Source organism: Solenopsis invicta, chromosome 14 (genome assembly GCF_016802725.1).
Source record: "Solenopsis invicta isolate M01_SB chromosome 14, UNIL_Sinv_3.0, whole genome shotgun sequence".
Classification (NCBI taxonomy): domain Eukaryota; kingdom Metazoa; phylum Arthropoda; class Insecta; order Hymenoptera; family Formicidae; genus Solenopsis; species Solenopsis invicta.
In genome coordinates, this window is record NC_052677.1 from 5,285,417 (window position 1) to 5,357,505 (window position 72,089).

The following is a 72,089-nucleotide window of genomic DNA, read 5'->3' on the forward strand; positions in this document are numbered from 1 at the left end:
ATATTAACTAAATCTTTTTTCCTTCAACAAAACATTGATTAAAATAACTAAAATAGTTTTCTTTTGATAATGAAATTTATGCTTGCACAAAACAACTACGTGTTTTAAGGCGACTAAATATTTTGTTGAATTGTGACAAAAAATGATCATTGTTAGTGTTCTGTCCTGCATATTTTTTATTTAATGAAACGTTGAAGGTATTTTGCCACGAGATATGATTTGATTCTTACTGTAGACTAAATTGTTACAGTAATATAGAGAGGTTTTATACCGATTGACAATTTTAGTATGATTATTTATACTATAAGAAGATAGATAAAAAAAGATTTAATCCTTTTATGATATGAGAGTTGATTTATTCGTGATTTTAATGGAGTTCCCTCAAAACCTTTTCTGATATTGAGAGTTTAAGAGAAAGAGAAAGAAAAAAAGAATTGAAAGACCTTTACTATTAATTAGAGCTGTTGTGGAATATGGAAGGGGAGTCATGTAGGATGACTGTGAAGGCTCAGAGAGTTTTCGCTAACCTGGGTTTCCAAACTGCGCTTCTTTTCTGAGTGGTATAGAAGAGAATTATTTTTAAGGAAATATATATTCAGGAAGATGGCTCGTAGATTTTAATAATTTAAATTTAAAAATAAATTTTTGAATTGTGATTTTAAATTTTGTAATGTACCGATTTTCTTTCGCGCGGATTAGCTCGTCGGAGCGGTGCGAGAGAAACGGCTCGAACGGGAGGAGAGGAAAGAGTCGTGTTTATAAATGACGAGTCGGCGGTGTGTGCGATATAATCTACGTGTATTTATTAACTAAACTTTTACGGAACCGAAAGAATATAGTGGTTCGGTGCGCGCGGACGGACAAGGTACATGAATTTAGAACGGCGCGGGGACGGACGGATCTTTTGAAAACGCGGCTATTTACATGTTTATATATACATACGGTTCGCGAGGTGTTGCCAGGTGACGGAACGCGAGTGACGACTAAATGCGGGCGCGGCTTTCCCGGGTATATCGATACGTAATGGCCGGAGCTCCGCGTCGCGATGTGGCGATGCGCGAATTGGCAGGGCGATCGCGGCCGCGTGCATGCCGATGACGATGGCGGCTGGGATTCCACGAAACGCGCCGAGTACCTTGGCCGAAACCCCGTAACGGCGATTCCGTTTGCTTGCGTTCCGTGGAGGAGCGGAGATAACCGCGACTCGAGAGCTGGTCGGGGGTCCTCCCCTCGCCAAGGACCTTGACGAGAGTTGGACGCGCGGGCTCGCGAAAATGCGGAGGAGGAAGGAGCGGTGCGAGAATTGCGGAGTACCTCCGCCGTAGCCAAGCAAACTTCGATCACTTTTATTCTCTGAGGTGTCAGGCGCAGCGGATCAGCGGGTGATGCTGGCTGACGGAGAACAGGTGCCTCTATCGGAGCACGCGGCCCTATATACAGGGTGTCCCAGACCAATGTATAAAGATTACTACGATGAGGTAGAAGGGATCGAGATAAATCAAAAAGTCTAATAACAGTTTGCGATATTTGCAATAATTTTTGTGTAATAAAATATTAAAGTCAGCCGAATAAGAGCGCGCGGAGAGGCAAACGGTTGGTGGCCTGAACCGTCTCGACGCGGTACGGTGCCAAGCTATCCTTTCCCTTGCCGCGCGCCACTTACCGTCGCCTACAATCGGGCCGTAGTGGGCGGTCCTACGGCTCAGACGAGCGACCGCTTGTCTCTCCGCACGCTCTTATTCGGCTGAACTTAATATTTTATTACTCAAAAATTATTGCAAATATCGCAAAATGGTATTAGACTTTTTCATTTATCTCAATCCCTTCTACCTCATCATGATAATCTTTATACATTGGTCTGGGACACCCTGTATACCCGGCGACTCCGTTTGTCTCCGTCATTTTCGGCGCTTGACGGCGGGGTCGCCGGAGTGGGACGAACGCGCGCTCCTTCGTGTGCGCGTGCGCGCCGACTTGGTGCGCGCGATGGCTTGATACGGTTTTTATCGCGCGCAGCTTATGTTATCTTTTATAATTGGGTGCCCGAGGGCCCCGAGGCACCCCCGGTTATAGCCCGGCGCGGCTCTTTCTCCGGCTGTCGGCGGCCGAGAACGATGCATATCATTTTTTGGGGGTGTGCATCGTTACAATTAAAAAAAAATAAATTACAAGAGATCATTTTTAGAGAAATAAGTTTGAAGGAATTAAATTACGAGAAAAATAATTTTTAGATAAATATAATTTAGAGAGAATACTTCTGAGAGGAATGAATTTCGGCAACAGCTATGTATATTCTAAAAATTAACTTTCAAGAAAATAAATTTCTATTTTAGGTAGGTTTCGGTGAAACCCCATGATTTTAACTAATTGTAAGATTTAGCCCGATTATCTCACTAATCTACAAGTTGATGAGTCGCCTATGGTAGGCATCTTAGCGATTATTAGATAAGGTAAAAATTATATTACATTCTTTTAGATGTAAATATAACGTATTGTTTGCTTATAATTCATAATAAATATTATATTGTTGTGTTTTTACAAAATATAACTCTTACACTGACAAAAGAGTAGTTGGCTGTATTTGTAACTACAGCTATATAATTGAATGTTAAAGTAAATATGGTTAGAAGTTCCATTTTTATATTATTGCTATTACTTAGGTAGTAACAATAAAACACAATGTGTTGAATTACCAAAAAAATTGTGGAACACATTGTATGCTATTTGTAGAATATTTGCACATTTGAAATCTAGATTGAAAGTAGTTATTAGTATAGATTGCATGTGAAGTAGGAAGAATTACTAAGAACGTAGAGTAATTAAAAGATGTAAGCTTAATGTATTTGGTTGCTAAGAGATTTAATTGCTAAGTAACAAATTCTTTCTTTTGCATGCGTATTTCTGTTGTTAAACTTTTATAATCCTTCACTACGTAATTGACTCTTGTTGTGTTAACACGCTTTATAAAACGCTGTCAAAATTGTTCCAATAAATTTGTTGGATTGAGTACAAATCTACTAATTTTTAATTGAAAAAGCTAACATTGGTTATGGGCTCAGTAAGTGCCAGAAAATAAATTAGTGGATAACAGCGTGAAAAATAAGAAGTTTGTGTCAGTGCCAATCTGGATATTGGATATTTGTAAGAAGAGATTGAAAGAGATTAAGAGATCGAGATGGCAGAATCACACGGTCATGTTTCCATCATTAAGCTAAAGGGAAGAGAAAACTATTCGACGTGGAAGATAGCAATAGAGAATTTACTTCAGTTAGATGGACTGTGGAAAGCGGTTCTTAGAACGGAGACCAATGAAGATAAGATTATAAAAGCGAAAGCAAAGATAATTCTCAGTGTGGAATAGTCAATTTATATTTCGAAAGCAAATACTGCGCAAGAAGGAAAAATCTCCAAACAGCATTCGAGGATACTGGATTGACGAGAAAGGTTCTCTCTTAAAGAAAATAATTACAACAAAATTAGAGACTTCTGGTTCAATGGACAAATATGTGTCGGAAATTACGTCAACGGCTCAACAACTAACATCAATCGGATTTCAAATTAATGAAGAAGGGCTTGGGACTATCTTATTGGCCGGATTACCAGAAAGATATCAGTCTATGATAATGGCATTGGAGAGCTCCGGTATTTAAATAAGTGGAGATTCAATAAAGACCAAACTTCTACAAAAAACAATTTGTCAGAAGTCAATAAATACAGACGGAGAATTGGCGTATTACACAAAACGTCATTTTCATGGAGCTAAACAGCAATTTAAACCGAAGAAATTTACATGTTAGTCCTGTGGTAAAACCGGACATGCAGCTAATAACTGTATGGAGAAGAAGAAGGAAGAAAAGAATGAAAAGAAGCTAAATGTTCTAGAGAAGAAGAAGGGAGAGATGAACTCCAAGGTGGCGTTCCTGGCAACACTGGCAACAGTGACAGCTTTTCTTTCCGACCGAGGATCAATAAGAAGAGGATCGTGGATCGTAGATTCAGCAGCATCAGTTCACATGTCGCCCACGGAGGAGCTGTTCGAGTCAATGACACCTTTAACCAATGCCGAGGTAGTAGTAGCAGATGACATGCGTTTGAGCGTCAAGGGAAAAGGTACGATAAATATAGCGCTAGATGTAAATGGGCGAACCAGCATTATATCGATAAGTGACATCCTTTTTGTACCAGATTTAAAAGTAAATCTACTATCTGTTAGAAAAATCACAGAAAAGAATTTTATTGTAAAATTTAATAAAGATATGTGCGAAATAATAGATAAACATAATAATGTAGTTGCGATTGCGAAAGCTAAAAATAATATTTATGAACTAGTACAACCGAAAGAATTAATAGAATTAAAAGAATTTGCATATAAAAGTAGATTAGTTAATTTGATTAAGTGGCATAAAAGATTAGGACACTTAAATAGATTTAGTATAAAAATATTAAGAGATAAACATGCGCGCGGACTAGAATTTGAAGAACCGAGCGAACAAGCGTGCGAAGTTTGTGTTAGAGGAAAGCAAACTCGACAATCTTTCGCGACTAATAAGCCAAGAGAATTTAAAGCGTCGAAATTGTTGCAAATTGTACACACAGATATTTGTGGTCCAATGGAGACTAATTCAATAGGTGGGGCTAAATATTTCATCATTTTTATAGATGATTATTCAAGATAATTGAGTATTTATTTCTTAAATAATAAATCTGAAGCGTTAGATGCTTTTAAAATATATAAGAAATATGTAGAAAAGAAGACAAGCGAACAAATATTAGTGCTTAGGTCAGATAACGGACGGGAGTTCATAAATCAAGATTTCGTGTCTTTTGTACAAAAAGAAGGAATACAACATCAATTAACAATACCTTATACTCCACAACAGAACGGTTTAGCGGAAAGGAGTAATAGGTCTGTTGTTGAAAAAGGACGTTGTATGCTGATAGACGCGAATCTTCCAAAGGAATTTTGGGCCGAAGCATCTTCAACGGCAATCTATTTATTAAATGGATCACCATCAAGAATTTTAAATAATCGGATCCCTTATGAATTATGGACGGGACAAAAACCAAATTTAGCACATCTGAGGACTTTTGGATGCAAGGCATTGGCGCACATACCGAAAGAAATGCGACGAAAATGGGACGAGAAATCTAAACCTTGTTTATTTTTAGGATACCTACAGCATACGAAAGGTTATCGTTTATGGGATGAAAAGAAAAGAAGAGTATTCAAAAGTAGAGATGTTATCTTTTATGAAGAAGACGATACAAATACAAACAAAAAGGCAGAAGAAAAAGGAACAAAGAAGAAAACAGAGATTTCTGAAAATGAAGTAATTGAAGAAAGAGAGAAAATACAAGAAGAAAAAGAAAAAGAAAAGCTTATGCTACCAGTATGTAATAACTTCGAGTTAGATGAAGATATAATTTTAGTGGGGGTACAGTCAATAGAAAATGTAGAAGAACAAAACAATAATATAGATAACATTGATAATGTTGATAATAATTCAGAAAATAATGATGAAACTGATGAAGTAAGTGACAATGAAGTTTCAACTTTAAATAATAATCAAATACTTAATGATACCATAGAAGAGAATTTAGAAAATGAAGAGTCTGTACAAATTCGGCGAAGTGGACGAATAAGAAAACCAAAAGGATTATATCACTTTCAATGTGACAATGGAAGAGTCAGCACAATCAGTGAATGTACAAGAAGCTCTGGAGGACAAAAATTGGAATAATGCAATGAAAGAAGAATATGGTGCCTTATTGAAAAATGAAACTTGGATATTATGTACTCCGCTGAAAGATAAGAAAATTCTCAAAACAAAATGGGTTTTCAAAATAAAACAAGACTCTGAAGGTAAGGTGGAAAGATATAGAGCAAGATTTGTTGTTAAAGGCTATGAACAAGAAGCAGGTATTGACTATAATAATGTATTTTGTCCGGTTGTCAGATTTACTACATTAAGATGTTTATTTACAGTGGCAGTAAAATATGGCTATAATATAGAACATTTGGACGTGATAACAGCCTTCTTAAATGGAGAATTAGAAGAAGAGATATACATGCAACAACCAGAAGGTTTTATTCAAAGAGGAGAAGAAGAGAAAGTTTATAAGATAAAGAAGGCATTATATGGTTTGAAGCAAGGAGCAAATGCATGGAATAAAAAATTAGACAAGGAACAAAAAGAATTAAAGTTTGAATGTTCAGATGTAGATCAAAACCTCTATATAAGAAAAGATAACAATAATTTAACATATTTAGCTGTCTATGTTGATGACTTATTATTGTTTACTAATGATAATAAACTTAAAAAGTAAATCATTGAAAAATTAGAAGAAAAGTTCAAGATGAAAAACTTGGGAGCAATCTCAAGAGTACTAGGAATTAATGTTCGTCATGATAAAGAAAAAGGAAGAATTTATTTAGATCAAAAAGATTACATAGAAAAGATATTGCGACGCTTCAATATGGAAGATTGTAACACAGCGAGGACACCTCTTGATATCAATCAAGAACTCACAAAAGAAATGTCACCCAAAAATTCTTCTGAGAAGAAGGATATGAAAAATATTCCATATAGAGAAGCAATAGGAAGCTTAATTTACCTTTATCAAGCTACACGTTCAGATTTAGGGAGCACGATAACAACCTTAGGATCTTTTGTTGAAAATCCTAGTAAAGCACATTGGTCAGCAATAAAACGAGTTTTAAGATACTTAAAGGGTACATTTAATTTACAATTACAGTTTGACGGTTTAAGTTCAATGACATTACATGGTTTTTGTGATGCGAATTGGGCAGGAGACAAAGAAACAAGGCGTTCGACAAGTGGTTATGTTTTTCTTTTTGGAAATAATACTATTTTATGGTGTTCAAAGAGGCAACAGTCGGTTTCTTTGTCTACTACCGAATCATAGTATATGGCAATCACTTTAGCTACTCAAAAGTTAATTTGGTTAAAAATGTTAATAAAAGAAATTAATTTTGAGAGCGTTAACAAACCAATTAAGCTTTATTCAGACAATCAAAGCGCAATAAAACTGCTACATTCAGACAATTTTCATGCTAGAACAAAGCATATAGACACAAAATATAAATTTGTTAAAGAAATTATTAAAAGTAAAATAATAGATTTGAAATATGTACCTTCTGAATCTCGTATATTAGCAGATGCACTTACGAAGGCTGTAACGCGTAATAAAATTAATTTCTGTAATGAAGGCATGGGATTGTATAGTTAATTAAAAATAAAAAGTAATCCTTGCAATCTTGATTTCAAAGTGAGGGAATGTAGAATATTTGCACATTTGAAATCTAGATTGAAAGTAGTTATTAGTGTAGATTGCATGTGAAGTAGGAAGAATTACTAAGAACGTAGAGTAATTAAAAGATGTAAGCTTAATGTATTTGGTTGCTAAGAGATTTAATTGCTAAGTAACGAATTCTTTCTTTTGCATGCGTATTTCTGTTGTTAAACTTTTATAACCCTTCACTACGTAATTGACTCTTGTTGTGTTAACACGCTTTATAAAACGCTGTCAAAATTGTTCCAATAAATTTGGTGAATTGAGTACAAGTCTACTAATTTTTAATTGAAAAAGCTAACACTATTATTACTTACAGTAATAACAGTGATGTAAAAACAAGATTTTTAATCATAATTATTTTAACATTTAATTAATTAAATAGTGAACATGTCAAATATACTATTTTCATTGTAACAGTACGAAGCCAACATAAAAATATATTAGCCCTAGGGCACTTGCCACCAGTGATATATACTCACAAAGTGATTTAGACGACCTCAAAGAATATAATGCTTCACTGTATACACTAAGATATAAAGTGTAACTGACTAGTGACTTTGGCATGGGAGGTGCTTCTTATATACCCATATAACTGGTGGCCGCGGGTGGATGCGTTTACAAATACCACAAGGTAAGCAACATTCAACGTGACCTTTCAAATGTTGATGCTTGAAAAAGATGAACAAATTTGTCAAGTATGACAGAATTTTATTCATTCGAGTAAGGAGCGTATAATTCTCGAATAAAACTTCACAAACAAGTAAAAAATAGTTTGTTACTTCGCTAAAACTTTGCTTCCAAGAAATAAAATTCTTGCCAAACATCAATAATCTCTTTTTGCGAGACATCAAAAGCAATGCATTTCTGGCATTGAAGAGAAATATTTACATCTACAAATTTTTCTTTGATTGGATCACGTTGCTATAATGAAATGCTAATCTTTTCGTATAGGAAATGCTAATTTCTTCGTACAGAAAATGCTAATCTCTTCGTACAGGACAACGAAGGGGTAACCACTTCATGTAATCATGGGAAAATGTCCCCGAAATCATTATGAAATCTTTACGAAATTCTTATGTAATCATTTTGCAATCAGATGTAATCAGAAATCACAATGAAATCATATGTAATCAGCAGAAATCATTTTGGATTTTTGTGTAATCAATGGAAATCATGTGTAAACGGGGCCAAAATGGTCTATATGAATCGTTTCAAATGGCATATTTCCTTTCGGAATGCCATGAATAAACCCCTCTACTTTATCCGACGTTTTTGAAAACAATGCGTTAAATACAATTCTGAATGTGCGCTCGAATCTTTGCTTATATCTCGAGAAACTAGTAATTTTCTTCAAGTATTGTGTACGTCTTATCTACGATGAAAAATGTCTCGTTATGATACTTTTGCAATAATTTCTGCTCCATCGAGCGAGGCACGTAAAACAAAAGCTTGTCATTTCTTTTTCAATAGACGATTTTGTTTCACATTTCAAATCAGAAACTCATAACTGTGATAACGCGCCTCAACTTTGGTCGTTTTTTAGAAAAATAAAAGATTGGATGAAAACGATCGTTCGCCTTTTGTTGTAAAAACACAACGCCGAATCCTTGTGCCAAAAAAATTGAGTTAATTTTTAACTTCAGTTATATTTAAAACACGTAAACTTTAATTTATTAATAAATTAAAGTGTATGTCCTTTTTTTTGTTTAAAAAGTTTAATTATATTAAAAAAAACTTATATTTACTTAAGTAAAAAGCATGCATTTTTTAACAAAAAACAATATTCTTTTATTATTTCTTATAAACTTGAAAAAATATTTATAAATAAAACATAACATTAAATTTATTTGATAATCTGTATTGTAATTGTTTTGTTATTTGTATTCATCGAATTATAAAAAATTATGATATTTTAATTTAATGTAAAATTTATAATTATTGCAAATAAGTAAACAAATGTAAGATAATTTATAAATCGAGTTAACATTTATTGTTGTTATGCGAGAAAAAACTCAGTTTCAGAAGACTTTTTCAATGATGACTTCAATGATTTAATTAGAGTTACGCTTGGCAAAATATGCATGTATTTCGTATGAAATATATATCGTATATGATGGATGTGCTATCGTATAGAATCATATATGATTCTTATACGATAAATCCGCATGTTAAACACGTTCTATATAATTTCTGCCCGTGATATGTAATTCGTATGTGATCGCATAACGATCGTATGTCTAATCATGCGATTAGCATGTGATCGCATACGATTCGTATAAGATTCGCATATAATTCTTATACGATCAGATATGATTCATATATCATATATCGTATACTATTGATATATTATTTACATACCAAATTTATGGTAGGGAGAAAGGATCCCGCCCGGTTCTTATGGAAAATGGGGTCCCGGTCAAATTGGCCCAACTTTTGATATGATGTAGATTTTGACTCACTGATTAAAAGTCTCAATGGTCATCAGGCCAAATAATGAATAGTTTTGGAGTTACAGCGGCTTTAATATCCAAAATTGACGCCGGACGACATCCGTCGTCCGGCGGTATAACGCGATGGTAGGCACTTGATATTTCGTGTGTTTCATCCTTCTCAGAGTCTTCATTCATACTTTTATATACACGAATATACATACACGCGCGCACACACACACACACACACGCACGCACGCACGCGCGCGCGCGCGCGCACACACACACACACACACACACACACACACACACACTACCGATAAAAATGGTATGATTTTAGCACAGACATAAACCATTTTTATCGGCAGTGTCGCAAAATGGATGTAATTTAGTTCACAATTCGGCCTAAATGGATGTGCGTCGTTAGTGCGCCGAGAATTTTAGCGTTAGCGAAAAAAGGCCGGCATGGCCGCTCTCAGGTTCCTCTCTGCCCCCGTCCATGTTCTCAAGGGGAAGCTTCGCGCATCGTTTAGAATATGGAAGGAGGTTACCGCTCAGCGACGTAACGTAGCGACCGACACAAAGCGGACGCAATACGTATCTTTTGGGCATAACGCGCACTCGCTGGAGGCGCACTATTGCGCGATTCCATTGTATATACGTACATTTGAATAATAATCTATCTCTATCAATATTGCAACTATCATTATATTCAAGTATCACTCCCGTGCGACGGTAATATATGTCTACACGCTTCTGTACGAAATAAAAGACGCACATTCTCTTCAAATCATTCCTAGGCGCTTATAGGACTATCCTTGATTTTAATACAATATTACAATAGATAAACACCTATATCGCATCTCTCAAAAATCTCAACATGGTAGGACGAAACATACATTGTTATGTATGTAACATTAAGTTGCCATCACGAGCAATGACAAATATTTTTGGAGAGCAACACGAGCAAAAGCGTCAAATCGCAATTCATCGTCGTAGCGACCTTAACCATCCTCCTCAAGGAATCCAAATTAATACTCGTATATGTCTTAATTGCAATCAAAGTATTAATGCGGAGATAAATGAATTAGCACATGATCCTGAATGTTTACGTCTAAATGTTGTAAAGCAAAAAAGAAATAGTTCTTGTTTATTTTGCAATCAATTGCAAGATCTCAGAAAGTTGTCTATCGAGTGTAGGATTAAAGCTTTTATAATAAAAAATATATACATACCCGAATCAACTCGCTGCTGCTTCCAACATTTAGATGTAAATGGCTGTATACCACAGATCCTATTGGAGGATTTAGAATTCATTGACAGGCCTTATCGCTTATCTGGTATACAGTTGCATCATTTTCTGCAAGGTTTACGTCAATTGGCAAGAGTTGATGAGCCTGACTTCAATAATGAACAAAGCTTTTCAGAAGATGAGTTTAAAGTGTTAAGTCCAATAATACGCGAGCAATTTCAAGATTTATATACCTATTGCGATCCTGTACTTGAACCTGGTGACAACTATTATCGTCATGTTAGCAAAAAACATCTACTAATATTTTTATGTAAAATTCGTCAAGGATTATCTGATGATTTTCTCAGAGTCATGTTTAAATTCAATAGTAGGCAAGCTGTAAACCACGCTATTACTACAGTCAGAAGATCATTAATGTCACGCTTTGTACCTTATAATATTGGAGTAAATGCAATTACAAGAGAACAATATATTGAAAGACACGTGACGGATTTTGCAAATGAACTTTACAATCCGAATCCTAATGTTCGTGCTGCAATTGCATACGTAGATGGAACCTATGTGTATATCAATAAATGTAACAATTTTAGAGCATTAAGACAATCATTTTCAAAGCATAAAGGTCGTCACTTGATAAAGCCAGCTCTTGTTGTAGCTCCGGATGGATATATATTAGATATTCATGGGCCTTATTTTTCCGATTTGCGTAATAATGATGCCTCAATGATCGAAAACGAAATGGATGCTGGACTTCAAGAATGGTTTAATAATGGTGTTATATTAATTGTAGATCGTGGTTATTCAGATGCTTTGCCATTTCTCGAAAATCTAGGCATTAATTGTAAAATGCCTACACTTCTACAACGAGGTCAGCGTCAACTAAATACCGACAAAGCAAATGATTCTAGATTAATCACCAAAATAAGATGGATAGTAGAGGCACGTAATGGTCACATAAAATCTGTTTTCAAGTTTTTTGAAAGAACAGTTCATATGAACCATGCCATTAACATCGGAGACTTCTATCGAATTGCTGGTGCAATTCTTAATAAATATCGAAAACCCATAATTATGGAGGGAGCAAATGCAGAGCTAGCTCAAATGATATTACAAAAATCTCGTGTACCTAATGTTGTTCAAACCAGAATTGAAATAGATAATCTTCACATCAGAAATGCAAGATGGATTCATTTGAATGCAAATCACGTACCTTATTTTCCCAGACTTAATTTGAATTATTTAAAGGAATTGACAGTAGGAATATATCAAATACATCTGGCATCCGCTTACATCCAAGACAAGCTGCAAAGAGAGCAAACAGAAGTATTTGAATTAGATGAACTTACAGATGAACGAGGTCTGATTAGAGTGCGGATATATTCTCGTTTCAGAAATGCAACAAAATACCAACTCTGGATAGCATATATTGCAGACGACTTAAATCAACAAACTAGTGAAGAAGTTTCACGTGAAGCAGAATACGATGAACCGATTTTAGTATTATTGTACTTGCAAAACTGGAGCCAGAACACTCGGTTCATGTGCACACATAGCAAGTATAATATGGTTCTTGGGATACGCCCGACACCAGCCACGAGTTAAATATCGTAGCACTGCAATGCTGGAAACAATTATTGATGCAGGTCACAGACCGTTATGAGAAATTGATCAGCAAACAGAAGTTCTACAGTCTGAATTGGCCGGGTCGTCCTCCGATCTCGCCTTCATTGGTCGGGTCGTCCTCCGATCTCGCCTTCATTGGTCGGGTCGTCCTCCGATCTCGCCTTCATTGGTCGGGTCGTTCTCCGATCTCGCCTTCATTGGTCGGGTCGTCCTCCGATCTCGCCTTTATTGGTCGGGTCGTCTTCCGATCTCGCCTTCATTGGTCGGGTCGTCCTCCGATCTCGCCTTCATTGGTCGGGTCGTCCTCCGATCTCGCCTTCATTGGTCGGGTCGTCTTCCGATCTCGCCTTCATTGGTCGGGTCGTCCTCCGATCTCGCCTTCATTGGTCGGGTCGTCCTCCGATCTCGCCTTCATTGATCGGGTCGTCTTCCGATCTCGCCTTCATTGGTCGGGTCGTCCTCCGATCTCGCCTTCATTGACCGGGTCGTCCTCTAATCTTGTCTCTATTATGAAAATACCCAAACAGTGCGCGCGCGCGCGCGCGTGTGTGTATGCGCGTGTATGTATATTCGTGTATATTGGTGTGTAAGTGTGCAACATATAAAAGTATGAATGAAGACTCTGAGAAGGATGAAACACACGAAATATCAAGTGCCTACCATCGCGTTATACCGCCGGACGACGGATGTCGTCCGGCGTCAATTTTGGATATTAAAGCCGCTGTAACTCCAAAACTATTCATTATTTGACCTGATGACCATTGAGACTTTTAATCAGTGAGTCAAAATCTACATCATATCAAAAGTTGGGCCAATTTGACCGGGACCCCATTTTCCATAAGAACCGGGCGGGGTCCTTTGCAAATTTACAAGTTCTGGATAATTAACGGTAGTGCAATTATTATAAATATTCATTTCAACCATGTATAGTTTATATCAACATCGGAAGAAGTATTTCGTTAAAATTTAAAATAGTCGCAACAGTAAAAAATTGATTGTACGAAATGATAAGTTACAAATTTCATATCACAAACTTTATTACTATTAATAATGGACCTGTCAATAACTGATAAAATTTTAAAAAATTAGCCGATTAAATTTATGAATTGCAAACTAAAATACTTAAAACTAATTATGGTATTTTGTTGAAAAGTTTTTTTTACGAAGATATGGTTTTTTGAAGGAAAAATGGATTTCTGACCAATTTCTCATTTTTGCTTAATGGTTTTGCTTTATAACTTCACAGATTATTTTTCGGCAATGCCGATTGTGCAGTCATATTTTTGAGATTTGAAACTTTTATAAAAAAAAAATTATTGAAAAATATTGATTGCAATCAAAGTTATAGCTTCTTAAAGATGAAAAAATCTCTCACATCCGAAAATGTGTTTCCGTATTTTCCAGGATCGGTGTGTTTAAGGGTTAAGTAATACTTATTTTGTTAATAATTGATTTAAAAAATTATCAATAATTTAATATTTAATAATAAATACTAATTATAAAAAAGTAATAAAATTACTTACTGAAAAATGCGTGAAGAATCAATGACGATTGGATAATGTCTCTCGCCAATTCGATGGTGTTTTATATTGAAAGCGATTCGTTGAAAAGTGAGAAGCACCATAAAAACATGCTCTTCAAAGTAATGCTTCATTAAAATTGAGATAATGAGATGACAAATATGTATTATATAGCGCATTAATCAATCTACATCTGATGGTAATAAAAAAAAATAAGATTTAATTGTTACATACTAAGATTTCTTTTTGAAATTGCAACAGACTTGTTTTTTTCGAACCTGCATTTCTGTAATAAATTCATTTATTTCCTCTATTATATCATTTTATTTGTCTAAATTTATTGTATAAGCGTGCGTTCCCATTATGGCGACCATATTGCGACAAGTTGTCGAAAACATCTAACCAGTCATTAAACGATTTTAAAACATCTGCGTTTTGTTTCCAGACAGCGAAGTGTAAATATCATTACTTCCACACCATCGAAGTTAATACATTTCACTTAGAGAATATTTGAACTGCCAGTTTTACTTTTTGTTTTTGTGTTTGTCTCGTTTCGAGATACATTTTATTTTTATAGGCAATTAGTTAGGTGTTAGTAGGTGTTTGTTTGCCTGGGCGGACTGTTGCGTCGTACTGTACCTAACCCTGCCGAAAATGTGCAATTAAAAACAATTAAAAAAAAAGTAATCCGAATCAATCGGGTTTTCTGCACCGATATTAAATCGATAATAAAATATTAACCGATAATAAAGTATTAAAACCGAGTGAAAATAAGATCGGAATTAGTACAATTTGGACGGATTAACATTGGGCTAAATCCATTTTAATCCAAAATTAAGGAATTTCATAAATTATTATTAAATCGAATTTTAATGCGATGTGACACGCTAAGACGCTGACAATTCTTGTGTGCCATTTTTGAATAAAGAGATATTTTGATGACAACACTATAAATTACATTAACAAATTTGTAAAATTGTCCAAAAGCTATGCTTTTTTGGCAGTAAATAAACAACCGTCAAGAAAAAAATGATTTTTGAACAATTTTAAAAATTTATTAAAATAATTTACAATATTATTTTATCAAAATAGCTTTTTATTTAAAATAGCACGCAAGAATTCTCAGCGTTACAGCGTATCATTTCTCGCTAATATCAGGATTCCTAAACGTGGTTGCTGAGAATTTAGGAGACTTAATGCAACTAAATTAAAATTTTAAAAAATTTTTATATTAATTATGCATTACACTTAAAGAATTTATAAAATTAGAAAATATAATCTATCGAATTTTCTTGAATGTTTGGAAATTTTTAACAGCATAGAGGTACATTAAATTTAAAAAAAAGAGATACACACATATACACACACACACACACACACGCGCGCGCGCGCGCGCGCGCGCGCGTGTGTGTGTGTGTGTGTTGTATAATAATATTTTAATATTACCTTTTCACATTCCTAGCAATCCGAACTAATCAATTTTACTCTGTCAGCTTTGTGTCGTATATTGATATGCTCTGTCTCCTTGTTGGGACATATAAACTGAGATTGTTGCAACCAGTTTCTAATTCAAATTATATAAAATATTTACACAGTTGAAATATTGACAGCTAAATATTAAACATTTTTAATACTCAATTTTGTATGATTTTAATATAAAAGTTATCATAAATCTTTAAAAAATTAAACAAAGGTCAAATTAAGGTCAATACATTAATTAGAATTGAAAACAAAGTAATAAAAAAAACAAGAGGAAAAATACATGAAATTAAAACAAGACAATAATTTTATATTATGATTTTAATTATAGTTTTAATTGTTTTAAATTTCCAAAGTGACTTTTAAGTTAAATTTTAATTTTAATTAAAATTCATTATTTGTTATGATATAATATAACAAATAATTAATAATAGTAACAAAGGCGGCGAATACGAGTCAAGCGCGGTAGACGGTGCGCAAAAATAAATAATCTGTAAAGATTTCAGATGTACATAATTTATTATTAAACGTTTCGGCTCATTCTTCGAGCCATCTTCAGTAACAATTCGAAGGCGCAGCTGAGGTTGAGGTGAAGGGCTTCCTCATCCGGAAGATGTAACGCTTATACGAGTTGTTAGGCTCGAAAATCGGAACATGATTCGGACTATGGCAGGAAAGTTATAATGAGTACTAGTTTAAATTAATTGTAAAATAAAAACTCACCTCAACGTCAGTAGTTGTCCATGTACAAAAGAATTTTGTCAGCGCAAATAACCACATGTCAAAAGGCGTAAATAAATAAGTAATTGAAATTGAGACAAATCGAGAACGTCTTGTCTGTACAACGGTCAAACTTGAAATGAGAAGGGAACTGGTGCTGCCGGTACGAACAGATATCCGGAGAGATAAACAAACATACAGATGAGGATAAATAGATAGCAAAACAAGCTATAAACTGTCGACAATAGATAAATATGCGTGGTGTAAGAAATCCGTGTCAGATTGTAAATTGAGCCCGTTACAGTGTTGTTTAATGTATAAAATTTCAGAAATCAGTCGCTTATGATAAAATTAGAATTTCTTTCTAATAACCCCGATTTAATTCTTACTAGAGCAGATAAGGGCAACACTACTGTCGCCATGAATCGTCTTGACTATAAAAATAAAATGACTGCATTACTGTCAGACGAAGATACATACAAAAAAATTGCCAAAGATCCTATCCGACAAATAACAAGCAAGTCGAGGTTGCTTCTTGCGAGATGGAGAGATTCTGATTATATATCCAATGTAAAATACAGAACACTTTATTGTAGTGATGGGACACTCCCGAGAGCCTATGGGTTGCCAAAGCTGCATAAAGTCGGTTACCCTCTACGAATTATTATATCCTCCATTGACAGTCCACTGTATGATCTTGCGAGTTATTTGCACACGACAATATCCAAGAGCGTACCGGAGGCAAACAGCCACGTTAGTGACAGTTTTCAATTGGTGAATAAGCTTTCCGGTGCACAGCTTGATGATAACTTTATTCTTATTTCTCTCGATGTGGTATCCCTTTTTACTAATATACCAATCGAGTTAGCCATTAACAGTATCTCTAATAGATGGGAATATATCTCAAAAAATTGCAAGATTCCTAAAGCCGAATTTCTGAATGCCGTACGCTTCGTCTTAAAATCAACGTATTTTAAATTTGACGATATTACATACAAACAAAACTTTGGCACGCCCATGGGCTCTCCTTTGTCTCCTATCATCGCGGACCTGGTGCTGCAGGATCTTGAGACGGAGGTGCTAAGTGCATTGGATTTCCAAGTACCCTTCTTTCTTCGATATGTTGATGATATCGCCACGGCGGTTCCTCGAGACATGGTGAATTTTACATTAGATAAATTTAACTCATTCCACCCGAGATTACAATTCACCATTGAAATTGGAAACGAAAGGTTGAATTTTTTGGACACCACTATCATCCTGAACGAAAAAACTGTTGAGTTTGATTGGTATCACAAGCCAACTTTTTCGGGGCGATACCTTAATTTCCACTCTTGGCACCCTGTCTCACAGAAACGCGGCGTTGTCATATGTCTTGTCGACCGAGTTTTTCTTTTGTCCCACCCAAAATATCACAGGAAGAACTTGGAATTCACCGTCAGCATCCTTTTAGAAAATGACTATCCTCTTGACTTTATTTTTAAAATCATTCGAGAACGACTCAGATGCCTTTTCGTGGGGAGATCAAAAAAACAGTTACTTGACAATACATCTGAAGAATTTAAAAAAATCTCTTGGTTCACCGTTCCGTATGTTCCCTCAATTTCAGAAAGATTCATAAATATTTTTAGAAATTCCAATTCAAAAACCGCTTTTTATAGTTTAAATAAATTGAGTAGATTCATTAAGGTTCAAAAAGATACTCTTCCAATCTCTTCCTGTAAGGACGTTGTTTACAAGATCTCATGTCGTGATTGCGATGCGTCTTATGTCGGACAAACTGGCAGACAAGTTAAAACCCGCATTTCAGAACACCGTAACCATATTCGCAGAAACGTCTCTTCTCAGTCCGTTATCACTGACCACAGGATTGAGTGCGGTCATGATTTCGACTGGGATGGCGTTAAGGTTCTCGATCATGAGAAATTTTATCATAAGCGACTGATTTCTGAAATTTTATACATTAAACAACAATGTAACGGGCTCAATTTACAATCTGACACGGATTTCTTACACCACGCATATTTATCTATTGTCGACAGTTTATAGCTTGTTTTGCTATCTATTTATCCTCATCTGTATGTTTGTTTATCTCTCCGGATATCTGTTCGTACCGGCAGCACCAGGTCCCTTCTCATTTTAAGTTTGACCGTTGTACAGACAAGACGTTCTCGATTTGTCTCAATTTCAATTACTTATTTATTTACGCCTTTTGACATGTGGTTATTTGCGCTGACAAAATTCTTTTGTACATGGACAACTACTGACGTTGAGGTGAGTTTTTATTTTACAATTAATTTAAACTAGTACTCATTATAACTTTCCTGCCATAGTCCGAATCATGTTCCGATTTTCGAGCCTAACAACTCGTATAAGCGTTACATCTTCCGGATGAGGAAGCCCTTCACCTCAACCTCAGCTGCGCCTTCGAATTGTTACTGAAGATGGCTCGAAGAATGAGCCGAAACGTTTAATAATAAATTATGTACATCTGAAATCTTTACAGATTATTTACTTTTGCGCACCGTCTACCGCGCTTGACTCGTATTCGCCGCCTTTGTTACTATTATTACCTATTTCACGAGTCTTATTCCTTTAACTTAAATAACAAATAATGCTACAAAAAAAAGTAAATTCCACTGAGTGAACGCGAAAGACAGATTTATTAAGCCATACAGAATGCCGTTAATCAAATATTCGAAGTTTCTAACACAAATAAAAATGTAGAACTATTTGCAAAACGGTAATGGAAAATTTGATAAGAATCTATCGAACTAGTACATTTACATTCCAGAAATTAATTTGGAAGAGAGCATTCAACGAGTCACTTATTTAATTAGTAATACTTCTGTAAATAACCGATCCTTATGTTATCTGTTGGATATGAAACCACATGGCCATAAATTTTAAAAAATAATTTTGCGTATTCCAATTGTGACTAATAATATTTAGGAATTCAGCTTTAATATAAAAAACTCACTATTCAAAGATAAAGACAGCAAGTAAAAAATAAAACATTTTAAGAATGTATCACTCATATAGTTCCTGAAAAGTAAATTGAAAATTAAAATGTATTTGTGTTTAAAACACAATGACAGGGATTTCAATTTTTTTTATATATGTATCTGTTTTAAGTATTCAAGATGATTTATGCAAATTTTATTTACTTCTGTAAATAAATACGTAAATTTTGTTTATTTATACAATTGATATTTGTTTATTTATACAATTCTCTATATCGCAATAAAACTTATAATTATTTTGAAACTTTCAAAATTTATATAAAAGATTTAAATTTTGTCGTTATTTTTTAATTACATTTCTATTAGAATACGTCTCTATTTTTCATTGGAATAATTAAAATAAATAAACATTTTTGTGATTCAGGTATAAAGTCACTGTCAAATTTTTGTGTTACTATCAAATACAACATAGGACAATCTTAAATTTTTCCATAATTTTTTCATTAATTTGAAATTTTTCATAATATGCGTGATACATTCTTAATTCCGTTTATACATTTTGACGCTTGTAAGCAATTTTGTATTTATATAGACAAAAGCTTTGTTTCGCTTAAGCATGGTTCTTGTAGTAAAAATGAAAAGTAATTAAAAGAAATGCGCCGACTGAGAACCACAATACAAAGAACTTGAATAGTTATAAATGACGCTATAATGCTACGTAATATTCGATAGTTAAGATCAGACCCTACCTGCGATCCGATTTTAAAATTAAATTTGCGGTACTGAAGCATAAATTACGAGAAAGGTAAAGAGATTCACATGTATTCTAAATATTTTATATATACATGTTCGCGTGAAATATTTATATATTTTACCGTAAGCGATACTTACAAAGAAAATGATCGAAAAAAATGCCAAGAAAAATAAAACGCTATACTGCTATTTTCATACAATCGCATATTACGCTGCCTTAATCATTCTCAACGATGCCTTACTCTGAGATCTGTTTTTATTAAACAAATGTTCCTCATCAAATGCGTTAATCAAACTACTTTTGTGACAGCGGAGAAGCTTTCGTTTGTGTTCATCTTCTTTCTCAATCACAAGAAAAACTCGAGCTGTTTCGCCTGAGTCTCAGCACAATTACCTATTACTAAGAGACATTATACGGAGCATTCGACGCATCTGCTGTTGCTAAAAGTACAAAGAGAATAAAAGACAAGCCGTTGCTTCTAAGTCCACATATTGTAACATGTATTATATTCGCGTTAACACTTTGCATGTGTTATCTATGCGCATATTTTTTAACGATAAGCATACGTATTCAGTGTTGAGCATTAATCGATTAATTTATTTGTTAAAACGATTTACTAGAAATATACACAATTATGATTCATGTAAATAATTAAATTAATTGTCAAACGATTTTATATAATTAATCGGTTAAGTTTTTGCCTGACTAAAGTAATCGAAAGTAATAATTAATGATAAGCTTAATCACGATTAATTTAATCGATTAATAAAATAAATCAATTAATGTTGATTAAAAAGAAAATAATCGTTAATTAATTTTTATAATCATATTTCAAAATATATATTTGTAATTTTTACGAATATAAAGAACGTGTTTGTTATATTGAAAAGATGTTCAAATCGATATTCATCAATCAATTTATTTTATTTACTACATTAATCAATTTTATTCAGCTATAATTCAGTGACTAAACCTAAACGATTAATTTTTTAATCAGCCATAGTTAATTATTTTCAATAAATCACAATTACATACAATAACCTATTTAAATCTCTTATTAATCAAAAATACAATTTTTAGTTGTAATTATTAATATATTATAGATTAAATTTTGCCCAACACTGGATCGCCGACAACGATTAACGACGCGCCTTTATAATGTACAATGTATAGCTTTTCTTCAAATTATTAATGGATTGCGTACTGTTTTTACACTCCTTTTTATTTTAGCAGTCAACTCACGTGACACCGGAGAGCAATCCGACGAGACCGAATATAAAATAAAAAAAACGACGCCACGATTTTATTGTTTTAAGTACTTTTTTATGAAACCTATCATTGATAATTGATATTTAGAGATTGTAATCGCAACGAGATAGATGCGCAAGAGCAGTTTGTCGCATAGGAAACAGGTGCATGTTGAAGAATTGACTGAGGATTAAACATAGATAGCGGAGCGCGACATTTTAATCTCTTCGTACACACGATTATCTCTGAAAAATTGCAATGGTAACTGTTCGGAAAAGTTATTAATGATCAAAGTTACTCCGTTTCGTAAGGTACCTCTTACTACCTTTTTGTACACCAAAGTTGTTTGCGAGATTTAATAAAAATAAATAAATAAAAATTACTAATCTCAAGAACGATCGTATCCAGGACAAAACTTTTATCAATCACAAAATGTTCCCTTCAAAGAAGGAAGAAGATGCTTGTTAACTTTGATCTAATACGAAGTTTTTAAACAATCAAATGTAATCGCCAGAAGAAATTGAAATGAGAACGCTCTATGAACACCTAACTGTAAAACGACAAAATAGAAATTTTCTAAAGTAATTGTAAATTAGATTTGACAACACGATGACTAAATCCATTGAAACGCCTTTGATACTGTCAAAGTAATAAAAGGGGAAAACAAAATGAACTATATCTGTAAGGCAGGGGAAATCGTGTATGCTGTTACAGTGTAATAAAAGACTTTATTCTAGCTAGTTATCCATTACTCTCCGAATATGTTAGATCTATTCATCGAGCTAGGCTCAATATCATTCCTCGCCCATCCCATGTTTTACACCTGTAATTCTTAAATGGAATCGTTAAGATACATTGTGACGATAGTATTTAATTGTTAACATGTCGCATTGCTTATCATTTTTTTCGATGCAATTTTTTTTACGCGAGATTTGGAAGTCTAATTAGTCTGTTATTACTAATGTATTGTAGATTACTTTAATCACGATTCAAACTTACTTTTTATGCTTTTCTAGTTTTAATTTTCTACTTTTATGTCCATTTTTACAAACATGTTGATTAACTTTGATACTTTCTATCTTTTTCTACAATTGGAAAAAAAGATAAAAAAGAATTTAAGAAATAAAAATGAATTTACATTGGTAGAAATAGATATTAAAGCTAGAAGAAGAAAAAAAGTATGGGCGTATGGTATAAATAATCTATATTACATGTATACAATGTAATCTATATAAACTATATATGTTTTACTTGTCATGTAAACAATAATAAATGAATTAAAGATTTAAATTTTATCAGAAATAGTAAAATTATCTTTTTCTTTATTTTTTAATTTTTAATACTATATATTTTTATTTTATCGATATACTAAAGTTAAATATATTAACAATTTCATAATTTAATTTATTTTTCTGTATTGTTATCTAATTTATAATAATTTGCATTGTACCCTAGTAGCAATTTGACGCAAGGTTGCTGTAAATCTTGCGCCTGATTTTAACAAATTCGACAGAACGTTGTGATCTGCTTAAGTTTTGTGAAAGATTTTGAACGTCACTTCTGCTGAAAGAATCTTATGTTAGTCTATTGACAGACTGTTAGCAGACTATTTATAAACTGCATTTACAGGAAGAATCTGCTTTTAGATAGCTCAATTTTTGCAGCAAGTATCTACAAACACTTTATTTGCATATACAGTTTGTTTGCATAATCTTGCATTATCTTGCAAGCAAATTATTATACTGACAGACTGCCAGCACGGCTGTATTGGAAATAACTTGCATCTTACTCAATTCTGCTGCAAAACAAACTGTACTGAGACAATTTGCTCTGCAGAAAATTCTACTAGAGTATTGTTTATGTAAAAAAATTTATGTAAACCTAATAGAAATAATATACATATACATAATTCATGTACAATTTTTAAATTTATGGCATAGCCCTGATAAAAAGTAAGCTGAATCGAGAATAAAATTAATCCTGGAATGGACAAATTTTTAAGTTCAAGTTTAGTACTTGTTATTAAAACATCTTAAAATAACATTTGATAAGATTTTGTTTGCATTTAGAATAATAATAATCAGTTATTTTTATTACCTTGCAATTATAAGTAAGAAAAAGTAAAAAAAAATATTACTTTTATTTAGGAACAAACACACACTTGAGATAATTTGAGACAAAGAAGTAAGAACATCAGGAAAGAGCATTTGGCGAGAATCTTATGGTTACGCTTGAAACAAAAGCAGCCATATCTATAGTAACTTCAGTAAATGAGGATTTTTCGTTTCTAGATTACCGATTGTCTTTGCAATAGTCGTTCATAATTTTATTTACATCTCCTATACCGCATATACTTATATTTCGTAAAGTTTGTAAATAATATTTTAAAAAATCATTAGGATTATTATGAAAAAATGGTCAGTTGTGTGTGTAGCATTGTATATTAAATAATTATAAAATAAACAATTATAAATGTTTAAATTTTAAGTTTCGTATAGATTTTGGTTATATGAAGAACATAAAAAAGTTATACATACGAGTATCAATTACAAGAATGTGATATTATTGTATACTACTTATTAATGATAATTTTATAGACATTTAGTAATAAATCAATCATTCTATTTTTATTTATTCATAATTTCTCATCAAGAACATAATCTGTCATTTGTCATCGTGAACTCTATTATTTTTAATTAAGAATGTATAATTAATTTTTGAAATTTTTATTATTTATATTTAGTTATATGTAAACATAAAATTAAATAAATGGCGCGAGCGTAGCGCGCGCTTGTGTTGTTCTAGTATAATAGAATATGCAAAAAGAATGAGTAATGAACTTATGAAACGTAAGATTTTTAGTCTTTTTTTTTCTCGAACAGCTACACAGCTAATTCATAGTAACGACAAACGCGTCGGATTACGCTGTCGCGTCGTAGTAGTCTTAAGTTTGCGTCTTAGGTCAGGATCGCCCGATTGCGTATGTCAGCCGCGTATCATCGCGCGCTGAAAAAAATTATAGTTATATAACAGAGTACGACTGAAAAAGAATTGTCAGCAATTGTATGGGCCGTGAAACATTTTAAGCCATATCTCTACAGAATAAAGTTCAAGATAATTGCTAGGCAAAAAAAAGGATAGTCATGACCGATATTTAGAAGTGTTTTAAAGCCATCTGATTATTATAGTCTGTTTTATCTAAATTGGCTTTATTTAGAAATGGCATGTTTGTCAAAATTACGTGTCATTTCATGCAATTTCTTGCTTCTGACGTCATGACTTCAATATAGCCACGGCGAGTACTCAGGAACCTTAAAATTTGATAAATATTTTCTAACTTTATGCATATTATGTTATATATCCAAGTAGGATATATTCAATAAAATACATTGAATCAGTATTGAATACTGACGTGATAGCGATTCTGCACCAAAAAAATGAGATTCATATTTCAGTACTGGCCTTGTATTGGACCAACATTAAAAAATTAATGGTATTGTACTAGCCCATTATGTAGATTAGTACAAATAGTAGTACTAATTCAGCATATTACCGGTAAAATTTTCAGTAACACATTGTATAAAAATTGACAAAAGAAATATGTCGAATATTAATACTGAACTAGTACATTTTCCATAGATTTTTGTTATTACATCCGTATTGAAATCGGCAAAAGTAATATGTTGGGTATCAGTATCAAAACTGTACATTGCCGTTATATTTACAACACTGAACTTATACAAACGTTGGTTAAAGAAATATATCGAATATCAGTACCGAACCAGTACATTTCCAATAAATTTTTGTTATTACATCCGTATTGAAATCGAAAAAAGTAATATGTCGGGTATCAATATCGAAATTGTATATTGCCGTTATATAATATTTAAAAGTTGATAAAAAGAAAATGGGAAAATAATGTGTAAACATTAAAATAATGTGTTAACATTTTTTATTAATAATGTAATGTATTATAACATTTCTATATTATTTTAGAAGTTTGAACATCTAATTAATAGTAATAGATGTACTAACTATCTATTACTAACTATCTATATGTAACTAATATTTGATACGAATTACCCACCGATTACAATAATTAAGACATTATAATTTTATGAACTGATTGTTTCTTTCACATACATGTGTGCGCGCTCGCGTGTGTTTATGCGACCCTCAAAACTTTGCTTATTTCTAAAAATAGCCCTCAGTTTACAAAATGCTGCATATCACTACTCTAAACTATTGCTATCAATTAGATAATTCTTGCAATGTACCGATGGTTAAGGCACGAATCTTTTGCGCCGATAATACGATATCGTAATTTCTTTCAAGAGTCTGTTTTATCTCTGTGCCCATTAACGAATCCATACCCAAGTCGGCCAAGGTATTATTGGGATTAATCGAATCAACATCTTTAATGCCTAAGATATTGGTAACGGTTGCAATGAGATGGCAAATCTTGTTGCCATTGTCGGATTTATATTTTTCAGCTAATACCGAAGAAGCCAGCACCGGATGCGGTTGTTGAAGGAATATATTTATCGTTGCAAGACAACTCGATATTTGTTGCGGTATACTACCGCTCACCTCGGCGTCGTTACCTCCCATCATTTCTGAAGAAGTAAAAATATAAGAGAAATTGTGTTATTTAAAATCAATAAATGTAGAACAACGTTATATAAAATGTGCATTAGGTATTGCTTCATTATTATTTTATAAATTATACTTTTTGAAAGAAACATAAAATAAAGATGATTAAATTAACAAATGCAAAGAAAAGGCAAACTGGAAAGGTTTAAAAACGATTCATTCAAGAATTTGATTAAAGGAGAGAAGATTCCTATTTTCTCAAACTATTTCATATATTAGTATATTACCCATGATTAAGCCAACGTCTCCGATGGCACCCCATTGGATGGCGAAACCAGGTAAGCCATTAGCCTGCCTCTCTTCCATCATTCTCTCCATGGCCGAGTTTGCAAAACCGTAGTTGGTTTGACCCATATTACCGCGACCACTCGATAGAGACGAAAATACCACAAAATAATCTAGCGATAGGCAGAGTTTTCTCGATACCGCGTCTAAATTTCTTGTAACGTTGATTTTTGATGATATAACCGTTTTGAAATCGGCTTCTTCCAGGTTTTCGATGAGAGCGTCACGTAAGACGGCTGCCAAATTGAATATACCGCCTACAGGAGCCAGCCGGTTGCTTTCTTGGATCAAGCGTTTGGCACCGGATAATATCGTAACATTCTCCGTGAAAATAACGATCTTTACGTCGTTTTTGCGCCAGCGACGCACATGTAATGCTTGATAACCGGTGCGTATGCCTGAGCGCGATACGAGAACGATGAATTTGGCGCCGCGGCTGATCATCCAGTCGGCCAGTTCTAGACCGAATCCACTGAGACCGCCGACCAAGACGTATGATTTTTCCGGATTTAAATAAGTACGCCGAATCGCGGCTACTGTCTTTGGCATTGGTACGCGTTTCTTCGGTTCCTCATCACGGATTTTCAGTAGCACTTTGCCAATGTGATTGCCCGTCGCCATGAATCTGAATGCCTGCTCAAGCTGTTGTTCTAAAAAGACAGTTGATTGGAGCGGACCGCCGGACGTACCGCGCCATTCTTGATTCCCTCCGAAACGAGTTTTACCAGTATTTTTTTTATTGCGCTATCTTTTTCATCAACATCTTCTCCGAATAACATATCCAACAATACACCATGGAAAGATATATTTTTCAAAAACATTGACATTCCTATACGGCTGTCATTCGACAAATCATACTTGCCGATTTCAATGAAACGGCCACCGTACGCGAGGCACTGAATGCCGGTTTGCAATTTCTCCTTTGCCAGTGAATTCAGTACGACGTCGACTCCACGTCCTTGTGTCTCGACGCGTATCAACTGTTCAAAACTCGTATCTCGAGAATTGTCGATGTGCCTGTTGTTCAACTGCGGGAAGACTTCCTTGAGATATTCTCTTTTTTTTGGCATACCCACGGTAGTGAAGATATTACAATCAGCATGTAAAGCAATGGAAATCGCTGCTTGACCGACGCCGCCTGTATCAGAGTGGATTAATACGCTTTCGCCTGCTTCTAATCGATCCCGTATAAATAGAGCATAGTAACTAGTCGCATAAGCAATCGGTATCGTTGCGGCTTGTTTCAAGGTCCACTTGTCAGGTACCTCTCAAAGAAAACTAATATCCGCTGCCACAGTGGCTAATCCTTTAGCTTCAACTATGCCCATTACGCGACGACCGTCAGTGTCTCTCCCGGAGAATTCGAATCCTAATACGGACTCTTTCGTGGTAAGATGTCTGGTGATAGTTTGCCACTCGCCAACATGATGTCTCTATCATTCGTATAATTTATATTTTTTTTTCTAGATAAAAGTCCTCATTATCTAAATTTTCAATCAATTTTTAATGAATATTACGTTGAAACTTACCTGAAGTTTAATGAAGAATAATATACGTCGCAAAGTTTCTTATTAGGAAATTTTCTATAATAATTTAGAGGGCTTTCGATCCATTTCAAGCTGCTAAGGTCTCCTCTCCTCAACGTATTTGCATACACATGATGTATCTGTTTGAAAGTTACATCTAATTGTACGTGTCGATAACTGCCCCATTGTCCTCCTTTTAGCACATTGGCCATCAATCCTTTGTTTAATTGTTCTACGTAAAACCGTACGGACAAGCCAAACTTGGGAGCTCTCGTGTCTTGGATGAAGACATAGCGCGCATTTGCACCATCTATCTCGCGCCGTATAGAAGTCATGAGTCCGACTAAGCCTATAAATAAAAAGACAAAATTTTGATCCGTTTACTTTGATTTTATTCCGATCTATTTATCTTACCAAGCGTTTCTTTGCCCTGGGATACAAGGAGCACTTCTTGACCCTCGCTATCAGATTTCTTCAATGATGTTTTTACATTCTTCAGCTACGAGAGATTGTTCTCTGTGATTTGCCTGACCATCGGTTCTTTCCTTTTTTCCCGTTACTTTAGCAGCAAGTATGTTTTTCTTACCGGATCGGTTTGTTTCCCGGCCAACATTAGATTACCCACACAACATAAAGTTGACTATGAGCCGACTTTAAGCTGACTGTAAAAGGCAAGAGTTGACTTTTAAGTCAATCTGTCAGTCGACTGTGAGTCGATTGACATTAGGCGAATGTCCCAAAAGTAGTTGACTGTCAGTCGACTTTTCAGGTTGACAATAAGTTGACTGTGAGTCGACTATTTGTCGACTATTAGTCTCTACAATTTATATAGTCGTATAAAATACGTATTGATAAATCAATAATTTAAACGTAATAAATTATAGTTTCCAAAAAAATATTTCTTCCTTTTCGCTCAAAAGGGTTAAAGATTAAATTTGAATTAAACATTTATATACAAGATTTAATAACAATACAAATTGTTATTTACACATAAAAATATAAAATTTTATGTGAAACAGCGAACCACATACACATCACATTTGAAAAGAACAAGAGCGCATTTCGTCTCGAGGTTACAACAATTAATTCCCATAAGTTTCACTGAAGCGCGATTTAGAAAAACAGTCGCGGTGGCGCCTAGATATAATGCTTGTGGCCGCACTCAAGTCACGAGAAAATCCCCCGCGGCATGGCCACCTAGTGGAAGCCGCGCAAGCAGCGAAGGCGCGAAGACTGGCGTTGCGAAAAAGTTTTGAGATCATAGACATAGTACAAAGTCTATGTTTGAGACTCAAAACCAAAGCAAATCGCTTGATTTTTGAAAGCACCGTAATATGTTTTTACGTGTAAAATAACTATTAATAATTGAATGTCTTGGATTTTAACCGTATTCGGTATTTCTGAAATGATTTATAAATGTTTTTTATTTCATAAATACATACGTTTTCAATAAACCTTTAATTAGCTATACCGAATGTGTATAAAATACGTTTATTATTCGTTTAAATATTGCTGCAATAAAAACGTATAAATATAATTTACGTTTAAACTTTTATTAACATATTTAAAAAGTATATCATACCTAGATATTAAATTCTATTTTTGATACGTTATTTAAAGGGACAACTTTTACAAGTCATAAACATATATAAGAAATGTTTATTTAATTAGTATATAAATGTATTTGATAGTATTTTTATACGTGTTATAAACGTAAATACATTTCTGGCATTTTATAAACCATTTTTCAACGTATAAAATACGTTCTGTATTATATATACGTAATAAGAACGATTATTATAAACGTATATTGTACTAACGTATAAAAACCTAACCCCCCCCCCCCGTTTTACCTATATACTGTGACGTGGCAGTTTTATCTGCCTCGCCACTTCGTCCTCCGCCTGAGCATAGCGCAAGGAGGCGCGTAAGACCGGGTCGGGCACTCAGCGAGAGAGCGAAATCTCCGGCGGGACTGCGGCGCGTATTGATTTCATTTATTTATTCGCGGCTTATTTCATGTATCCGCGGGCACCTCGACAAACGTCGCCTAAGGACCAGCAGCAGCGAGGAAGATGGGCAGCAGCAGGACAAGGAGAAGGCGATCGTCCAGGGCCGGCGCACGGAAAACCGACGGCGGAGAGAAGGACGAGACTCGACGTGGTGACAGATATGCGCCACGCAAAAGAGGCTCGCAATTGGCGCAGCCGAGGGACAGGCCAGGGCGGACGAACGGCCAGGACAAGGGCCGTCGGATGCCGGCTGTCCGTCGAGAAGGGTAGCGGCGAAGAATCGTCGCGGGAAATCTCTGCTGCTGTCATCCGCGAGGACGACGAGAGCGGCGAGGATATCGGATGCCGACGGGGACCGCACGACACCTGCGGAGACCCGACACTGCGCTGCCGTGACGTCGCGGCTAGATAAGGGCGGCCGCTGATAGGCCGCGCCGCTAGGCGCAAGAATATCGCGCACCTTGTGGGAGGGGTAGCGCCCATCGATCGCGTATCGAGCGCGATCCTCTCGGCTTTTGCGTGCGACCCGGCGAACTGAGCGCGTGCGGGACGAATCCGAGCGAGTGTTATCGGCGAGCGAGCTATCGGATTTTGGCTATCGGAACTGTGCCCGGCCTGGCGATCCCTGCGGGGGCGTCCACGGGACCAACGGAGGACCGGATCGTCGTCGAGGTGACCCTCTTGAGACGGTGAAAAGCCATGAGCTGCCGGTGCCGGCTGACTCGCGCTCTGAGGTGGAGCCATTGGGTTAGTGTGCAGGTGCGTCCGCCGCGTGGCGATAGAACGCACCTTTTTAGTGTTTGGTCGGCTCTTCACCTCAAGCGTGAGACCTTGTCGAGGCACCCAGCTGTCGGCTGCCGCGTGTACGTTGGCTGTCCCGCCGTAGAAGCTCGCGGACGACCGGCTTCCCGGGAAGCCGCAAAGCCCTCGCGCACGTGCGCGAGTCGTGTTACGGCCGTGATCACACGACCGCCCGCGTTATCGGTGCGTTGTCGTGTCGCGCGTCTTCGAGAGAATTGTGCGTCGTGACCGCGACGACGGCACTGCCGTCACCGGGTATCTTTGGTTGTATTGCTTTTGAGTTAATTACTGTCCGTTAGCGAAAGTTCGACGAGTGTGTTCTCGCCGCGCTGTTCCGAGCGCGCGTGATTGGCTGTCTCGTTCCGCGCGGGACCAACCGCCGTTGTTCGCGCCGCTAGCGTAAGCATTGTAGTATTTAAGAAAATTTTAGCATTCCGCTTATTCGTTTTCGTCAACTCTCTTCATCTTTTTCGTTCTTTGCTTGCTTCGACTGATAATTCCCTCGCGTTTGGCTCTACTCTGTCTCTGTCATATGCTACAATACATGTTATTTCTGTTTGTTATATCGGCCTGATCTTGTTTGATTTCTCGCCTACCCGTCTCCTCCAGTAAGAGAGCTGCTTCGTCCCTGTCTCCGCTACCCCGCCCCTCTACCGGTTAGAGGAGCTAGCTGGCCGCGTGCGAGCGACGATTTCGTGTTTCGTTCTGAGAAGCTATCGCGTGATGTGCATCCGCGTCTAGCGTTAAATAGTGTACCCGGCGACGCGACCGGTATAATCGCGTCTGGCGCCCAAATTCGCGATTGGTGGTATCTATTGGTTATATCGTCGCTCACGCGTGTCTCGCGCGTAATTCCGGTGTTTGATCGCGTATTCCGCCGCTGCTCTCCGGCGTGGGATAAAAATACGTGACAATACATATCTGCCACATATCTATACCTATTTTATACCATACTTGCGTTTAATAAACATATATAAAACGATCCAGTTCTTATTGGGTTTATTGTGAATAGTCGACTAATAATTATTTATATATTAACTATTAAAAGTAGTGTTGTGCTCCGGTGATGGCTCCGGGAACGTCGGTAGGTATATCGGGATCTTTTCGGCGCCTTAGGAGTTAGGACTCGTAGGAAGGGCCGCTCGGTGGTTGAAGATAAAACACTTGCTTGTTCCAACGTTAAGATAATGTATTTTCTTCGTATTGCCCTTGTTACACTTGTAGTATGATTATATATGTCGCTCGTTGCTTGTTTTTCCCGGACGGCCCGGTATATATTGTAAGACAATAGTGATTATTGGCTTTCCAATAGTTCATTTCCTTAAATTCAATTTCCTTCCATTCAAGGGACGCTAACGAGCTACGAGCAAATTAAAACTAAGATTTCTTTTTATGTTAATTGTCTTTTCGGCAAGATAAAATATCTATCATTTATATCTTTTCGCTTTGTCAAAAAGATATAAATAACTTAAAAAAGTATAAGATCTTTAGTCACAAAAAGAACAAAGTTTTCGTCGACTTTGAGTCATATTTCAGTTGACTATTTATTAACCATTTGTCGACTTTCAAAAATCGACAAATAGTCAACAAGTAGTCAATTACTGTCGAGTTATAGTCGACTGTTGAAAGTCGCCTTTAAGTCAACTGAGAAAAGTCGGCTACCAGTCGACTAACAGTCACGCGTATTGTGTGGGTAGTTTCCTTCAACGCGATCTTCAAATCCAATTGTACAGCGGTCTCCTCCAGAAGAATGAAACCACCAGGTTTTAAACTAACGACTAAATTTTTGAGAATAATATCAGACTGATTCGACAAAATATCTGCTGCTATGACGAGGTGCATATCCTGAGCGGGAGGTGCAGACTTCACGTCTCGCGTTACGACGTTTGCATTCACGTTTATTTGATTCAAACTCTCTATGTAATTGTCGACAGAAACTGCGATTACTTGTAAATCAATCTGAAAAAAATCAAGTGATTTTATAATAATTTTAAGTGATGAAGAGGGAAGTACTGCTCTCGATAAGAAGCAATTACAAATAGAAACAAATTATGAAGTCAATTCGAACATGCCTTATTTCATTTACAAGTTTATATACATTTTAAAGCTGTGCATACAAATACAAAGAATAAATAAACAGTATAATAAAATAAAATAATTTTTATAAATATACGCGTCATCATAATCAGCACAATCATAGATTTCTCATCTCTAATTATTTCTAGAGTTTTTATTCATCTTTGATATTACATACACGAGGAGACACTAGGAATTTTGAATTAAAAATTATTTTATTTTGAATGACACAAAACAATTTATTAAAATCACTTACGATAGGCGAGCCTAGTTCACCATTAAAAATATCAAATATAAGCGGCGCGAATAAAAAGAGCTTCCGCAGCTTGTTCGCTCGTGTTACATCCAGCCTTAAGGAAAAGAAGGCTATCTCTTAAAAGATGCCTGGGAATTTAGGAAGGCAGGGAAGGATGCAACAGAAACCCTTTTATTCTCGTGACCGCACTAGTGCGGTACGAGCCGAATGCACTTTTGATGATTCCGACATTATGCGTCAACGTGTGATGACACGCTTTAACGCCTTTTCAGAATCGTGCGATCGTTGGTCCTAATTTGAGTCAGAGAATTCAATCTCTATAACTCGGGATCGGACCAAGTGCAATCTTTTTAAGTCGGGAGGTTAGTGTGAGTACGAGATGGGTTGATAAAATAAAATTTTACATTAAAACTTTTCTTTTAACTAAGACTTAACATATATTTTAATACTTGAAATTTACATACATAAGGTTTCTATAAAGTTTTTAAAAGAATTATATAAATACATAATCAGTTATTGTTATTTAATAGAAAAAAAAAACAATATTACAAGGTAATATTTATTAATTAGAAAAAAAAAAAATAAAACAGGAGTATGTAATTGATTAGGTAATGATTATTAAGAAAATTAAAATTTAAGTACATTGTTTAATATCGGTAGGAAAATCTATGAAGTTAACATTATTTTTGAGGTTTGGAAACATTGAGACTTACAGGATAATACATGATTAGCTATCAAGAATACAAATAATTAATTACGACTACTTGAAAGAATTAATGTTAGTGTAAATTATCTATTATTATAAGTATAGTGTTTAATTGAGAAAGCTAAGCGGTGCATATTGGATAATTGATTTAGAAATTATATATATTGAATTAACATTGGTATTACAAATAATTAATTTTGAAAACTTAAGCTATACGCGTTATTATGTATACAGGAGGAGATGGAACTAATCTATTTCGGTTATGGAAACCATAGATGGGGGAAAGAAATTATAAAAAAAATCTATAAGTACGTAGTATTGGTAGGGATCGTCAGGGAGGAAGACGAGGATCCGATCATGAGGATTCAGGGCCGTAATTATAGAATGTAGGGCATCTAAACCTAAATCGAAATGCAGGCAGAAATCTAATAAGAAGGGGGGTATAGTTTTGAAAAGAAATTGTATTATTTCTTCAAGGGAGTCTTGAAGGCCATTGAAATGATAATACCACGGGCGACGAGGAGGGAGCTCGATTTCTTCCAGAAACTCCACACTGGATGTGGAGCTCGCTGGAGAAAGAGGGGGGCTTGATGCTGGGAGATCGAAGAGTACCGGAGAATAGGAGATGCTGGAAATAGTTTCGGGAGGGGAATCGGGAGCTATCCTGTAGGTGAGTAACGAGGAAATTGAGACGGCGGGGGACTCGGGTCGGAGCTGCGGAGGAGTTCCGGGAACCTCGAGAGAGAGAAGTTCGGGATCTCGCGAATTGGATGCTTCTTCGGGAGCGCGGTGTTTTTCTGGAGGAGCGGTCTCCTGCTCCACGGGCTCGCGCCTTAACTCCTGGAGGTACTCCTCGTACGCGTGGTCGAGGAGTATCCCGCTCGCGCCAAAGACGTCTTGCGGCCCGGCGACCGATTACGCGACGGTTCCCGTGGTTGACCACTATCAACCGTATTTGATTATTAATCGCGATCTCGAGGGAACCAAAGAATGAGGAATGGAGAACTTACTTGTTAGTTGAAAGGAAAGAGTGCAAATTTTTGTAGGTTGAAAAGGTGCTCGACACAGCGCAGGCTGTCCACTCTAAGAGATGCTTCACTTGATGGGCCGCTCGGAGGTTTTTAAGACGGTTGAGCACTGATCGTTTGAATTTCCGCACAGCTTCTATACTTGCAAACGCGTGAATGTGAGTGCAAATGTGAGTGCGAATATGAGTGCCTGAGGCGCTCGAAAGTTGCACATTTTATAGGACTTAGGAAAAGGGTGTGGGGTTAACTTTGTGAGATCGAGATTTGATTGGGTAAAGCCCTTTTGAGCTTTCCTTGGAGATTCTTTGTTATCAAAATTTTGAGCTTGTTCGTTGGGTAGTTTACCAACGCTCACTACCAATCATCTTCTTGGATGATCTCTTGTTGGCTAATTTTCTATCTTCTCCTGATTGTTCTTAACTTTAAGAGGGGCAAGCAGTTGCATCACCCAATCGCCTAAGGGACTCGTTATCTTACGGTTTTTCTTCTTGGAACGCTCGGTCCAGATTTTTATATCGTCGCGTCCATTTATTTGGGACTAGCTTTCCATATGGATCATCTTTCCGTTCGTGATGAAACATAGGTTTGAATAAACAAAGCCGGGTTTTGATTTTATAGTTTTATAGTTTCCGTCCGGCGTCGCGACTCAATCTTATCTTTGATTGTTGCCAGACTTTAATAGTATTTATAAAAGAGAAATTGTGGAGTTCCGGATATAAGTATTATAAATTTTACAAACAATTTTTTAGCTTATTTCGTGTTTCATATTTTGTATGATGGATGCAAAAAGGGAAATCGTGAAATCCTCCGGATGTAACACCCGCAATCTCCATGGTTTTCAGTTTCAATGCCATCAATGTTCTCACACATAATTTGCAAAAAGTGAGTGCGTGTATTTTTCCTCTCTTTGAATTCTTTACTAGATTTTGCGAATTTTCATAGGACACGAAAGTGTATTGTTCATATTTAGGATCAATTTGAATCTGCTGTCGTCGAGGTGCCAAAGAAGATTTTAATCCTTTGAGCTCGATACCACCCAATTTAACAATATCGATGTCCTTATAGTGATACACCGGTAATCCACCATTTTCTGGTAATTCTTCTACCAGTCGTTTATAAAGAATGGGATCGATCGCGGCGTATTGGAGACGCGTCGGTAAATACATTAGTCTATGGCTAGTGGACATTAGCTGAACTGAAACACAGTGTCTATGTACAGAATCCATTGATTGAATCAGTACAATTGACCACCAACGCCGTAGTTATCGCAATATTTGATTCCTTGAAAGATATCGCGATACTCGTACCCGCGCAACCTCAATTCCATATAATTGTCTTTGGCGTTCAATGGCAAAATCTCATTGTCGGTAGACGGTATTGGTGGTGGCGGCAGCTTCAGTTGATCTTTCTCGATAGCCTTGGACGTGTGGACGTTTCCACTGACGACGATTGTACCGGCCGCACAGATTTCAAAATCGCCCGTTCCCTCGAAGATGGTTATCGAGAATTTCACCATTCCCTTCTTTAGCATAATAGTGGCTCGCTGGAAGTGCACGTTCTCAAATACTACCGGCATTCTTTCAAAATCGGTGCCACGCAGTTTCGCCAAAGTTTTCCATACTAACAGAATATAACCAGTGGCTGGGAAAAGGACTCGTCCGTCTATCTGATGTCCAGCTAGATACGCGTCCGTTTCTTTTGACAGATCTATTTTGACGATACACTCTTCCGAGTGGCTCGATATCTGATTGAAAGAAGCCACATTCCACGCGGTGGAATAATCCCACTTGACTAGTTCCTCGACCGACCGTAAAACTTATCGACGGATATAATTTGAAAATATTAGGTTGCGCACCAGCATTATACAGCTTACCCACACTAGACAGCAAAAAAGCCAGGTTGTCCGAATGATCCCGTTTATGAAGGCTGATATTCGTCACCGTTGGTGGTAACAATCTGCGCAAAATTACCTGTAGCAAACAATGTGGTGCAATTTCGATTGTTATCGCATTTTCTGGAATATGCGCAATCGCTTTGTGAAAGAGCACAGAAGAGAGCAAATTATTTACGTGATACGCAGACGAGCTAGATTGCGCGAGCGGACTGCCCCATGCAGACTTGGGACTGGAAATCCATCTGGCTGATCTTTGCTTTGGATTTGGGATGATTTTGTCGAGCAAAGCGCGTAGCTTAGGCCCGGCCGAGGTAATGTATTTGCTGTGGAAGTTGTAGCCGGAACTTTTCACCATCTTTACGAAGATATCTTTGCTCTTGAGCGTTTCTGCAAATTTTTGCATAGACTCAGGCGGACCAGAAATAGTGATCGAGTCCGCGGCGTTGTGACAAGATGGAACGATATCGGGTGGGCACATTTTTCTGATCTCCTCCCAACTCAAACCAACTGCCGTTATAACGCCCGGTTCCAACTTGGAGTCCATAATCGCCTTGCCTCTAGAATAAGCCGCTAAGACAGTTTGCTCTAGTGTAAACGCACCATCAGCATAGGCACAACCCAATTCTCCAATAGAGTGTCCGATTATACCGTCCGACTATATACCTATCGACATTAAAATCTCCACAAAAGCGACCTGCATAGATGTGATAGTCACGAAAGAATTTAATACATTCTCGAATGTCTCGTCCGTGGCGTTCATGATATTCATGAGGTCGATGCCATGGGATGCCAACGCGTCTGCGCATCGTCGCAAACTACGTTGAAAAATTTCAATGCCAAACAATTGATGGCCCATGCTCGCCCATTGCGTGCCCATACCGGAAAATACAAACCAAATTGGACGTCTCTCTTGAAAGCTCGTTATTTTAGCCATTTCACGTGTACCATCGATGTTAAGTATCTCGTAGCCGCGAATCTCATGGCCGGAAATATTATTATTATTCTTAACAATGAGAGAAACTCATCGTCATTACAATGCTCTTTTGCTTTATCTAGTAAGGCGTGTACCGCTTTCTTTGTTTGACCCGATACAGCAACTAATTTCGGCAATGATTTGGTGATGTTCAATAGCAGTGATAGTTTAGATTTTGGGTTACTGCGGAGAATGAGAATATGCGCATTTGTGCCACCGGAGCCAAATGAATTAATACCTATGAGACCACCGTTCCACGGTGTGGCCTTGTCGATTACTCGAATGCGTCCCTCTTTTAAGGCTGGAATGTCTGGATTCGGAGTATTAAAATGCAAATTGCCGGGTATCACGTCTGCTTCCATCGCGATTAGTACTTTGGCGATAGAGCATAATCCACTGGCCGGTTTCGAGTGACCCATATTGGATTTGACTGAGTCAATTAGCAAGGGAGTCTTCCGGTCTTTGCAGAACAGTTTCTCGATAGCAGATACCTCCACTTTCTCTCCTACTTTTGTACCGGTACCGTGAGCCTCCACGTAACTCACGTCCGCGGGATTAATTCCTGCCTCGGTATAGATGTCACGCATTAATTGATTCTGCACTTCATCATTGGGATACGTAATACCCTGGGATTTGTAGCCGTCGGTATTTGTTTTCGTTCGAATTACCGTCGCGTACACTCGACGTGCATCTTTTGCTTTCTGCAAATATATCGCCACAACCGCCTCAGCCCTCACGTCACCGTTAGCTGAAACGTCGAACGTTTTGCATTTGTCATCCTGAGACAGCATGTTTAATTTTAATCCTTGTAAAGAATAGTTGGGTTTTAGCACGAGATTCAGTCCACCCACGATTGCAGCATTGCATTCGCCAGCTCGTATTGCATTTACAGCATTATATGTAGCGTATAATGATGAAGAACAAGCGGTATCTAACGAGTAACTTGGTCCGGTAAAATCAAATGAATATGAGACTTTGTTGGCAAACATCGATCTGGAACTGCCGAGCAGATTGTATCCTGCAAGCAAGTGCAAATGTCTCGATTTATTTTCAGCAAATTGTGTCATTTTTCTAACGCCGTAACATATTTATAATAAATATTAAAATATAAACAATTATTTACACATACACTCAGAGAAAAATTATGTTTGAATTGTGTTTAAAAAATTGTTTCTTTAACTAGATTTTTTTAAGTTAAAATAAAAGTATCTTTAAGGAAAATAAAAATTTATTTGATTTCAAGAAGTGACATTATTGGTTTTTTGTACAGTAAATATGTAAATTATTTGTTTAATTTATTTGTTTAATTTAAACAAATCAGTTTTTAATTCAAAGAAAATACTGACAGAAATGTAAGAAACAACTTAATTGTGACTATTTTAATATATTTATTTCATTGAAAAAAGATTTGCATTGCATAACCAAACTATTTCTTTAAATCTGTTACGTCCAGAGTTGAAGTAGGATAGGTAAGACATGGAGGGAGAAAGGAGGGACGTAACAACTTGAGAATGTGCCCACGAGGCACAGACAGGGTCGCGTCGACAACCCAGAATATATGGGTCAATGGGTCCACAGCGGGGGGCCCAATGACAAACATTCAGGATGTCTCGCGTCCCCCGGTCCTGTTTGAGGCAGCAAATTTAATTGCTTTACCTCGGGATCGGACCTAGTGCTTGGCTTAATAGAGCAAGAGATGATGAGTGAGGTGGAGAAATTAATTAAACTCCTTATAATCAGTCATTGATTTATTGAAAGAAAATGTGAAAGATAAATATGTATAAAAAAAAAGGATTAATTCTATGTAAAAGTAATTTATTACAGATTAGAGCTGTTAAGGAACACAATTTGATAATACAAAAAAAAAATCCGCAGACTCGTGATAGAAAGCTCGAGGTTAACAATTACGAGTATACACATTTATATATACATATATATATATATATATATATATATATATATGTATAAATATATATACGAGGTGTGTTCAAAAAGTATCGCGAATTTTGTGTTTTTTCAAAAATTATTTATTTATTCATGAATATCTATTTTGTCCCCTTCAAAGTAATCCCCATGAGATATTATACACTTGTGCCAACGGTTTTTCCAATCTTCGAAGCACTTCAAAAAATCATTTTTTTTTATCTTGTTCAGCTCCTCCTTCGATGCCGTCTTTATCTCGTCAAGCGTAGCGTAACGTCGTCCTTTCATGGGCCTCTTCAGTTTAGGGAACAAGAAAAAGTCACAGGGGGCCAGATCTGGGGAATACGGTGGCTGCGGCATCATTAGTGTGTTGTTTTTGGCCAAAAAGTCGCGCACAAGCAACGATGTGTGAGCAGGGGCGTTATCGTGGTGCAAAAGCCAATTTTTGTTCTTCCACAAATCCGGGCGTTTCTGGCGGATTGCTTCGCGCAAATTGCGCATAATTTGCAGGTAATATTCCTTATTGACCGTTCTACCCTGTGGCAAGAACTCATGATGCACCACGCCCCTGCAATCGAAGAAAACTGTCAGCAAAACTTTCACATTCGACCGAACTTGGCGCGCTTTTTTCGGTCTTGGTTCGTGCGGCAGCTTCCATTGAGATGATTGAGCTTTGGTTTCCACGTCATAACCATAAACCCACGATTCGTCACCAGTTATGACCCTCTGGAGCAAATTTGGGTCGTCGCGGACAGAGTCCAACATCTCATTAGCAATGTTCATGCGATGCTGTTTTTGGTCGCAATTGAGCAATTTTGGTACGAATTTCGCGGCGACCCGTCTCATGCCCAAATCATTGATAAAAATCGAATGGCACGAGCCAATCGATATGTTTAGGTCCTCAGCAACTTCTCTAACGGTGATTCGACGATTGGCCAATACCATTTTCTCCACTTCATTAATTTTTTCGTCTGTTGTTGAAGTGCTCGGGCGTCCGGCACGCTCTTCGTCGTTCACATCTTCTCGGCCTTCTGAGAACATTTTGTACCACCGATAAACGTTGCTTCGGTCCAAGGTAGCTTCTCCGTATGCCACAGTCAACATTCGGAATGCATCCGCGCACTTAATTTCGTTTTTCACACAAAATTTGATACAGGTTCATTGATCCATTTTTTTGAATAGGTAAAAATCGAAGACGATCCAAAACACGTGCAAGCAAAGCAGCTGTCAACAATTAAGTGAACATTCAAAATGGCCGAGCTTGTCAGCATAAGTAAGAGACATGAGTACCAACATAACGCCACAAAAAGATCGAAATTCGAATATACGTAACCCGCGAAAATTCAAAATTCGCGATACTTTTTGAACACACCTATATATATATATATATATATATATATATATATATATATATATATATATATATGTTTACGTTTATAATATTCTATATTAGTGTAACAAACAGAGTATTCGGACGTGTGTATGTGTAATCGTGTCCACATTTATCTAGAAATATTATTCGCTAATTTCACTTACCGTAGCGAAATTGGGGCGAAAATGATTAAGGAACATTAATTTCGGGACTAGATAATAACTTGGGTACGTGTGGGGAAAGAAGACGGAAATAGTTCCGTCAGGAGAGAGGTGGGGAAGGTAGGCGCGAACGGTTTCCAGATCGAACTGGTCGGGCCCGACTGAAAATGCGCCAGGAGGGAGGGGATTGGAACACAAAGGGAGGACAGACAGGATGGCGTTTAAAGACTGGAGGGGGCCAGGAGCGAAAAACGAACGAGGTGGAAGTGGTGGAAGGTCGTCTAGATATTCCACGCTGGGGACAGGAGAAGGGGGAGGAGGCCCATCCTCGAGATCGTGGGATCCGAAGATCGGAGGCTCTAAGGGAGCTTCTTCCTCCTCCTCGAGATCGAAGAAACCGGGGCTCGGAGATCTCCGCAGAAATCCGTCCTCCCCGAAGTCCGGAACCTCGGGGTTTGGAGGTGGAGACAGGGAGATAGGAGAATCGGGGAAGATCCTATACGTGAGTTGACTCGAAATAGAGGCGGGGGAGTTTGCGTGTTCGGAGGGGGTTGACGGTTCCTCTTCGTCGAGAGCGACTGGAGAGTAAGAGGGTTCAGCGAGTAAATTTATGTGTTCAGAGAGGGTTGACGGTTCCTCTTCGTCGAGAGCGACTGGAGAGTAAGAGGGTTCAGCGAGTAAATTTATGTGTTCAAAGGGGGTCGACGGTTCCTCTTCGTCGAGAGCGACTGGTTCAGAGAAAGAATTGGTGGGCGTGTTACCGGAAGTTATTGAGATGTTGAATTGTTTGTTGTGTAATGTTCCTAACTTCAATAAGCTAGCGATAAACGGTGTTGCTTCAGAAGGGAGATTGAGCGACGCAGCAAGCTTTCTTGCTCTCCGGTTTCTGCGATTCCGACGGTGGCGGGCTCCGGCGCGAGACTTATTTTTGTGTATTTTGGGTGGAATATGGTTATTCACTAGAACGAAAATAACAAAAATGTTTGACCCGCTTTTCTCTCTAATATACGAAAGAGAAAGAAGAGAAGAAAAAAAAGGAAATAAATAAATAAAAATAATAAAAAAAAAAGTTTTTAGCTGGGGTGAGGGGAGGGGAAGGTAGTTGAATTAGAAAATAATGTGAGTCTGAATCGAATCGGAGGATAGCGATTCGAATCCAGAAAGTCTAAATTTCTTTGAATCAAATCGAACCGAAACTCGATTTAATCCAGAATGGAAATCAAAATTGAATCGAATCAAACAGAGTTTGATTCAATCCAGAAAAATAAGAGTATAATTTCCTTTGAATCAAACGAGCCGAGACTCGATTTAATCCAGAATGGAAATCAAAATTGAATCGAATCAACAGAGTTTGATTCAACCCAGAAGAATAAGAGTATAATTTCCTTTGAATCAAACGAGCCGAAACTCGATTTAATCCAGAATGGAAATCAAAATTGAATCGAATCAACAGAGTTTGATTCGATTTGGAGGGGAAATTGTAATGTGAATATGTATAAATCACCCGTAAGAGAGAAAAGCCCGTCAGGAAAGATAAACTTATGATTGAAACTTACTACTTGTTGGTTAAACTATTAGAGTTGACAAATGTGGTACTCTCGGGCCGCAGACCTCCAAACTGGGGCCGGATTCAGCGGGAGACGAACAATTCAGCCAAAAGGATAGCAGGTGCGATGGAGAATGGTTGGCAGATCCCAAATATGCCCGCTCTCACTATAGCACTTTCCAGTCAGCCAAAATTGCGAGTGCGATGGGGAAACGGTCGCCAGATCCCGGATATGCCGGTTTTCGCTATAGCACCTTCCCAACCGAGATTTGTGCTCCGCACGAGCTTAGAGGCCGCGGATCCAAGAGTCGCAAAACTCGGGCATGCAAGATACCACGGAACTGCGATTCGGACTAGACTGCTCTGAACTGAACTGTCTGAAGTGAACTGTGAACTGTGTACTGCGCGCTCCGCTAGAAGACGCACCTATTTATACTATTTTTCATCTATGATTCCTTTTGTCCCTTCGAGGGCCGTGTGCACCACTTTATTCATTAATACACCCACGTGCAATATTTACTTTTACGACTTTTTTACATTCCTCGGTAATTGTTATCCGAGAAAGCGGCAGGGTTGACAATTGAACTCTCAGAAGCATTAAATGTCAAAAAATTATTTGATTTGTTGCTATGCGGGTGTCGGGCATCAGAACTCAAAGGGATGCACACGTGCCTCTTCCAGCTCCCTGATTTTACTATCTTGGGTGTTTCCGGTATCGCGCAACGGTGTCACCTCAGATCTCCTTAATTGATGAATTTATAAATACTTAATTCGTGACATCCGGTTATTGCCGTGAGAGTCACCGTATTCTTGGGATCGGGGTGAGATCACCGTCGCTCGCCCGTTAATTAGAATATCCGCTGGTTGCGAAGGAAAGAATCGTTACTCCGCAGGACGTAACACCCCACGGCTTAGACAAATGTTGGGGATGCACAACATTTGCAAAGAGATTTGATTCTTTTCCTTCGACAACTATTAATTCTTATATTGAAAAGGGAAGATCTATATCTAAATGCACTCAGGTGTGCGTTGTGAGTTATATAGAAATAGGAAAGTAAAGGGCGACCTCCTGATCCCCTTCCCTTTTTTTCTTTCGTATTCCTGGTTATTTATTTGTTTAGTGTTATTTACTTAACTACCAGCGCCGCGTTTATAATATAAAAATTCTTATTTTTGGTAAGGTTTTACATAATTCCCTGATAGATGCAAGGCATAAATATATATATTCTTAAAAATATTTGCATAATATATAATAAAGGTTTCCCTCCCTTTTTTTTTAATAATAATATTTTTTTATAAGGATTTATTTTTGCATTTTTTACATACTTATATATTTATATTTATCCCTTTATTCTTCTCTATATATGTGGGTGAAAACAGGAAGGACAAAGAATCTTTTCTATTTCCTTCGTGTTCCCAAGCACTTATTTATTTATTAGCACTCGTTTAATTATCTAAACGTTTAAGGTACTTACACAAGATTAGAGTTCTATATTATTTCAACGGAAGATGTATATATATATAAATATGTGTTTTACAATTACACACTCTGTAAAGATAAATCAATTAAATTTTTTTTTTTTTTTTTTTTTTATTGTCGTTACTAATTTATATAATTTGTTGATAGAAGTATATATATATATGTATATATATATATATACCTTTCTCACATAATTTTCTTCTCCATTTTTTTCACTTTTATTCTACTATATGCGTATAATTATATATATGTATATTTATATATACGTATGCGTATGCTACGTGTGAGTAATGACGGAAAGAAAAGGCAAATTTAAATCCCTTTTTTTCTTCGTGTAATATACCTATTGGTCTATCGAATACTTATTGGTCTATCAAATACTTATTGGTCTATCGCTAGCTGTTTAATTGTTTATTGTTAGTTACCTTAATATTTAAGATGCTTATACAGAATTAAGGTCCCTACGTTATTTTGAGTAGAATATATTAAAAGGATTTTTTTCCCTTTTTATATATATATATATATATTTTTGTTTATGAATATGTATGTTTATAATTATGCATATACTCGTCTCTTTATACCTAATTGTAAAGACATGGAAGAAAAGGTAAATTTTTATTTTTTTCTTTGTTTCTTCCATGCTTCTGATTGCTTATTTGTCCCCTTATTAATTACCTAAACTACCGAGGTTACGCCTGCGGTGCTAGGTGTTATGTTATCTTTGGTAAAATATACGTTTATAGTTATCTTTGGCACAAGGTTTACCTATTTCTCTCTTTCTTTCTTGTACTGATATGTGGAACACTACTTGATCGCGGTTAACAGCAGGGGAGAATCATTCATCTGGTCTAACCGGGTCTATGATACCTTTGTTGACCAATAGAGGGGTACCCCCATCCCATTTTCAGGCCCACGATGTCTGCGTATTTGAATGTATTGAGGCACGCCTGGCATTCTTCAATATCCCTATATCTCAACATTACCTGCAGACAGCAGGTGCACTTGTCCTGGTTGTGGAGAAAATCCATGTGGGCCAGGAGGTGTGCTGAGACAGCCGCGTATTTTCTTTGTTGGTCGAATATCATTGCCAAGTAGCAACCTTCACATATTTTTTTATAACTGATGAATCGTTGATATATCGGGCGTCCTCTCAATGTAGTGACGCATCGGAGTTTTCCCATGAGTATGACAGTGCTCAGACAACGTGATGAAAATTTTTCTTCTTCTTCTCGTCCCTTTTTTCCCCAGCAGAAGTTGCGAATTGCAGACATCATTTGCGTATACGTGTGCTGTAATTGATCAAGTAGTGAATAGATGTATACATATAAAAGGAGCAAAGGAAGATTTTCCCTTATTTTACCTCATGATCAGTTCAGTAATTTTTGAGAGATTGTTTTTTTTTATGCAATCTTATTTTCCTTTAGTATTATACGTAACACTACGCTTGTGTAATCCTAAGTTTCCCTTGGGGGAACGGTTACAGGTATGCCGTGCCCAGCATTTAGGAGTGTTCTGTCGGCGTGGTCGAAACGTTCTAGACAATCCTGACAAGATTTGGCTCATTATCATTATTTCGTGACATATAGCGCAATGGGTTTGGCGCACGGCGTTTACATGGACTAGATGGTGCCTAAATAGACGAGTATATCTGAGTTTTACGACGGGTGTCAGAACTACGTAACATTTGCTGCAAATTTTTGAATAATCATCAAGTTGTTGAAATACTCTCAAATTTCCTAAGCTGGTAACACACCGGAGATCGCTCAGATATAGATAGTCTTCCCAGAACAACTCGGCCCAGTGGAGGCTGAAGGGCTCCCGCATGTTACATGCTGTAATTGAAAATTCATCGATTGAGTTATATATTTAATTACTACTACATACATATATATATATATATATTTTTTTTTTTTATATTCGGGGATAAAGTATTCGATGAATTTCCTTAATTGGGAGGTTCTTCCCCCTCTCTGAGTATTTAGTTCTGTTGTACTATCTTTGACATAGTTGATGGACATTAATTTTTCGCTACTGTTCCTGATGGCATAAAGAAATATGTAGTTGCTTATAATGTTAACGCGGTATTAAAAATTTGTAGATGTCTCGCCCTCTCGATGGTTGCTGGAGTTCCCTCGATGATTGTTGTGGTCCTCAGGTGTGATTGCGATGGCTATTCCCCATTCTTGGTCTAAGCGTTTTTTGAAGGCACGTTGATATCCCGTAGTGCATCCCTTACAGCTATTTGTTGGTCTGATATTTATCATCCTTCCTTTGCAAATTGTGCATTTGTCTCTGTGTTCTACTGATTTCCTATGGACTAAGTTGTGCGGGAATAGCGGTGTATATTTTGATTTTTGATCAGCCGCCATATTCTGGTAACAGTCGCTGCAGAACAGTTGTAGGTTGTCGAGGCTCATATAGATTGGTCGTCCTTCTAACAGGGTGATGCATCGAAGTTCCTCTCTCAGGTATTGATTATTTCGTGAATCGTGGCTTACGGTCTGGCTCCACGTGGTGATCCATGGATCCTCGCGACTCATTGGTACTTCGACCGCTAGGACGGATCGAATATCGTCGCAATGTTCACCATGTCCTAGCAATATCATTATTTCCTTTATTTTGATTTCACCTTTGTTTTCACCCCTTAATCGTAATTCAACAAGGGCTACTTCATCCCTTAGGGTTCCTAATATGTTGATCCATCCTTCTTGCTTTTCGATTATTGCTTTGATTGCCCTTTTTGCTCTTGGTGACCATGGTCCTCCCGAGGTTGATTTTAGGTAAGCCAGTCCGCAAGGTACTCCTTGCCATGGTAGTGTTTTGAATCTATTTTCTAACGTGTAAATTTCTGTGGGTCGTCTTCGGACGATGCGTCCCCAATCTAACAGGGCTACAGTTACTTTACCGTTTTCTTCGATTCCATCCGTAATGATTCCTCTTTTCCATTTTTGTCCTTCTCGTGTAACTACTGGTTCTCCGCTTACTGCGTAGTCAATTATAGGTTGTAACAACTGTGCCTTTCGGCTTGCCCTTTTATTTAAATCCCTTTGCATTTTCTTAAAATCCTTCCGCATGTCCTTCAGATGTATCCAGAATCGAGTGGGTGAGTCTACTTTTACCACTTCGACCGCTTGTGGGTTCTCAGTCAGCAGTCTTGGGTTAGTGCGTTCGATTTGCATATCTATAAGAGAATGGTTGCAGACTTTTTAGCCTTAAGAATGCACATATTAATTGCGAGATATGTATATACGTGTATATATTTTTATTATGTGAGTAAATATTGGTGAGTATTTTATAAGATAGTTGATTGATTATTATTAGATTATTGGTTTTCTACCTAACCAACTTTATTATTACTACATCTATGCTTTAGATCGAGGGGTATACTTTTTCCAAAATATTCTCGGTGTCCCGAGCATGCCCTAATTTCAAAAGAATGTCTTTGACGTCGAGCATTTCGCTCCCGCAGTCGTTTCTTGTTTCTAGTTTTACAAGCGCTGCTTCTTCTTCCACATCGCCCATGATGCTGATCCAACCTTCTCTTTGTTCAACTAGGAACTTTAAGAGCTCTCTGGCTCGTCGGGGCCATATCCTTTTTATTGGACAGGGCCCGACGTGAGCTATTGCGCAAGGAATTGCTCGCCATTCAAAGTCGCGAAATCTGTCCTCAAGCTGGTAAATGTCGCAGAAGAGCCGTTCGATGACGCGAGCTCAATCCCTGAGAAGAATAGTGGCTGTCCCATCTTCGTGGGTGTCAAGGATAATTCCGCGCTGCCATCTGTGCCTATCATGGACAGCAACAATTTCGTCCGGTTTAATATCTTCGGGTGGGTAGTGCAAAAATCGGCTTCGCCGTGCCATTCTGCTTTGGAGTTCCTCTAGTAGCTCTTCGAAGTCGTCAGCAGAGTTTTGCAGATGTACCCAGATTAGAGTGGGCGCGTCTGCTTTTATTATTTTCACTCTCAATGGGCTCCTTGTCAGAAGTCTTATGTTCGTGTGGCCAATATCCATAGTCATCTATAACAATAGAATGAGAACTGGGAAGTAAAGGATTGGTTTAGTTTTTTAATTCAAGGGTATAGGTAGTGGCTTCCCGCGGGGGAAGCAAGGGATAGGTATGTCTTTCTTGCGTAGGATCGTCTTGTAATTCAGAAAGTCTTACTTCTTGTAGTTCGGACTCAGCAGGAGCTGAGGGCGATGAATTTTTTAATTTGCATTTTTCCTTTCCTAAATGTAGCAGGAGTTGGGTGATAGAATCCCATATTGCTCCCACTAAATATACTGACCATCCGTACACGGTATGTAAGGCGTACCTGTGTACAAAGGTATCTATTATTAGTTTAACGACTCTTGCCGACATATAGATTCCAATTATGCCAGCGCTGACATTTCCAAAAATTAAGAATCGATGCCAAAAATTTTCCCATGCTGTCGCGACTATTTTTTGTATGGAGGCTTCGTCCAAGAGGTTAGAAATAGATCATCCATTATAGAGCTTGATTGGTCCATCATTCCTCGAGCCACCGTATTGAGTAACGCGGGTCGTTCAGCAGGAAACATTATGTGATCTCGAAGTGTTTCGAGGTCATTATCTGTATATATTCCGCTCGTGGCGAGTGAGCCGGGACTAATATACTTCCATGTCGATTTGGTCATGGGTTTCATAATTATTGGAGGAAGTGATTCGACTGGTCTAGGTGTAAACTTATACCATGAATCTTCGAGAAGGTACATGGCAGGTGCAAGTGAGTTGCACGTAACTTCTGTTCCTTGGCGTAACAAAATGTGAGTTTGCGGAGTTAAAAACAGACTTTCATTATTTCGTAATACCGGCAGTTGATCGTAACACTTTTCAGTACGAGCGATCTTTACTTCAATGGGTACGCATTTTACTATGTGTATCACTTCTCCAGCTAGCAGGGCCATATATCCTGGCCCTTGCATTATGTGATAAGCAAAAGCGTCTGGAGCGTGAGTGGCGAGAGCCAATGCATTCTTTAATACTTTCTGTTCGAGAATACATTGTTGCTGGAGAACATCTCGATATAACTGGTTTACTTGGGTGCGCACATGTTTTTCTACGTACAAAAATTTGGAGTTTATATAGGTAAAAATATCGAGGTTTTGTGGGCGGTATTGTTTACCAAATATCGAATTTCCGAAGGTTGTTTCGTAAATCAATAGTTTCGGATGTTCGGTTCTTATGAGTGTATACCGACAATGTGTGTACTTTCCCCTCATTGTTAATGCGAAAATTGTTTCGTGAGATTTTACAGTGTAGACTATCTGGGATTCCTTCCCGGTATCATCTATTAACACGTCTGCGAATCCGTCATAGAGGGATGCGTAATTAGAGAGTGCACATTGATCCGCAGGAAGCGGGTCCCAGAATGTGTTTCCTCCTTCTAAATCTATACAATGAGTAGCCTTGAAATCGCAAGTCACTCCTGAGCGGAGCATTAAGCGATTAGAATTTAGTTGGACTGTTGCTTCGTAATCTTGAAGTGTGATTTTAACAGTGGCGAGCACGATCACGTTAGGCCAACTCCCGAAAGTGTCGGAATAACTACCTCCGTGGCACCCTCCCTCATCTATGTACCCTGCTAAAATCAACGGCCGGGAGATCGATTGATTAGCCTTTAATTCGGATATAACAGTGTTTCCATGTCGATAGACTCCGATCCATTGCATTCGCATACAGGATTCACGAGATGTTTCCTCTATGTACAAACATTTGCCATTAAGTACATCGCTGGTATGGGAAAACATTCCGCATGTTTTCACTATTCTATCGATCTCGACCTTGCATTGCCTGACTCTTACGGTTTTAAATTCATTAATCTGTATGAGTTGTATGTAGGTTTTGGTTTGGTTCACGCGTTGAGGGGGTATATCGCATTCTTCGGTATTGAGTAGAGACATTGTAGTTATATTAGCCATTGGTGATCCACAATCGTAGCCTATTATTCCATTCGTTTTGTGCGTCCATGCTATTATCAACATTATAGCAATAAGCCGGGAATCCATCTGAAATTTGGATTATTGTTGTTACTATTTATTTAAATTGTTAGAGGCAGGTTTTATATAGGAAATTCTCAATCGGTTTGGATGCACAATTCGGCTATTTTTCTTTATTTTAATTTTTACATTATTTTTGTTCATTATTTCTAAGACTTCATGTGGCCCAGTGTAATGATCCCCAAATTTACCGGGTTTAGGCCCTTTCAATAAGAACACTTGATCCCCAGGCCTAAATGTTTGCGGGTTGATTTTTTTATCATAATGTTTTTTGGATTTAATTTTTGCCTCAACTACATTTTCTCGGGCATTAGTTTGGATAGCATGGAGCTGAGTGGCTAAGTTTATTAAGTAATCGTCATAGCTTGTTAGTTTATCCTCAGGCCCGAATAATTCGCCTGAGGGAATTCTTGCTATTTTACCAAAAACTAACGCATATGGTGTATGCTTGGTGGCTTCATGGACACCAGTATTATAATTGAACATTGCCAATCTGATCCATCGATCCCATTCTCTTTGATTATTGGCATACTGTTTCAAATATTCACCTAACGCGTGATGTGATCTTTCTAGAGATCCGTTGGATTGCGGGTGAAAGGCAGTTGTCCGAAACTTACGAATTCTGAACAGCTTTGCGATCTTTTTCATTAGTTCGCTAATAAAATTTTGTCCTTGATCTGATTGCCTTAGGCGCTCCCAACACACAAATAAATCTATCAACAAAGGCTTCTGCGATTGTCTCAGATGTTTGATCTGGAAGGGGTATTCCCATGCAAAACTTAGTTAATTGATCTTGCAATGTTAAAATGTATTCACTTCCTCTTTTAGTTCTTGGCAAAGGTCCTACAATATCCATAGCTACTTTATCGAAAGAGGAACCAGGCCTGTCAGTAATTATCATGGGTTGTTTAGTTTTGACTCGCACCAACTTTTTTAATTGACATTGTAAGCATTGTTGTATGTATTGTTGGATATCGGACTTCAAATTTTCCCAATAATAATGGTGTTTTATTCTACTATACGTTTTCGTAACTCCACGGTGTCCGCCTGTGGGTGAGCAATGTATCTCTCCGATTATAATTGGCCGAAGATCCTTGGGGGGATATTTAATTAACCCATTACATATTATTAATTTTGAAGTTGAGTTTATAAAGGTTGATTGTAGTAAAGGCTTAATGCTACTCCATGGGACGTTGTTCACAAAGTCTGATTTTGCGATGCTTACTGTTTCCAGTTTTAAATTTTCAGTAATATTGCGTAGGTCTCTGATGACTGTTGTGATTTGAATTAAAGTCATAGTTGGTCCTTCGCGCTGTCTTTCGCTAATAGGCAAAGCTATATGATAATGTTTCTTATATTTTACTGCCTTAGCTTCACCCAGGGTTAGAGCTCCTAAATTTGGTATTTCATTTTGCTCAAATAATTTTTGCGAGCCCGAATCTAGTGGACTTCCATCAGTGTTGACAAAATATGCAATATTATCTTTTCGTAAAAATAATAATTCGCGAGAATCGATTGTGTTAGCCTTAATTATTCGATGTTCAATAATAATGGGTTTTGATTTATGTTTCTTTTTCCTTACTTCCTCTTCTCTTCCTTCTTCTTGGCTCTCTTCTTCGTCATTCCTATCGTTGTTACCTTTGTCCGGTGGATCGTTTCTTTCTTCTATTTGCTCTATTTCATCTATATGTTCATGCAAATCTTGAAGTGATATTTTTTGTTGGATATTTTTATTTTTGGTCTGGTTTCGAGTTTGCATTCCAGTAGAGCGAGGTGGTTCATGTATTAATACCTCCTCTGTGGTTTGTAATTGCTGCGATTCATTTTGTTCCTTGCACATGGAAGGTGTCAGATCGAAGTTTTCTTCAGGTAAATTCTCGTCGGGTATTAGATCTTCAATTTCCTCATTGTCCAAAAGGTAAAGTTTGAAATCGTCATCTTCTTCTCCTTCTTCGTCTTCGGACTCTTCTAATATTTTAGAAATGATTTTGCATCTTCTGGATCATCGGGGTTAAAAATTTTCCTCCGAGTGATAACATTGCAGTCGACTTCTTCCATATTTACGGGGTTTCGAGACAAGGCATCCGCGTTTACATTGGTTTTTCCTGCTTTATATACAACGTCGTATTCGTATTCCGATAATTTTAATCTCCAGCGAAGTATCCTCATATTTGCATCTTGAGCATTTTTAAACCAAAGCAGAGGTTTATGATCGGTTACTAATGTAAATTTTCGTCCGTATAAATAAGGTCGGAAATGTTTTACACAATATACAATAGCTAAAGCTTCCTTTTCGTAAGTGTCATATTTAATTTCGTTATCTGTTAGGGTTCTCGACGCGTATGCTATCGGTCGGTCTTTATTCACGTCACCTTGTGATAAGATACCTCCTACTGCTATACCGGATGCGTCGGTAGTTAAAATAAATGGTTTGGAGAAGTCGGGATATTGAAGCACCGGTTCTTTGCATAAATTCTCTTTTAATGTTTCAAAGGAGTTTTCTTGATCCGATGTCCATTCGAAGCGGACATCGTTCTTTAAGAGATTTGTTAAAGGCTTGGCCAATTTTGAAAAATTTGGTATGAATCGCCTATAATACCCTGCTAATCCTAGAAATTGTTTAATATTTTTCGGTGTCTTGGGTCTGGGGAATCGTTGGACGACTTCTAATTTCTTGGGCCTAATGCCATCTCGGCTTATTATATGCCCCAGATAAGTTACCTGTGTTTTTAAAAATTCGCATTTATCGGTTTGTAATTTTAAGTTAGCCTTTCGGAGTCGGTCCATCAACAGATTGTATTTTCTTTCGTGTTCCTCTAATGAGATAGCGTAAATAACAATGTCGTCCATATAAACAAACAATTCTTTGCCTTGTAATCCAGATAATACTAAATCCATGAGGCGTTGAAAGGTGGCTGGAGCGTTTTTTAAACCGAAGGGCATTCGTTCAAATTCGTAGTGACCAAAAGGTGTCGTAAATGCAGTTTTGTGATTATCAACAGGATCCATTTTAATCTGATGAAATCCGGAGGCTAAATCGCACACTGAAAAGTATTGTGCTCCACCTAACTGGTCAATGATATCAACAATGTTGGGTAATGGGTAAGCGTCGCCAATGGTTTTTTCATTCAAAGCTCGGAAATCTAAAACCATTCTCCAGCGTTTATTTCCCTTTGAGTCTTCCTTCTTGGGTACTATCCATATGGGTGTGTTGTAAGGTGACTGAGATAATTTTACTATGCCTCCTTCTAATAATTCTTGGACCTGTCTGTTTATTTCTTCTTTATGGATTTGTGGGAACCGATACTGCCTAGTATTAATGGGTCGATCATCTGTTGTCGGTATCTGATGTTGCAACACATGAGTTGCCGTTAAATTTTCTCCGGGAATGTGAAATCTATCTTGACTATAAGATATAAGATTTGTTACGCTATTTCTTTCTTGCGTATTTAAGTGCTCTAATCGCAATAATCCTATAATTTCTGCGAGTCTGGTTTGTTCATTTGTTTTGGAGATTTTTAAGCATTCGTGAGATATTTCCTTTTGCATCTTTCGCTTCTCTGTGCTTGTTGAAATTTGTTTATCCTCGGATTTTTCAATTATTTGTTGAAATGAGGCCATATTTTCCGAGGATGATTCGTTTTCTTCAGAACAGCATAAATTATTTAATTCTTTTGCTGGTTTTTTAATGATAGAACGAGAGAGGTCATCACTTCCTATAAGCATTTCCCTTTTTAGAACATTTATTTTTTTAGGGAGAATAAAAGAGCTCTTTTCTTCTGGCTCTCTTGGAATAGAAACCGCATCGCTCGAGGTAACTTCCCTTTTCACGATCGGCAGGAGCATTGGGGGAGAGGTTTGGAAATTTTCCCCTCTAATAAATTTGAGATCCTTGGACAATTCAAGGGAGGTTTGGTAACTTCCCTCCTCATGAATTTTTGGATCGAAGGGTATTTTGGAAGAGGTTTGGAAACTTCCCTCTCCATAATTTCGAGAATTAGAATTCTCACTTAATGTTTTGTTCTCCCTTTGAATCTTATGTTCATTTTTCCTTTTAATTTTTGTCTCGTTTTTAGATTGATTATCTTTATTTTTTATTTCTTTATTTTTATTTTTACCATGCTCTCTCGTTTTTATTTTCGAGATTTCACTTTTATCATCAATCAATTTTATATCTCCGTAATGCGTATTATTTCTTCTTCTGTCATTAGTTTTCTCTTCTGCTTCTCCTTTATTAATTTCATCCTTTAAGTCGACAGTTTTTTCTGGTTTGTTCTCATCTTCTAACTTATAATCGTCGAATATATCATTCAAGGGTTTAAGATGCAATGTAGGTACCTGAACGTCTACCTCTTCGTCCAAGGTACTTATAATGCTAAGGTATGCTTTGCCGTCGATATTTTCTGCTATGGTCTCTCTCGAATAAATCCCGTGAGCGATTTTTTGTTTAGGGATATACCCGATTTTTACTTCAGGGTTTCCTATTCTTACATAAAACAGTGACTCAGACCGGGGAGCTGCGGTAATAATTTCTGGAGAAAAGAAAGGAACATTAGTGCCTGATACATTTAAATAGCCTTTAGCATAGTCTATTTTCGAAAAGGTTTGTTTAAAAAAATCGTTGCCTAGAATACCGGACTGTGATATCGGAAAATTACTTGACACAATGTGGAATGTTATCTCTTTCCCAAAAAGGGGCAGAATAATTTCTCCGATAGTATAAACAGGATACTCATTTATTCCGCTTAATTTCAAAATATTGTTATAATTGATAATTTTATCTTCGGGTACAAAGCGTTCTTTAATTATATTGGGTCCACTGCCTGTGTCTAATAAAAAGGTAGTTTGCGGAATTGACTCACAAAGTTTTACTTGAATGGTAGGTACATGACTATGCCTGTCGAGATTTATGGTTACTTAACGGGCGGTAAATGCATGGTTACTCACTTGGTCTCTTGGGCTCCCGGCGGGTGTGAGATCCTTCCGGACCCCTGCTGCACACCCGACGTCGAGGGCCCGCTCGCATTTCCCGAACCGTTAGCTTTCCTTCGATTATTACTTGCAATTCGCAGTTCGCAATTCTCAAGGAGATGCCCCTGCTCTTTGCAATAATGGCACGTTACTGTATCTTTAGGCGCCACATTTGCCCTCGAGTTAGATCGACAATCTCTCGCGGTATGCCCAAAATTATTGCAATTTTGACAAGTGGGCCTAGGCTTATTTTCCGTGTTACGTTGTTCATTCTGCTTTTTCCAACAGTTATTAGCCATATGCCCTAGTCTATCGCACCATTGACAAATTACCGAGGGCTTATTTTGGCTACTAGTCCTATTAGTTCGACAGGATTATGACCGGGTTTGGAACACAGCTGGCAAATAATATTAGTTTGTTGTATTAATTTGACGGATTGTCGATTTTGAGGATCGCGGAATCGACATTTGTCAGCAGAATGTCCGCGTTTTTTGCAAATTTGGCAGATTAAAATTTCTCTTCCTAAATTAATTTTATCAAGGTTTTGAACAGTTTGAGTCAACTTTCTACACTTAGAAGCAGAATGTCCTTCTTTGTAGCAGATCTGACAGGTTTCACGTGATTGATTGATAATTGATAGTTGCCCTGAGGCGTTATTTTTACCCTGTCGTAGGTCGGTTATAGAACGCAATTCTCTTTCTATTCGTAACGCGTCGGATACCGTCTCGTGAACACTTAAATTTCTTGCAATTCTTTGTTCAATTTCGGGTTTTAATCCTCTAATAAAGCATTTGCTCACATCCCTTTCTAATGACGCTTTAATATTTTGATCGGGGGGAGCATTTCCCTAAGACTTATACGCTTCCAATATCTATTTGCCTCATAATTTCACTCTATTCGCGTAAGTAACTACATCTTCTTCATTTTTTTGATATATGCAACCTAATTCTCCTTGCAACTGGTATAAAGTTTTAGATGGGCCGTAAACTTGTTTCAAAAATGCGGTTAATTGAGCAATGCTGTCAAAATTTTGGTTTTGAATCGTCCGACGAGCTTCGCCTACAATTCGCGTTCTTATAATACGCGCGAATTGAGATTCGGCCTCGCCGGGTAACATAGATTTTGCTTCTTCGCATCCTTCAATAAAATATGATAGCGGAACGTTTTGCTCGTCGAAAAACGGGACGGCTTCTACAGCGTATTTTAAAGTATTTAAGGTTAGAGGATGTGTCATTTTTTTACGCTTTAGTTTACGCTTAAAGGTAAGTTCGGCGTCGCGCTCTTTCACGGTATTGTCTCCGGAATCGCCAGAACCGTCGGAATCGCCAGAATCGTCGGAATCACCGGAACCAGGTACAAGAGTCCTGTCGTTATCTTTTAATGAAGCTTCTGAATCGTAACAAGTACAATTAATTGATTTAGGAATGATTCGAGGGGGTAGGACAGGAGTTGATGTGTGTATTATCGTGTTTTTGAACGTCCAGGAATACCCTGATTCTCGATAGCACCTTTGTAAGTACTTTCAACTTCTTCTTTATTCGATCCGGACCTCGTATTAATCCCTGCTCTTTAAGATTGCATTTGTCATCCCGGACGAGCCCTCAAAAATTCTCATATGTTACGTCCAGAGTTGAAGTAGGATAGGTAAGACATGGAGGGAGAAAGGAGGGACGTAACAACTTGAGAATGTGCCCACGAGGCACGGGCAGGGCCGCGTCGACAACCCAGAATATATGGGTCAATGGGTCCACAGCGGGGGGCCAAATGACAAACATTCATGGTGTCTCGCGTCCCCTGGTCCTGTATTGAGGCAGCAAATTTAATTGCTTTACCTCGGGATCGGATCTAGTGCTTGGCTTAATAGAGCAAGAGATGATGAGTGAGGTGGAGAAATTAATTAAACACCTTATAATCAGTCATTGATTTATTGAAAGAAAATGTGAAAGATAAAAATGTATAAAAAAAAGGATTAATTCTATGTAAAAGTAATTTATTACAGATTAGAGCTGTTAAGGAACACAACTTGATAATACAAAAAAAAAATCCGCAGACTCGTGATAGAAAGCTCGAGGTTAACAATTACGAGTATACACATTTATATATACATATATATATATATATATATATTGTGACGTGGCAGTTTTATCTGCCTCGCCACTTCGTCCTCCGCCTGAGCATAGCGCAAGGAGGCGCGTAAGACCGGGTCGGGCACTCAGCGAGGGAGCGAAATCTCCGGCGGGACTGCGGCGCGTATTGATTTCATTTATTTATTCGCGGCTTATTTCATGTATCCGCGGGCACCTCGACAAACGTCGCTTAAGGACCAGCAGCAGCGAGGAGGATAGGCAGCAACAGGACAAGGAGAAGGCGATCGTCCAGGGCCGGCGCACGGAAAACCGACGGCGGAGAGAAGGACGAGACTCGACGTGGTGCAGATATGCGCCACGCAAAAGAGGCTCGCATTGGCGCAGCCGAGGGACAGGGCAGGGCGGACGAACGGCCAGGACAAGGGCCGTCAAATGTCGGCTGTCCGTCGAGAAGGGTAGCGGCGGAGAATCGTCGCGGGAAATCTCTGCTGTCGTCCGCGAGGACGACGAGAGCGACGAGGATATCGGATGCCGACGGGGACTGCACGACACCTGCGGAGACCCGACACTGCGCTGCCGTGACGTCACGGCTAGATAAGGGCGGCCGCTGATAGGCCGCGCCGCTAGGCGCAAGGATATCGCGCACCCTGTAGGAGGGGTAGCGCTCATCGATCGCGTATCGAGCGCGATCCTCTCGGCTTTTGCGACCCGGCGAACTGAGCGCGTGCGGGACGAATCCGAGCGAGGGTTATCGGCGAGCGAGCTACCGGATTTTGGCTATCGGAACTGTGCCCGGCCTGGCGATCCCTGCGGAGACGTCCACGGGACCAACGGAGGACAGGATCGTCGTCGAGGTGACCCTCTAGAGACGGTGTAAAGCCACGAGCTGCCGGTGCCGGCTGACTCGCGCTCTGAGGTGGAGCCATTGGGTTAGTGTGCAGGTGCGTCCGCCGCGTGGCGATAGAACGCACCTTTTTAGTGTTTGGTCGGCTCTCCACCTCAAGCGTGAGACCTTGTCGAGGCACCCAGCTGTCGGCTGCCGCGTGTACGTTGGCTGTCCCGCCGTAGAAGCTCGCGGACGACCGGCTTCCCGGGAAGCCGCAAAGCCCTCGCGCACGTGCGCGAGTCGTGTTACGGCCGTGATCACACGACCGCCCGCGTTATCGGTGCGTTGTCGTGTCGCGCGTCTTCGAGAGAATTGTGCGTCGTGACCGCGACGACGGCATTGCCGTCACCGGGTATCTTTGGTTGTATTGCTGTTGAGTTAATTACTGTCCGTTAGCGAAAGTTCGACGAGTGTGTTCTCGCCGCGCTGTTCCGAGCGCGCGTGATTGGCGGTCTCGTTCCGCGCGGGACCAACCGCCGTTGTTCGCGCCGCTAGCGTAAGCATTGTAGTATTTAAGAAAATTTTAGCGTTCCGCTTATTCGTTCCGTCAGCTCTCTTTATCTTTTCCGTTCTTTGCTTGCTTCGACTGACAATTTCTTCGTGTTTGGCTCTACTCTGTCTCTGTCATATGCTACAATACATGTTATTTCTGTCTATCGGCCTGATCTTGCTTGATTTCTCGCCTACCCGTCTCCTCCAGTAAGAGAGCCGCTTCGTCCCTGTCTCCGCTACCCAGCCCCTCTACCGGTTAGAGGAGCTAGCTGGCCGCGTGCGAGCGACGATTTCGTGTTTCGTTCTGAGAAGCTATCGCGTGGTGTGCATCCGCGTCTAGCGTTAAATAGTGTACCCGGCGACGCGACCGGTACAATCGCGTCTGGCGCCCAAATTCGCGATTGGTGGTATCTATTGGTTATATCGTCGCTCACGCGTGTCTCGCGCGTAATTCCGGTGTTTGATCGCGTATTCCGCCGCTGCTCTCCGGCGTGGGATAAAAATACGTGACATATATATATATATATATATATACATATATATATATATATGTATGTATATATATATATATATATATATATATATATATGTTTACATTTATAATATTCTATATTAGTGTAACGAACAGAGTATTCGGACGTGTGTATGTGTAATCGTGCCCATATTTATCTAGAAATATTATTCGCTAATTTCACTTACCGTAGCGAAATTGGGGCGAAAATGATTAAGGAACATTAATTTCGGGACTAGATAATAACTTGGGTACGTGTGGGGAAAGAAGACGGGAATAGTTCCGTCAGGAGAGAAGTGGGGAAGGTAGACGCGAACGGTTTCCAGATCGAACTGGTCGGGCCCGACTGAAAATGCGCCAGGAGGGAGGGGATTGGAACACAAAGGGAGGACAGACAGGATGGCGTTTAAAGACTGGAGGGGGCCAGGAGCGAAAAACGAACGAGGTGGAAGTGGTGGAAGGTCGTCTAGATATTCCACGCTGGGGACAGGAGAAGAGGGAGGAGGCCCATCTTCGAGATCGTGGGATCCGAAGATCGGAGGCTCTAAGGGAGCTTCTTCCTCCTCCTCGAGATCGAGGAACCCGGGGCTCGGAGATCTCCGCAGAAATCCGTCCTCCCCGAAGTCCAGAACCTCGGGGTTTGGAGGTGGAGACAGGGAAATAGGAGAATCGGGGAAGATCCTATACGTGAGTTGACTCGAAATAGAGGCGGGGGAGTTTGCGTGTTCGGAGGGGGTTGACGGTTCCTCTTCGTCGAGAGCGACTGGAGAGTAAGAGGGTTCAGCGAGTAAATTTATGTGTTCAGAGAGGGTTGACGGTTCCTCTTCGTCGAGAGCGACTGGAGAGTAAGAGGGTTCAGCGAGTAAATTTATGTGTTCAAAGGGGGTCGACGGTTCCTCTTCGTCGAGAGCGACTGGTTCAGAGAAAGAATTGGTGGGCGTGTTACCGGAAGTTATTGAGATGTTGAATTGTTTGTTGTGTAATGTTCCTAACTTCAATAAGCTAGCGATAAACGGTGTTGCTTCAGAAGGGAGATTGAGCGACGCAGCAAGCTTTCTTGCTCTCCGGTTTCTGCGATTCCGACGGTGGCGGGCTCCGGCGCGAGACTTATTTTTGTGTATTTTGGGTGGAATATGGTTATTCACTAGAACGAAAATAACAAAATGTTTGACCCGCTTTTCTCTCTAATATACGAAAGAGAAAGAAGAGAAGAAAAAAAAAGGAAATAAATAAATAAAAATAATAAAAAAAAAAGTTTTTAGCTGGGGTGAGGGGAGGGGAAGGTAGTTGAATTAGAAAATAATGTGAGTCTGAATCGAATCGGAGGATAGCGATTCGAATCCAGAAAGTCTAAATTTCTTTGAATCAAATCGAACCGAAACTCGATTTAATCCAGAATGGAAATCAAAATTGAATCGAATCAACAGAGTTTGATTCAACCCAGAAGAATAAGAGTATAATTTCCTTTGAATCAAACGAGCCGAAACTCGATTTAATCCAGAATGGAAATCAAAATTGAATCGAATCAACAGAGTTTGATTCGATTTGGAGGGGAAATTGTAATGTGAATATGTATAAATCACCCGTAAGAGAGAAAAGCCCGTCAGGAAAGATAAACTTATGATTGAAACTTACTACTTGTTGGTTAAACTATTAGAGTTGACAAATGTGGTACTCTCGGGCCGCAGACCTCCAAACTGGGGCCGGATTCAGCGGGAGACGAACAATTCAGCCAAAAGGATAGCAGGTGCGATGGAGAATGGTTGGCAGATCCCAAATATGCCCGCTCTCACTATAGCACTTTCCAGTCAGCCAAAATTGCGAGTGCGATGGGGAACGGTCGCCAGATCCCGGATATGCCGGTTTTCGCTATAGCACCTTCCCAACCGAGATTTGTGCTCCGCACGAGCTTAGAGGCCGCGGATCCAAGAGTCGCAAAACTCGGGCATGCAAGATACCACGGAACTGCGATTCGGACTAGACTGCTCTGAACTGAACTGTCTGAAGTGAACTGTGAACTGTGTACTGCGCGCTCCGCTAGAAGACGCACCTATTTATACTATTTTTCATCTATGATTCCTTTTGTCCCTTCGAGGGCCGTGTGCACCACTTTATTCATTAATACACCCACGTGCAATATTTACTTTTACGACTTTTTTACATTCCTCGGTAATTGTTATCCGAGAAAGCGGCAGGGTTGACAATTGAACTCTCAGAAGCATTAAATGTCAAAAAATTATTTGATTTGTTGCTATGCGGGTGTCGGGCATCAGAACTCAAAGGGATGCACACGTGCCTCTTCCAGCTCCCTGATTTTACTATCTTGGGTGTTTCCGGTATCGCGCAACGGTGTCACCTCAGATCTCCTTAATTGATGAATTTATAAATACTTAATTCGTGACATCCGGTTATTGCCGTGAGAGTCACCGTATTCTTGGGATCGGGGTGAGATCACCGTCGCTCGCCCGTTAATTAGAATATCCGCTGGTTGCGAAGGAAATAATCGTTACTCCGCAGGACGTAACAACTATGATCAATCGCAACGTAGTCTAACGGGACACTCCCGTACCAATAAGCAACAAATTATGTAACAGGTAAAATCAAAGATGGGCAAAATATCTATCAGCAGCATACTTAACGCGCCCGTTTTTTTTATATAACTAATACCGTTAAAGTTTTCTTTTATAACGATTTAGTACTAACGTTTTACGACAAGTAATAATTTTTCACTACAATAATTATAAAATAACGATAATTTTTACTAAGATTATTAGTGCAGAAAATGTCATATAAAGTTCATTTAAAAGCACTAGCAAACTTATTAAAAATTTATTCAAATTAAGATTCATTGTAAACCTAAAATTTATTTAACAAAATCTTTTTGAAATATTATGTTTATACTTGTAATAAAATTTATTTTATGAAAGAAGAAATTTTATAGTAAGCAAATTGTTCACACATTGCTTCTTCATGTTTTATTCAGTAAAATCTATATTATTTAAACTTTGTATTCAATAGGAAATTTTGTATTTTGTATAAAGCAATATAATCCACTTAAAAAATAGAAATGTTATGTCAAATAATAACTTCTATTGTTACCATAATAAAGTTTAAGAATGAATATCTTTTCAATTTAGACATAAAATAATGGTAATTCTATTTTCCTTGTTATTTAAGGAGTAACAATAGTAAAATGAGCTGTGTGTATATGTGCGTGTATGTTGACTTACATCACACGCATGTGCACATACATATATACATATGTATGTGCACATGCGTGTGATGTAATTTAAAATATAACCTACACTTTAATCATTATTTACAAGATTTGTTTAGTATATTTAATATTAATCATCAGATAATATAATTTTAAAATCTCGTGATTTACTAGAGTATTACAAAAAATTTATTTTATAAAAGAAGAGATGTTATAGTAAGCAAATTGTTCACACATTGCTTTTTGATGCTTTATTCAGTAAATCTATATTATTTAAACTCTGTATTCAATATGAAATTTTGTATTTTGTATAAAGCAATATAATCCAATTAAACAATAGAAATGTTATGTCAAATAATAACTTCTATTCCCAGATAGCAAAACGTGATAACTCAATCTAAAGCAAATCATCGCGCAGATTAAATTGCTTGTTAATTGCTATTACGTTGCCTTTTATTTAATGCGACAAAAATGTTTTAGTCAATTTAGTATCAATATGCTGAGTTTTATTGTCGAGCAAATGTAGAAAAATTATTGAAGTCAATCTGTGTTATTATATTGTGGTAAGTTGTGTTTAGAACTTGCCATTACTATATTTTAAAAATTGTTTATAGCAATCTGCGAGCAACATGACAGCAATATGTGAGCAACAATTCCCATTTATAACTTGTAATAAGTATAATGCTGATAAGTTGTTGGAAACTTGCTGGTATTATATTTTAAAAACTATTGCTGGCAAGAACGTAATGGTAAGAGGATACCCCCTTCTGTTGCTTTGCTGACAACTAATATGAATATTTGTGACAAGTTGTCGACAACTTGCAATTATTTTGCTATCTGGGTTGTTACTATAATACAGATTAGCAATGAATATCTTTTCAATTTAGTCATAAAATGATGGTTGTTCTATTTTCCTTGTTATTTAAGGAGTAACAATACTAAAATGAGCTGTGTGTGTATGTGTGCGTGTATGTTGATTTACATCACACGCATGTGCACATACATATATACATATTAATTTAAAATATAACCTACACTTTAATCATTATTTACAAGACTTGTTAAATAATGATTAAATCAATTTTCAGTACTCTGGCATTGATTGAAACATAGTTCTAATAATAACGTTAATATTTAACAAAATTAATCCAAATTCCGGTAAAAATGATGTTATAAAATGCAGTATGCTAAAAAATTATTAGTAAAATTATTAGGTAAGTTTAACATTAAGATAAGCTTGTTGAATGTACAGAATAGTTTAGTTTAAATTTTTACAATATTTATCATTACATTTAATATTAATTGTCAAATAATGTAATTTAAAAATCTCATGATTTACTAGAGCATTACAAAAAATAATAAAACAGTACTTGTCAAGTTCTAAATAATTATTATTGTTATAAAAAATTATAACGTTATTACTAAATTAGTTATAAAAGAAAACTTTAACGGTATTAGTTATATAAAAAAAACGGGCACGTTAAGTATGCTGCTGCTAGAGATTTTGCCCATCTTTGATTTTACCTATCACATAATTTGCTGCTTATTGGTACGGGAGTGTCCCGTTAGACCACGTTGCGATTGATCACAGTCATTTAGAGCGATCGGTGCTTAGAGTTTTCTCACTGTAAGTGGCTGGTGGTCAATCGCAACGTGGTCAAAAGATTCCCATTCCATCGGTAATAAATATACTTTCAATATTTTTTATTTCATTTCTTTTTGATGGTATTATATTTGATTTCATTTATTGCAGTTTTGGTTTGATTTAGTTTGGTTTTTTATTTTAAAAAATATACTTGGCGCTTTTTTTACATTTTTAATGCTTTTTTTAGGCGGATTTCACAAATTTTTGCAAAGAATTTTGTTACTTTAATAATATATTGCAAAAAATATACTTAACGCTTTTTTTACATTTTTAATGTCTTTTTTATTATTAATAGTTAATAGCGGATTATTAATAGTTATTTTACACGTAAAAACATATTACGGTACTTTCAAAAATCAAACGATTTGCTTTGTTTTTGAGTCTCAAACATAGACTTTGTACTATGTTTATGGTCTCAAAGCTTTTTCGCGACGCCAGTCTTCGCGCCTTCGCGGCTTGCGCCACTAGGTGGCCATGCCGCGGGGGATTTTCTCGTGAGTCGAGTGCGGCCACAGGCATTATATCTAGACGCCAACGTGACCATCATTCTAAATCGCACTTCAATGAAAATTTTGGGGACTAGTTGTTGTAACCTCAAAACGAATTTCGCTCTTGTTTTTTTTTTTCAAATGTGATGTGTATGTGGTTCGTTGTTCCATATAAAATTTTATATTTTAAGTGGTGAAGGATAAACAGGAGGAAAGATAGCAGAAAGGAAAGAAAACTCGTAGGGGAAATAAGGTTAGGAGAGAAAGCGGTACATGGAGAAGACGAGAAAGGCTGGTGCTGCCGCCTGTAATACAACAGAAAAAGCAGATAGAAATGGGATAGAAACAGCGGAAGGGGCAGACAGGGAGGATTGGAAGGCGGTCGAGAGAGTGGGAAGGGAGAGAAGGACAGAACGAAAAGTAAGCAGGAGAGGCAGGCCAAGCAACGCGGAAAGGCTGCAGAGGGATAGAGTGGAAAGCGTAGAGTCGATTCTCGATTTCTAGGCAGAAAGAGAGAACGTGCGACAGAGGAAGGAGAAGAAGAGGACGAAAAAAGAAAACGGCTCAACAGCGCAGCTGATCTAGCAAACCTGACGGCGGAAGAGAGACAGAGGGTAAGTCAGAGCGGAGAAGAGAGTAAGGAAGGAGCCTTGATAATGGACATAGAAAAGCTGAAAAGCATGGTTGATATCAAAGACACGTTAATATATATTGCAGAAAGTATGAATAGTTTGAAATCGGGAAATGAGGAGTTAGCAGGAAAGATGAGTAAAGAAAGCAGCGAATTAAGAAAGGAAGTGAAACAGCAAGGCAAGAAATAGGAGTAGAGAGAAAGAAGGATAGGGATAGACTCGAAAACTTGGAAAATAGGTTAGGAGCATGGGAAAAGAAATTAGACGAGGCAAAAAATGAGAAGAGATTAGAAAAAATAGAGAAAAGGTTAGAGGACCTAACGGGACGGAGTGAGAGGAAGAAAGTACAGTGAAAATACAGAAGAAAATACAGTGTGTAAAAACGCGATCAAGAAGATGGAAGCCCTAATGGAGAAAAAAGAGAGAGAAGACAGAAGAGAGAATATAGTAATAAAAGGTTTGGCATCTAGAGAATACGGACAGAGGTTGAGAGCAGAAGTAGAGAAATTTATAGAAGAGAAAATAAAAGTTAAAGCAGAAGTGAAGCACGCGTGGAAAATAGGAAAAGAAAACATGGTAATAGCAAAGATAGGCAGTTCTGAACAAAAAATAAATATAATGAAAAATAAAAATAAGCTCGGAAACACAGACATCTACGTTGGAAATGACAGAACGTTTAAGGAGAGGGAAGTACAGAGGAAAATAGTAGCAATAGCAAAAGCAGAAAAAATAAAAATAAGGAAATAGAGATAAAAATAAGTCATTGGAAACTAAGAATAAACGGAGTATGGTATAAATGGAACGAAGATAAGAACGGATTGGAAGAACAGGTTTTTCGCAAACAGAACATAGGCAAACAGAGAACCTCAAGAATGGCGGGATGAACAAACGGACAGACAAAAAATGGAAAAAGTCAAAAAAAAAAGAAACATTTAGAGGCAACAGAAAGTTGAAAATAATTTTCTGGAACGTAGCCGGAATAAGCAAAGACAAAGAGTTCTGGGAATACTTTGGAAATTTTGACATTATAAATTTAACGGAAACATGGATAGAAGACAAAAAATGGAAGAGAATAAGTAGAATGCTACCAAAAGATTACAGATGAGAAATGCAGAGCGCAACGAAGGATAAAGTAAAGGGTAGGAGTGCAGGGGAAATGCTGGTAGATGTCAGGAAAACAATAGCAATCAAAGACATAAAAAAGGGGAAAAGAGACTTGATGAGTACAGAGATTGAAGTTAACGAAGAGGCGTGGAAAAGAATAGCCATATATAACAGAATGGGCAAGAAAGACCAACTGGAAGCAATGAAAGAAGAAATAGAAAAAAGGGGATGGAAAAGGCTCATAATAGGACGAGATTTTAATGCCAGAACTGCAGAAAAAGGAACAATAACGTGGAATGGAGAGGAAGGAGAGGAAGAAGAAGAGGAAAGAAAATCCAAAGATAAAGTGATGAACAAGCAAGGAAGAGATCTCTTAGAAAAGGTGGAAGAGCTAGGTCTAGGAATCATGAACGGAATCAAGAACGGCGATGAAGAAGGAGAGCTAACTTTCGTGAGTCAGTGTGGCGCTTCGGTGATTGACTATGCGGTCTGCAACGCGGAAGCTTGGGAAAAAATAGAAAGCTTGAAAGTAGCTGATAGAGCTGAGTCGGATCATAGACCCCTAGAGCTGACCTTAGGAGTCCAATTGAAATAGAAAGAAAAAAAAGGAGGAAGAGAAAGAAATAGAAGATTGGACAGAAGAAGGATGCAGGAAGTACAGAGACAGGTTGAAGGACAGGAAGGAAAAAGCAACAGGAGCGAGAGAGGAATGGGAGGAGCTAACAGAAGAAATAACGAAGGCGATACAGAAAAAAAAGATCAGGAAGAGAAGTTTGGTACCAGATAAGAGAGCATGGTGGGATAAACAATGCAGAGAAAGTAAAACGGCACTAAACAAATTATTAAAAGAATGGCTAAAGGGTAAGATAGAAAGGAAAGTATACAATGAGGCAAAGCAAGAACATAAAAAACTATGCAAGAGGAAACAGGAAGAAGAAAAGAGAAAAGAGCAGTAAAAACTAATAAAAATTAAGGACAGAAATGAAGTTCTCAAATATACAAAAAAACGCAAAGACAACAAAGAGAAAGACCAGACGACGAAATAGAGGAGGAAGAGTGGATCGAACACTTCATGAAACTCCTGGACGGAGAAGAAAGTCTGGAAGAACGAAGAGAAACACAGGAAAAAAGAAGTGCAGAAAAATAGAGGAGAGAAGGAGGAATCAAGATAAGTAAAGAGGAAATAGAAAAGGCTATTAAAAGACAAAAAAACGAAAGCAGCAGGAGAAGACAACATAAGAAATGAGGCTTGGATTTATGCGGATGGAAAGTCGAAAGAAAAATTAAGGGAAGTCTTGCAAAAGATTTGTGATGAGAGGAAAATACCTAAGGAATGGAGAGAAGGATGGATTTTCCCAATACACAAGAAAGATGATAGGACAAAAGCAGAAAACTATAGAGGAATCACGCTCATGGACACAGAATACAAGATACTAACCAGAAACGCAAGCGGGTTTCAGAAGGGGAAGAAGCGGCACGAATAACATTTACATATTGAAAATAGCAGCGAAAAGGACAATAAATGAAAAGAAGGGTAAGCTATTCGCTTTTTTTACAGATCTGAGGGCCGCTTTCGATAAGGTCAATAGAAAGAAATTATGGCAAAAAATGAATGAGTACGGTATAGAGGAAAAACTAATAGAACTGATAGAAATAATATACAAGGAAACATCTTGTAGGATAAAAATAAGAGACAAATGCACCAGAAAGTTCTGGATAAAGAAAGGCCTGAGGCAGAGTTGTCCGCTCAGTCCGCTTTTGTTTCTAATCTTAATAGCAGATATAGAAAGTTTCCTGAAAAAAAGAGCAAATGGAGGAGTCAACATAGGCAGGAAGAGGATCTTTACGCTGGCATACGCGGATGACTTGGCAGTTCTGGCCACAGGAGAGGGAGAAATCAAGAAAATGCTAAAAAACCTGGAAAAATACTTTGAAAAAGAGATGTGCCTGAACGTAGAAAAATCAAAGATGATGGTTTTCAGCAGAAAAGATACCAGAAAATTAGGGAGACAGTGGAAAGGGAAAGGAGAAGAAATTGAAGAAGTAAGCGAATTTAAATATCTAGGATTCACGTTCATGAGAAACAACAGAGAAGAAGCGCACATCAGAAATGTAACCAAGAAAGCGGCAGCAATAATGGCACAAGTGTGGGGAATTGGAGAAAGAAAATTCGGTGGCAACTGGGAGAGAAGGATGATGATGTTCAATGTTTTGGTTAAAAGCATATTATTGTACGGAGTAGAAATATGGGGATGGGAGGAAAGGGAAACAGTTGAGGCTTTACAAAAAAGGTATATAAGATGGATAACTGGACTAGAAAAGTGTACACCAGGATACATAGTAAGAGAAGAGACGAGAGTGGACTTGATAAGTATTGAAGCAAGCTACAGAACACTGAAATACCAGGAAAAAATAAAAAATAGTACAGATAATGAAATCCTGAAAGAATGTAGAAGAGAAATAGAAAAAAAAAGAATGGGAAAACACAAGATGGGGAAAGGCAATGGAGAAAATGCTAAGAGAAGGAGGAACAAGCAGATGGGAGAAAGAAGCCCTGGAAGACAAAGGACAAGAGGGTATTTGGAGAAACGTTTTTCTACAGAGAAAGGAAGAAGAAAGAAGAAAAATGATAAAGGATTTCAAATTAGCAAGAGACTATAAAAAATGGAAAATGGAAGCAAGACCAAAGTACCTGGAACAGAAATGAAAAATAGAGAATCTAAAAATGATAGCTAGGTTTAGGTGCTGCAACAAATGGAGAGGAGAAAGATACTGGGAGGAGAAAGGCGATGTAATATGCAGAGTATGCAAGAAAAAGAAGGAGACATGGTACCACATCAAGGAGGAATGTGTGTCAAAAACGTCGTTAACGGAAGAAGATATAATGACTGGAACGAAGGAAGGACTTAAATGGATGAAAAGAGTGTGCAAACTGAGAAAGGCTACGGAGAGAGAGAGAAGAGCGGATGGAAACATGGAAGAGGATTAGGAAGAAGAGAGAGGAAGGGGGAAAAATTATTGACCTTTTATAGCATTCTGCGCGCTGTAATAAGCTTATGTTATTTTCTGGTTCTTGAATCTTTAGTTACATACAACAGAACCATGTATCCCGGGAAGGGAATCATTATTGGTAATGAAAAAAAAAAAAAGTGTAAAAATAACAATTTGTATTGTTATTAAATTTTGTACATAAATGTTTAATTCAGATTTAATCTTTATTTGATCCTTTTGAACAAAAAAGAAGAAATATTTTTTTGGAAACTATAATTTATTACGTTTAATTTATTGATTTATCAATACATATTTTATATGACTATATAAATTATAGTGACTATTGGGCTCAAATAATTTTTTAATAGTTCTGTGTAATAGTTTGTTTCAATAATCCGCAAAAAAACTATGACGAATAATCCAATAGTTTTATTAATAGCTTTACTAATAGTTATAATAGTCCATTTCCGTAAGGGTCCGACTGTTCAGAGCAATCTGTTCGAAAAATGCTCCGCGCGCGCTCCTTTTATACGCTCCAAACGCGCGAGGGTGGTTATGGGTTTGTAAATGGCGCTGCAAAGCGTCCTTGCGACTAGTGTCCCTGAATACAGAGTCTGGCCAAAATCCCACAAAATGGCGTCTATAAGTGGTGGGGGTAAATGTTTGAGTGCGTGCACTCTGCACTTTTCACTTTCAATGCACGAGGTTATGTCATGTCACAGAACATATACTAAGTCATCTTATGTTACGACTCACGAGGACGAAAGTTATTTATAGGGTACACACCGTACACACGATGCCTTCTTGTTGCATATCAAAGTGCAATAATTCTTCAAAAAAACATTATTATATGTCTCGCATTCCAACAGACGTTAAGAGAAGAAACGAATGGGCTAATAATATTGGTAGATCCGATTTGGACCCTTCAAAGCTTTATTTTGTATGCCAGGTAAGCTTTATGCAAACAGCTTTTGCAACATTTACAATCGCGATTAATATTACTTATATGCAACAGATACACTTTGCACCCGAAATGTGGGAACGCCCACGGGTTGATGGAAAAAAGAAATTGAAAAATTACGCAATTCCAACGATGTGTTTGCCGGATAAAAGTACAAACGTTGCTGAAACAGGTTTAAATGTAAGTTTTTACTGCAGTTTTATTGCAATAAAAATATATGTGTAAATCTGCTTTTAAGAATTTACATGCCAATATATTTATAATTAATAATACATCCATGTTATATAACCATTACAGATGGATATCAACACTGAAACAATAAATAACTTAGAAGAGAAAACAAATTATGAAGACATCTCAGACAATGTGTTAGCAAAGGATATAGAAGAAATAGTATCAACTATTAATATTGCCAAATCATTTACCGAATTGACAAGAAACATCCATAATGAAGAAACAGAAAATTCAGTGTCGATAATGTCAACATCCATTTCACAAGCAGTTATACCCGTGCCATTAAACACAGTTGACGTTGAAAAAGTTGACGTGGAAGAAGTTGATAAAAAAATTCAGAAAGCTATATCAGAATCAAGAACAGCAAAATTGAAGCTTCTTCAAGCGAGCAAGATAATTAATAAACTTATGAAATCAAAGGGAATGTTGTTAAAACGTGTTAGACGGCCGACATGTAAAAAAGAGAAATTAATAAAAGAAATGTGTCATTTGAAACAAAGCAAGAACTTGGAACAAGTGTTTAATGACGATCAAATTGACACTCTCTGTAGGCCACGTGGACGAGTTGACAGATGGTCTAATGATACTATCTGAAAAGCGCTTAGATTGAAATTATCTTGTGGCAGTAGCGGCTACAACGAGATATTAAAACAGAATATTCCTTTACCTTCAGAACGAACCCTCAGAAGAAGACTAGAAGGAATTGATTTTGAACCTGGCGTTGGTGACGAAATATTTGATATTTTAAGAGAACGAGTATCACACTTTACCGAGGATCAAGAAAGAGATTGCATGCTTACTCTCGATGAGATGAGTATCACCGCAGGAGAACAATGCGATCAAAGTACAATGACACGTATCGGCCTTTCAACTCTTCCCGATAGAAGTGGTAATTGTACAGCCATTTATAATGATCAACCCAAACTAAATTTATAGCATTTTCGAAAACGCTTTTAGTAGGTTAAATGTAAAGGACATGTCTATCTTTATCTATTTGCAAGATTTACGTGTGTGCATATGTCTCACATTATTCATTTTTATAGATCAGGATAGATATCATTTTGACTTGACTTATGAAATGTAATTGGTGTTTTTTTATCTGCTGAAACCTGTGTAATATTTATTGTTTTTTTAATTGTACATTAATATAGGTAAAATTACAGACGCTACTCATGCGTTAGTTTTTATGCTTGGAGGCATTTACAGATGATGGAAACTACCTGTTGCTTATCACTTTACGCCTGATAGTGTAGATGGTGCTATTTTGAAACCCATCATAGAAATAATAATTAAAAAAGCAGAAGCCGTTGGTTTGTACGTTCATAGTATAACTTGTGATATGGGTCCGGTAAATTTAGGAATGTGGAGAGCATTTGGAGGTATTATGAGTAACAGACATTCAATAATTAGAAATTCTACTGTTCATCCTTTAGATAGTAATCGACAATTATTTTTTATGGCCGATGCTTTACATTTACTAAAAAATTTAAAAGCTTGTTTATTAAATAACAAGGTCATAGAGTTGCCTACAGAATTCATGCAGACACATAATTTATCGCAGCCAATTGTTAAGGTTCAACATTTACATGAATTAGTTGACATACAAGAAAACTTAGAATTTAAATTAATACCCAAGATTAATAAAAGGGACCTGATGTGTAGTACTTTTAACAAAATGAAAGTTAACAAAACAGTAAATGTGTGGAATCGTGATGTCAGTAGCGCAATGTATTTCTATGCGGATGAGAACAAAAAAAAGAATTTAATACAACAACGGCATTTATTGAAGTTGTGTCCAAGTGGTTTACCTTAGTAACATCACGAAGAGTATCAGTTGCACTAGGAAAACACGCAA

General features: G+C 37.6%; 1 protein-coding gene and 1 pseudogene across 1 annotated transcript; one reads left to right on the top strand and one right to left on the bottom strand.

Moving 5' to 3' along the window:
• The first annotated feature begins 16,654 nt into the window (after positions 1-16,654).
• LOC120359558 lies at positions 16,655-19,376 on the top strand. Its single transcript, XM_039457515.1, has 2 exons — positions 16,655-18,614; positions 18,674-19,376. Exon 1 carries the CDS (start codon positions 16,683-16,685, stop codon positions 18,387-18,389), a length of 1,707 nt encoding a protein of 568 aa, XP_039313449.1. The 5' UTR covers positions 16,655-16,682; the 3' UTR covers positions 18,390-18,614; positions 18,674-19,376.
• A 5,864-nt stretch (positions 19,377-25,240) lies between these two features.
• Positions 25,241-38,586, bottom strand: LOC105194435 (annotated as a pseudogene).
• Positions 38,587-72,089: the final 33,503 nt, after the last annotated feature.

Coding starts and splice junctions, on each gene's coding strand:
- LOC120359558 (XM_039457515.1), top strand. CDS start 16,683: ATGATAAAATTAGAATTTCTTTCTAATAACCCCGATTTAATTCTTACT.